The sequence below is a fragment of the Citrus sinensis genome, chromosome 3, assembly GCF_022201045.2.
Source record: "Citrus sinensis cultivar Valencia sweet orange chromosome 3, DVS_A1.0, whole genome shotgun sequence".
NCBI classification, from domain to species: Eukaryota; Viridiplantae; Streptophyta; class Magnoliopsida; order Sapindales; family Rutaceae; genus Citrus; species Citrus sinensis.
The window spans coordinates 16,164,764-16,236,852 of NC_068558.1; the positions used below are offsets into that span (position 1 = coordinate 16,164,764).

At 31.6% G+C, this 72,089-nt stretch overlaps 3 protein-coding genes, 1 long non-coding RNA gene and 2 pseudogenes across 8 annotated transcripts; 4 read left to right on the forward strand and 2 right to left on the reverse strand.

The window, feature by feature from the left end:
• The first annotated feature begins 4,332 nt into the window (after window positions 1-4,332).
• LOC127900614 (fatty acyl-CoA reductase 3-like) lies at window positions 4,333-7,799 on the forward strand (annotated as a pseudogene).
• Window positions 7,800-9,378: 1,579 nt separating this feature from the next.
• Window positions 9,379-35,438, reverse strand: LOC102619505 (probable fatty acyl-CoA reductase 4). Of its 4 annotated transcripts, none has more exons than XM_052438471.1 (10): window positions 35,279-35,438; window positions 35,071-35,174; window positions 34,789-34,991; window positions 34,570-34,670; window positions 33,761-33,953; window positions 32,568-32,729; window positions 32,387-32,468; window positions 10,012-10,281; window positions 9,743-9,870; window positions 9,379-9,622 (listed from the first exon to the last, which is right to left on the reverse strand). In XM_052438471.1, the coding sequence occupies exons 1-10, from the start codon at window positions 35,355-35,357 to the stop codon at window positions 9,607-9,609; spliced, it is 1,338 nt and encodes a 445-aa protein (XP_052294431.1). In that variant the 5' UTR covers window positions 35,358-35,438; the 3' UTR covers window positions 9,379-9,606. The 4 variants fall into 4 exon arrangements, with proteins under 4 accessions (XP_052294431.1, XP_052294430.1, XP_052294429.1 ...); XM_052438470.1 differs by having other exon boundaries at window positions 9,379-9,625; XM_052438469.1 differs by lacking the exons at window positions 9,379-9,622; window positions 9,743-9,870; window positions 10,012-10,281 and adding exons at window positions 31,346-31,614; window positions 31,710-31,837; window positions 31,983-32,252.
• Window positions 11,657-13,479, reverse strand: LOC127901350 (fatty acyl-CoA reductase 3-like). 2 transcript variants are annotated; one of them, XM_052438474.1, is made up of 5 exons: window positions 13,324-13,479; window positions 13,114-13,208; window positions 12,832-13,034; window positions 12,613-12,713; window positions 11,657-11,975 (listed from the first exon to the last, which is right to left on the reverse strand). In XM_052438474.1, the coding sequence occupies exons 1-5, from the start codon at window positions 13,400-13,402 to the stop codon at window positions 11,761-11,763; spliced, it is 693 nt and encodes a 230-aa protein (XP_052294434.1). In that variant the 5' UTR covers window positions 13,403-13,479; the 3' UTR covers window positions 11,657-11,760. The 2 variants fall into 2 exon arrangements, with proteins under 2 accessions (XP_052294434.1, XP_052294433.1); XM_052438473.1 differs by having other exon boundaries at window positions 13,114-13,217; window positions 13,324-13,478.
• A 6,632-nt stretch (window positions 35,439-42,070) lies between the features above and the next one.
• LOC127901351 (uncharacterized) lies at window positions 42,071-46,736 on the forward strand. Its single transcript, XR_008053503.1, has 5 exons — window positions 42,071-42,586; window positions 44,249-45,439; window positions 45,918-45,986; window positions 46,396-46,482; window positions 46,573-46,736. It is a non-coding gene; the product is annotated as an uncharacterized LOC127901351 (long non-coding RNA).
• A 1,394-nt stretch (window positions 46,737-48,130) lies between these two features.
• On the forward strand, window positions 48,131-49,732 carry LOC102612754 (uncharacterized). The gene is made up of 3 exons (XM_052435779.1): window positions 48,131-48,989; window positions 49,098-49,583; window positions 49,673-49,732. Exons 1-3 carry the CDS (start codon window positions 48,891-48,893, stop codon window positions 49,730-49,732), a joined length of 645 nt encoding a protein of 214 aa, XP_052291739.1. The 5' UTR covers window positions 48,131-48,890.
• Window positions 49,733-52,736: 3,004 nt separating this feature from the next.
• LOC127901349 (proteinaceous RNase P 3-like) lies at window positions 52,737-57,117 on the forward strand (annotated as a pseudogene).
• The last annotated feature ends 14,972 nt before the right edge of the window (window positions 57,118-72,089 follow it).

The following is a 72,089-nucleotide window of genomic DNA, read 5'->3' on the forward strand; positions in this document are numbered from 1 at the left end:
CCCTTTCATTACAAGCAATCAACATATCATCTACATATAACGTCAGATATATGTAGTTACCTGATTGTATGATCTTGTAGTAAACACATACATCATAGTTGCACCTTAGATACCCATGAGTGACCATAAACTCATCAAATCTAAGGTACCACTGTCTGGGTGATTGTTTCAGCCTATACAGTGACCTCTTCAGCAGACACACACAGTCAGCAGATTCAGGACTTGTGTACCCTTCAAGCTGTGTCATCAAGATGTCCTCATTTAATCTTCTATGTAGAAAGGTTGTCTTGACATTGAGTTGATCAAGCTCCATATCTTTTACAGCTGTTAAAGCCAGTAGCACTCTGATTGATGTGTGTCTGACTACTAGTGAGAACACCTCTTTGAAATCCACTCCAGCCCTCTGTGTGTAACCCTTAGCCACTAACCTAGCTTTGAATCTTCTAGGTTCAGTAGCTGTTAGTCCATCTTTGACTTTGTAGATCCATTTACATCCTACAATTCTACTGTTGGCAGGTCTTTTAATCAGCTCCCATGTATTGTTCTTTTTCAGTGAATAGATTTCTTCATCCATGGCCTTTATCCACTCATCTTTGTATGGTCCTTGGATAGCTTCTTTGTAGTTCTTGGGTTCATCATCATCAATTTGGTGAGATGTTGTCAATGCATAGGCTATCAGATCTGCATATCCATATCTGACAGGTGCTTTTGCTTTCCTTTTTTCTCTGTCTCTTGTCAGTTGGTACTCCTGATGCTGAGCTTCAGTCTGCTTTCCATGATCAGTTTCTTCATCAGCAACTCCTTGATAAGATTCATCATTATCTTCTTAAGCTTCTCTGGTGTAGGGCTCCACCTCAAACTGAACCTTGGTTCTCTCCTTATCCTTTTGTGCATCTGTGTCAGTAGATTTCTTTATTTCCAGTGCAGCTTTCTCATTGAATATTACATCTCTACTGATAATACACTTGGGAGGATTAAGGTCTGTACACCATAGTTTGAATCCCTTAACACCTTCAGGATACCCAATGAACTTTCCTTTAAGAGCTCTTAGAGCTAACTTCCCTTGACTCACATGTGCATAAGCTGGACATCTAAATACTTTGAGGCTGCCATAGTCTGTTGGTTTTCCATGCCATTTTTCAAATGGGGTTTTGAAGTCAAGTGCTGCAGAGGGACTTAGATTTACCAGATAGCTTGCTGTTAACAGAGTCTCAGCCCACAATCCTTTGGGAAGTTGTGACTGGATCATCATGCTTCTTACTCTGTCCATCAGGGTTCTGTTCATTCTTTCGGCTAACCCATTTTGTTGAGGGGTCAGCCTTACAGTTCTATGCCTTGCAATGCCATGATCTGCACAATAGCTATCAAACTCCTGATTGCAAAACTCAAGACCATTGTCAGTTCTGAGTTTCTTCACCTTCAATCCAGTTTGATTTTCAACCAGGGATTTCCACTCTCTGAATTTGCCAAATTCCTTATTCTTGTGTTTTAAGACATAAACCCATACTCTCCTTGAATAATCATCTATTAAAGACAAGAAATAGGTGTTGCCACCTAGTGACATTGTCTGTGCTAGTCCCCATAAATCTGAGTGTATGTATTCAAGGATGCCCTTGGCTGAATGAACTGATTTTCCAAAGCTATTTCTTGTAGCTTTGCCTAGTACATAGGCTTCACAAAAATCCAGTTATGAGATTTGACTGCTGCCTAGAACCCCTTGCTTCTCTAATTCTTTCAGACCTCTCAAGCTCATATGTCCTAATCTAAGGTGCCACAGCAAAGTGTTATCACAGCTTGAACTTATTGACACTCCTGACACACCAGTTATAGCTTCCCCATTCAAAACATAAACCCCATTTCTCTTGTAACCTTTCATAACTTCCCCATCTCCATTTGAGATTCTCAGCTCACCATATTCAAGTTTAATACTAAGCCCCATTTGGTCAAGCATACCTAGAGATATTAAGTTCCTTTTAAGTTCAGGCACATACCTAACTTCCCTTAATTCTCTTATTGTTACATCATGCAATTTTAGGTTTACATTTCCTATCCCCACAATCTTACAGACAGCATTGTTACCCATCATAACTTTTCCACCATCAGTTTCATGATAGTTTAATAGGTAGTCTTTAAAGGGGCACATATGAAATGTACAACCTGAGTCTAGAATCCAGGTACCTTTTTGCACATGCTCAGTAGCCACACATACTCCTGCTGACTCATACCCCTCTTCTTCAGCAGTAGCAGCAGCTCCATTTTGTTCCCTTTTCTTGTTCTTGAGTTCTGGGCAATCTCTTTTGAAATGCCCTTCTTTCTGGCACTGAAAACATTTCTTGCCTTTAGTCTTTTGCTTGTTGTTCCCTTACTTCTTTTTCTTTCCATCATACTTATCAGTTCTTGCTTTTACTGCCAGCACTTCTCCAGAGTTCATATTCCCTGACTTTTCTTGCAGCCCTCTAGTATTCAGGGCAGCCTTAACTTCATCCAATGATAAAGTTTGTCTCCCATACATGAGTGCATCGACAAAGTTTGAATATGAGGGTGGAAGTGAACTGACCAGAAGTAATGCTTTACCTTCATCATCTAAACCTTCATCAATTATTTCCAGTGTATCACAGACTTTGTTGAATTCATCAATGTGGTCTTCAAGAGATGATCCTTCAGCCATTTTTAGCGTGAACATCCTCTTCTTGATGTAAAGTCTGTTGGCTAATGATTTAGTCATATACACCCTTTCAAGTTTTGCCCACAGATCAGCCATTGTTCTTTCTCTAGCAACTTCCCTGATCACCGAGTCTCCAAGACTCAAGATTATGGTACTCCTTGCTTTCTTATCAATCTCAGCAGCTTGTTGTGGTGTTAGAGATGATGATGATGTGGAGGCTTCTAATCCTTCTTTCTTGATGATTGGTTCTAAAGCATCACCTAGGCCTTGAGTGATCAAAAGTGCCTCCATCTTGACCTTCCACATGTTGAAATCATTCTTCCCTGTAAATTTCTCTAGATCGATCTTTGAACCAGCCATACTTGTGTCTGATTTGGAATTCAGGCTCTGATACCAATTGCTGTGTTTAAGAGTGACTAACTATCCTAATCAACTCAAAAACACTTCCCAAGATCACAACCAAACAAACAAGATGCACCAAGAATCAATCCAGCAGAATCCACACAGATTATTAGAACTGAAAGAAATAAAGAAAAGAACAAGAATTAACGTGGTTCAGCTAGCTTCAGTTTAGCTTACATCCACGGGAGAAACGGAACCCAATTCTATTGATTGTTCAAAGAAGTTACAGAGAGTTTATCAAGCTTGTTACAGAGTCTCTCAAGAAGCCTTTGGTTTTCAGTCTTCTCAACTCACAATAGCTCTCTCGTCACCACTCTCTGTTGCCAGAACCAGCTGCATATAACAGCTCGTTAACGAATCAGCAACCAACCCAGAAAACCACGTGACAGTCATGTGAGTTAACTGATTCTAACGAACCAAGAGCGCAACTTATCCGTGCACGTGAAGCTCTCGTGCATCACTTAACCAAAACGACCTTCATACATGTCGTTCCAGGAGATACGAGTTTGACTTTCCAAAACGCAGCATCAGCTGACATTTTCACCAACAGATTTGCTTCACATCACAACAATATATATATATATTAGTTGTGTTTTGTTTATTTCATATTTTAACTGTTACTCTGAGTACTTTATACAAAATCCGTTTATATAAAAAATAACAAGTTTGTATAAATAGGTCGTACAGGAGAATATTATGCTGGGCAAACTAGATCTATATTTGCTAAAAGAATTAGGATTCAGTGCTAAACTTATTTTTTACTGGATAAAAAATTAATGAATTAAGATTTATTTTATGTTTTTTTTATTTCTCTTACCTAATAACCATTAATTCAGTGCTCATTAAAAAATCAATTTATCATTGAATTTTTGTCCTTATAGAATACAGATTTTTTGTACAATCAATGTCTACTGGTTAGATAGAAACACGAATTCAATTCTCTTAATGAAAACAGACAATATGGGGTCATGTGGTAATCACGCAATCGTGTCACATTAATTTATACATAATACTTTGTGTGAGATTTACATCGCCAGTATTATTCATAAGGGCAAACGCATCTTTAATCCTTTGGATTTGAACCAATTAGTCAATTAATCCTTGTATTTTCACCCAATATGTCCATGATATACATATATTTTCATTTAAATATACTTAATTATTCTCTCAATAATTCACATGTGGCATGCCAAATATGTTTGAATTTTATTAAGTTGTATCGTAAAAAATACTACTTCTTAAAAATTTAAGTTCAATATCTTTATATGGAAGTAACGATAGAGACGTTTTCGGTAATATTTCAAACAATAAAGAGTAACTGGGTAATTGATCCAAATCTAGAGACTAAGGGATAATTAATTTACCCTTATCTAGAGCGAAAGTAGTATAAAGCTTAATCTTAATTTGTTGTCTATTTTAAGCAATTAATACTTGATTTCCACTTTTAAGATTTATTCCATCAATTACAAAAATAATGTAGTGATGTAGAAATTTTCGATACTTTTACTTACAGGTGTTAGGGAATGACCTGTTCAAGATTATGAAGGAAAAATGGTGTGCGAATTTCAATTCATTTATATCAGAAAAGATTACTCTAGTCCCTGGCGACATCTCTTGCGAGGATTTGGGATTCAAAGACTTTGATTTAAAAGAAAAGATGTGGAATGAATTAGATATCATCATTAATTCCGCAGCCAACAAAGTTTGAAGAAAGGTAATCAATATATCTTAATCAAATAATGGGATAAGAAAATCAAATTAAATCAAATTAAAGTCGTTCAATCTTGCACAGATATGATGTTGCATTTGGTATCAATACCTTGGAAGCTATGCATGTTGTCAACTTTGCAAAGAAATGTTTTAAGTTAAAGGTTCTTGTTCATGTATCAACTGGTTAGTATGTACCAAATTAAAATTAGTTACATTATTTCTGGATGGAAATTATATGATGTATATTATTAAGAGGTTGTAGTTTTTCAGCTTACGTGTCCAAGAAGAGGAGAGGGCTTGTATTGGAGAAGTCAGTGGATGGCACATCTGGATTAGTCATTGATGTGGAGAAGAAAGTGGAGGGGCAAGGATTGAATGAACTCATTGCAGAGGGAGCTTCTGAAAAAGAAATTAAACTTGCAATGACACATTTGGTCATCAAAAGGTTTATCATTTTCAAAACCATGCACGATGCTAAAATAGCTTTATCATTGTAATTGCTAATTAATTAGAGATAATTACATTTTTTCCCCTTATATCAATCACCTCACCTTGATTTTAGACATTATTCAAACGCTTAATTTGTAGGGCAAAGATGTACGGATGGCCAAATTCGTATGTTTTCACCATTGGCGAGCTGCTAATACAACACTTGAAAGAAAGTATATATGTGTTCATTTTGCGCCTTGCGCCCTACGGTCATTAGTAGCACTTGCAAACAACTATTTCCCTATTGGGCTGAAGATCTAAGGTAAATTTTGTTGCTTATGGCATCAAAAAAGTGGTGGCATTAAAAGCTTTTACAAAGTCAACATCTCTCTTTCTTTTAAATTCTTCATCAGTTTGTTGTCTATTTGTCTTCACATTTGTTTACGTGCTATAAAACCGATGAGTACAGAAATAAATGAAAAGAAATTTATATTATCTGCATGATTTTATTTCAATTTAGTAGAAATAAAACGGTTCATATGAATTTCTTTAAATTTGTGATTAATTAGATTTCTGAACTTTTATTTTGTTTACACAGAACCATCAATGTCCTTTTTGCGGGACCCGCTCTAGGAAAATTACCATGCTTGGTCGGAGACATTGAAACTGTTTTTGATGTGGTGAGTTGAAGAAGTATTTTACTTTGCTTAACCTTCAGTTAGAGAATGTTTTAAGTACAAGAATTATTTTTTAAATTTTATTACAATTTATTGACATACACTTGGGGGTCTACTGTAAGTTCAAATCTATAAAGTTATAGCACAGCACGAGGCATGGCCAAAAGGTTCTGAAAAAATTGTAGAATATAGATCAATTGCACGGTGCATAGCTTGGGTTTTCGGGTATGGGTTGGGTTGGATAGGGTTTGTGAAAACCCAATCAAACCCATTATTGAATGGGTTGAAATAAAATTAACCTAACTCAATTAAATGAACATATTCTCCCTAATCCAACCCAACCCTTAAATTATCATATTGGGTTAGGTTGGGTTGATTGGGTTAAAAACTTAAAATCAAGTTAAAATTAAAAATTAAATAAAGAGAATGATACGAAAGTTGAACAAAATTTATTGAAATCAAATATAAAAATATTATATTATGAAAATTCTATTCACTATCTAGTATTTAATAAAGAAAACTAAAAGAATATAGAATGAATAAATTTAAAAAGTACTTTAGTTGACTAAGAATTGAGATTTAAGAGAATGATTTTAATTTTGGAGTTAGAGTCTAGAGTAGTAAATATAAGAACAAAATATTCTCTTTTATAAAAAAATAAAAAGAGGATAAAAAATATATTAGCCGTTTACATTTTTAGGATTTTACAATTGAGAATTATCTTATTATTATTATTATTAGTATTAGTATTTATGTAGGTGGGGTTGAGTTAGATGGGTTCATCATAATTAACCCAATCCAACTTAATTGTTGATTGGTTTCGAAAAAATTGACCCAATTAACTCATAATAACTTACTCAACCCGTCAAAATTAAATTAGATTAGATTGAGTTGAGTTGGGTCTGTCAAGTTGGATTGGGTTTGCCCGCCCCTATTTTCTATAGAACATATTTTGAAAATCTAATCCTAATTTATAAGACTTGGTGCCCACACTTACAAATAAATATTTATGCAAGAGGTTGAGTTCGTATAGGGACTTGAACTCAATCATTTCATAAATATGTAGTTTGGACAAATAGTTAGTAACCTACAACTTCGAAATATTTTATCAAACAGAAAAAAAATCTAACTTAAAGAATTATGTAGATACTGGCTGACATGGTGGTGAATGCAATGATTGTTGCCATGGTACGTAGCTCATGCAAAACAATCTTCTTATGTCAATATTTATCAAGCGGGATCATCTTCAAGAAATCCTGTGACATTTATGAATAATCTAGATTAAAGCTTCGATTACTTCACAAAGATGCCATGGATTGATAACAATGGAAAGCCCGTTAAGCTAACAAGGCTATAATTTTCAGCAGAATGGCTAGCTTTCATGGATACATGAAAATTCACTACTCGTTACCACTAAAGGTTTGTTCTAATTACACATCAGATTAAATTAAGAAATAATGTTACATTATTACTAATTTTTCATATAATTAATCTAATCACTTCAGCTTAGCGGTTTTACCTGCAGAGATTACAATTGGCAAAATACATTATGCTGTCAATACCTTGAGGGCATGCCCAATGGCCAGAGTAGGAAGATTAATTTTGTGATGCCATTGGTAGAAATTTATGGACCACACTTATTATCCAATGCCACGTAAGCTTTGTTTTGGTGATCATTAATCTGCTGATTAAATTAATATTAAGTATTATTTTTTTGATGAATATATTTACCATATGATTAATTTATTCTTAATTTTACACAGCTTTGATGACAGAAACACAGAAAATTTGAGAATGGCCACAAGAGAGACCGGGATGGAGATTGCTATATTTTCCTTTATCCTGAGTTCATTGATTGGAAAGATTACTTCATGAACACCCATATTCCTGGGATAGTGAAACATGTTTTCAAATGACCCATGCCATGCGTTTTCACAGAGTTTTATATTTTTATTCAGTACCCACCGATCAGAACCTTATATATTATTGCTCAACACAAAATCAATCGATATGGAATCCATATCTATTCATATATACGCTAATAAAATATAGGTTCTTGGGTAAAATTTCGTTTCATGTTCTGTCGTAGGGTATTGAACCTTTTTTTCTTTTTTCTTTTTAAAAATTTTTAATCATTTAAAATGAATAAAATATTCCGTAATTTGGCATTTCATTACTATTATAAAACTATCTCCAATGGTAACTTAATTGTTTTGATTTCTCGTAATGAAAGCGAAAGATCAAATGCGCCTGCAACCAAGAAATAAACCCTAACAAAGAAGCGGCCACATAGTAGTAGATAAAGTTATTGTGATGTTAGAGTCGTTGCAACAATTGATTCACCAAACAAAAGGGGGTAAAACCGTAAAATAACTTTTTATTTTAAATAACTTTTTATTTGAGAAGTTTAAATAACTACTTACGGTTCTCGAAATTGTTACAATCGACAAATATATCATAATATGAAATTTAATAAAAATCTACTTACATATATTTTGTAGGGTCCGGCAACGGTGCAACTGTGGTACCGTGTTACAGTTGCATCCAGCCGTTGGATCCACTTGAATGGATAGGGTCCATTGAGATCCAACGGCTAGATGCAACTGTGGCACGATACCACAACTGCACCACAGTTTTCCCCTATTTTGTAATACTGTCCAAAAATTTACTTAGAATTGACTTGAAAAATTACTCCAAGAATATGCAGGTGTCTACTCCTTACAATGTGCGTGCGACTAAGATCAGAACTCAAAATTTTAATACGGACGAGTTCTATTAGAATTTTAGTGAGGTGGAAATGGCACCTTACAAGCCCAGTCTAAAACTTCATATACTGACTCAACTTTCCCCAAATTTTCATTCTGGCCCCCAAAAGAAATCGAATCAATGGGCAAAACAACGTTTACAAACCTTTCAAAACGCAACAAGAAAAAATTAAAATAAATCAAAACCCAGATACCATTTTCCTTATAAATCATGTGGGCTTTCATGTAATTTTATACATGGATGAAACTGTAAATTCAAAGAAGGGGTTTCATTAGGATATTAGAAGCATAATAACAACAATACTCAAATTTGATCCAAAACTGTATTCTCATCACAATCGTAATGTGAGCCTTTGGCCCATAATTCAAGCCCAACCACTATTTGATTCTTATGATAACAAAATTGTTAATACCCCTAATTTTCCTCTAGCGGACAAAGATTAAAAAAAACATTGTCAATCTATATCTACGGACGTAGTTTTTAAGCAATGTTGCAAGATAACGTGAAGCTTGAACTTCATTGATAGTACGGGAAAGATTCGGCCCGTCGAATTATTATAAAGATGTAACTATTACACCATACTTATGCCTAAAAAGAGCGTTTGACTTATTAAAGACATAGTTTTATTTATTAGGTAGAGGTAGATTTCTCTTCTAATGATATAAATGGAGTAGATATTCTTCTATTTATGAGAGTATAAAATTAGGTTGTATTATAATAGATATGATCTAAGGAAATTCTAGTAAATTTCTTATTTTAAATATAAATATCATCTTATTATAATGTGTGTGTATACATATATACGTATACATAGTTTAAAAAATAAAAATCCTTGCTTCCCTCGTTATTTGACTGCATATCTCAAAAGGCCAGGAATGTGAACATTTAAAAAGTAATCTTCCCAGTCAATGCTCTTTGGATCAAAATTAAATGAATCCAGCTCCATGCCACTCTCTCTCATTGCCATTCGCACCTTCTCCGAATTTGTGTCATCAAAGCCGTCCATTTGCAAAGCAAAAATTAATTGTCAATTAACTTGATAAAAACTAACAGTAAAAATTTGCTATTATAGAAGTAAAGCATATATACTTACATGCCCTGAAAAAACAGGTAGCATTTGTAAAGATTTACCAATCCCATGGCCAACTTCAATCTTCGATTAGACTCAGTACAAATGTCGTCAAAACGTCGCCAAAAGACTAAATTCACCAATTCTAATACCTTTCAAATGGGGGGGGGGGGGGGGGATTAAAAAGTAAAACATGAGTACAAAAATTAATGATAATTGAACATTAACTAGAGGGTTTACTCACAACAAATTAAAACCCTTATTCAATTTAATTAAATTCAGCTACAACAAACCTTTAGTGGTAGCACAAAGCGGACGGCCATGTATCTGTGAAATTTAGCCGGCGAACCCAATACTTTAACCTTACCAACTATAACTGGATTTCCATATTTATCAATATATGGATTTTTAGTTAAATAATGAAAGGCAAACTCGTGGATTTGGAAGAAATGTATTGGGTTTCTTAGAGATGAGCCAACGTGATAAATCATTTGAGATGATGGATTATTTGCATTTGCCACCATTGCAATGATCATTGAGTTCACTACCACGTCCGCTGGTATCTACATATAATTTTCATAAATCAATTTACATAAATTTTGTATAATAGAAAATAATGCATTAGAGTTTTTTTTTTTTTTTTCTATCTTCCTTTTTTTTTTAGCTTGGCCCAATTCACTTTATTAAAATGTTAAAACTCACCAAATCAAATATTATCTGAGAATTGACAGGTAAGCAATCTATTTTTCTTTTACCATAAGTAATAAGTGGAAAGTCAATTGTTGTGAAATGACAGAATAAATAGAAAGTAAATTACTCAAAATTAAATATTAGAAATATTATAATTAGAAATTTAATTAAAATGAGATTTACCTCAAACCTTCAATCCAACCCAAGAATGGTTCTTTGTATGTACTTGTTATCATGGTTGGGTGTATAATGATAATAGGAAGATTGTCTTTATAGTGGTCTAATAGCATTTCCCCCATTGCCTTTGTAAACACATATGTGTTTGGCCATCCGTACCATTTTGCCATGTAATAAAAGCAAAAATCAAATTTATTAGAGAAAACGACAACATTGTTTTCATACTTTAGCAAAATGGTCTTGGAGAACTTGTTATTTTTAAAAATGGTCAAATAGACTCTTTTTAGGATAATTATGCCTTCTAAGTTCTAATTATAATGACCAATAGTATTTTATGTCTAATTATCTAAAAAGAAATCTGTGAGATGAATTTTAAAAACAAAGAGATCTCTTAGATCATTTTGCAAAACACAAGATGTCATGTGCTTTTCTCAATTTATTATAATTTTTTTATATTTAAGGGTAAATATTTGAAAAGTACTTATATTTTAGATTAAATCTTTTTTAGTCCCTATATTTTAAAAAATATCTCAAGATACCCTTCTTATTAAATATGTGACACTCTTGTCCTTATTTTTTACTCTTTCACAATAATACCCTTATTGTCATTTTGGAGATATTAATTAATTAATCTATTGAAAAATTAATTAAAAACTAACCAATAATTATTTCTTAGCAAATTAACCAATAATTATTAATTTATTAGTATGAATGAACTCTTAGTTTTTATGCCCTTACACAAGTTTTCTAATTATTTAAAATAAATTAATATTTGCTAACTTAAAGCAATGTTTAGTACCCTTGCAATTATAATCATTTTAATAATTGTTTATAAAAAAACTAATTTACAGATCCATCCTAAAATTGAAATAATAAAAAAATTACATTTATTTTTACTTTATTTTTAAGGTTAATTAACAACTTAACATTGTTTTATAGGTAAATTAATATATCAAAAAGATTGTTGTAAGGAAACTATAAAAGTAGAGAAACAATAAGGGTATGAGTACAATATATTTAATATTAAGGGTCTTTTGAGGTACTTTTAAAATATAAAGATTAACCATAGACTTAAACCAAAATAATATGAATTTGTTTATTATGATTTAACAATATATTAAGGCTTAAATGATATGGATTTGTTTGATTCGATTGCGAGTTACAGTAAATATAACTTAGTAGACCCTGTATTGAAACCTTTCCGTGCCGAGATCCTTCATGATTGATGTGACTTCGTCTTCAGCTGCACCAGTTGTTTGAAGTTGATTTAATTTTTGCTCCACTAGTTGCTTTTCTGCCATGATATCCAATTTACGTGGCCATTTCACCATCTCACCCATTGTAAATGAATTCTCAGGAATTAGTCCCGACTTTTCGCCGCACATATAAGCTGAAAAGTCCAAATGAATTAACTCATGAAGTAGGCGAAACAAGCAATGTTAAAAGGGGAATAAAAAATGGAAGCTAGCCATTTAGAAAGAAAGTATACGTAGTTAGTTATTTTCAATTCCTTGTAAAAATTGTTTTCAGCAATTGAGGCTTGATAAAATTTTAAAACCGAATGGTATTTTTAATGTTAAACTAACAAAAAAAAAAATACACTGATGCATGGACAAAAATGATATTTTAACAAATAAATTAATAGTTTTGATTTGTTTAGGTTCAAACCAATAATCAATTTGCATGTGAGAGTGTCGCATTTACTGTTGTTAGACCATCCCTTGTTACCTTAAATTTTAAAATCAAGCACTTTCTCTGATATTTTTAATTAACCAGGTCTGCAATGCGGTGTTAGAAGCTTATTGTCATAAGCTCAAGCGGTAAAAAAAAATTTTAAGCTTGAGTAGAGAGTCACATTTAGCCAGAAGGGTTTAAAAAAAAGGAAAAAATGGAAAAAAAAGGAAAAAATTGAAAAAAAAAAACTATTTGTTATTCCCTGTAAAATCGAATAATTTCAAATCGGTTTCTCAGGCCAAGCAAGTACACAAAATATTTCATCTCAAGAAAAAAATACGTAATATATTTACCGGTTGACAGGTGGACAAGCATCTGTATTTTTGCACAATTTTTTGCAAAACTCAAAACGTGAAAAGCTCCCATTGTATTGGTGTCCAATAAAGCATCATATCTACAGAGAAAAGAATTAAAAAAAAAATAAAGGTCAGTTCTCAGGTCATATATATACGCATAGAGCATAGTCAAATAGTTAGAGATAGAAAAAAGTATAAACTAAAGTGTGTCGATACCTTTCATCAAATTTTGTTATAGCAGCTACATTTACCACCAAGTCTATTTGTCTGTATATTTCTTCCTTTAAATTAGAGTCTTTGATTCCCAAGTCCTCATACAAAATATCACCAGGCACTGCAGCTACCTTTTCCAATATGAAGGAGTCCAATCTGTCACCCCATGTATCCCTCAGCACCCTAAACAAGTCCTTCTCTATCACCTATTCATAAATTATATATGTTTATGAGATTTCTAGATCTTTAAAAAGAAATTAAAGCTATATTTAAGAAAGTATTTACCTCACGAAACATGCATTGTTTAGCAGACTTATCGTCCCCTGCTCTTATGAGAAAATAGAGCTTCTTCAAATTTGGTTGAATTCTCAGTATCTTCTCTACAAAAACTGAAAGAATAATTGACAAATGCAATAAATGAAAAAAAAAAAAAATAGTAAACATCAATGCGGAAGGAAGAGAGGGAGAGTTAAATGAAGAGATGCATGTTAATACTCTTTGCTAGAAAGCCAGTGGCACCAGTGACTAAAATTGTCTTGTCCTTGAGAAATTGGAGAACGCTAAATGATTTCATTGGGTACAAGATTAATTTAAAAGAAAACAGAGCAAGAATTAGAGGCAGCAGAAGAGCTTTTCATACCAAGATACTAATATGCCAATGATTGCTTTTATAACAATAATGAAAAGAGCATCGGTGTGAAAAAAAATATAAAAAGCACTGACATTAGCCAACCTTGCTATTAGGTAAAAAGCATTGACATTAGCCAACCTTGCTATTAGGTAAAAAGCACTGACATTAGCCAACCTTACTATGTATCATAAATATATAGTAAATTTTTTAAGATTGCGTTTGACACACAATATTATATTATGCTATATTATATTAACGTGCATTGCATTAAGGTTGTAATACAATATTATGTTTAGTGTAATATGGAATGTATTATATAAATAATATTATTTTATATTAATGTTAAAATTAAATTAATATTATTTAAATTTATTAATATTTTAATTATTGAAATTAAGTATTAATTAATTATTATATTTATTAATTTTTATAATATGAAAATGATTCAATAACATGCTATTATTAAATAGTAAAATTTTGCAATGTTATGTTATATTATGAATAATATTATTTATTTATATATATTAGTTACTATAATATAGTATAATGATATTATAATATAGTATAATTTAATATTATATTTTAGTATAGTTTGATATTACATCATAAAAATATAATACTGTAGAATTATATAAATATAAGATATATCATAGTATAAAACAATATAATATTAAATTATAAATTTAGTTTTATTTATTAATGTAAATATAATTGTTTAATTTAAAATTATTTCTAAATTTAATATTTCAGAAAATAATAAATGATAAAATAAAATTTACAAGTTTATTTTTATATATTATCTAATAAATGATCAAACAAACTTAAAATACGTTTTTCATATTTAATGTAAAATAATCAATTTTTTTAATTTAATTATCATTTATTTATTAAATATTTAAGTTTATTACTGTTTATATTATTATTTAAATTAAACTTTTATTTAGATACAAATATAAATTAATATTTAATAAATATAAATTTATTATAAATTATTAAATAACAAAACTAAATGATTATATTTAAAATATGAATAAGTTTTAATACAATTAGTTCTAAACTCTATCCCAATCATAATTTATTTTATATACTTTTTATTATATTAATCCCATTCTTAATGTGTTAATCCGAACAGCCAACAGTTTCCTAATATTATAAATATTTCGCCTAAAATATTTAATGTACCGATCCATCAAGTAACATCAAACGTCTATACCATGGCCGGATGCCCCTAAATCCTAACGGCATAGCCATGTGAAAAGAAGGCATTAATTCAAATTAGGGACAAGGCCGGATAAGACAAGACACGTGTGCTGTTTCGATCAATTAAAATTAAAAAATAATAGGAAAATTATTAGTCATATACCCTTAAATGACATCCGTATCAAACGTGCTACAATACTTTCCAAGTGTATTACTCGTATACCCTAAGTTGACAAAATACTTCTGCCGTCCACCAATTCATTAACTACCGTTAGAAAGTTAACAGAATTGTGGCAAATTGACTATTTCGCCCTTAAAACTCAAAATGAGGTAAAAAGATAAATTTATCCCAAAAATTAATGCAAATTTTCAATACAATTTTTTTTATTTTGTTATTAACAATACATTTTTTATTAAAAAAATATGAATTATTAATGGTACATATTATTAACAATTATACGTAAAAAATATCCATATTATACCATAAAACTTATTAACAACATATTATTTACAATTATACATATTATACCATCAAAATTTTCAGTTGCCGCTTGAAGGAGTACATCTTCAAAAATTTAGGTTAAATTTTGGAGGAATAGATTCGGTTGTAATGTAGCTTTTTTAAGCAATTATTAACAATTATTTGATAAATGGGATGATATGTCATTTTTATCAATATATATCATATGACATGTCATTTTTTACTAGGTAAATGGGATGACTGGTCTTTGTTTTAAAAAGACTAGATTACCCTTATGATGTCAGCGCTTGCAAACGGCAGTTAACAGATTGGTGGACGGCAGAAGTGTTTTGTCAACTTCGGGTATACGAGTGATATACTTGAAAAGTGTTGTAGCGCGTTTGATACTGGTGTCATTTAAGGGTATATGGCTGATAATTTCCCAAAACAATATTGTGGACACTTTTCCAACCAAGAGTACTAAATATTGCACTGTAAAATCCTCGAATCCTTTCCATTATTTCACGTGAATCATATCGTATGCGTGAATAATGTTGTGTACGTGAACAATATCATATTTGTGAAGAGCACCCCAACTTTTAACAATATAACTAATGGTTCCGATACCACTTTTAGAAAATTGATAGCTGAACCATACACACAACTAAAATGAATTAAGAAATATTAAGACATCAGAATCACATAGGGGAACGAGAATTTACGTCTAAAAGGAAGATAAAAAGATAAAACTTTACTAGTGAAATGAAAATTTCAAGTGTTTGAGTATTTTAGCTCACTGCTTACAACTTCAATACTTACAACCTCAATACACATAATCTTTCACTCACTAATTATTCAAGAGTTTATTCAAAGTTCTTAATTCTCTCGCTCCTCAAACTCTCGGCTTCTTGCTCTTGAGAGAGGAAATGAATTGATAATTTTGGGATGCATACACCGAAAGAAATGGCTTGGTGTTTGTAATAGAGATTCACTATGAATGCATTTAATTATCGCACTGAAAAATCTTAGAAATTAGTAACCATTTTCTTCTTTTTTTTTTTAATTACAAATGTGTGCATGCAACTCCCAACTCTTCTAAATTGTCAATATTTGTAACCACCAAATGGCACCATAAATGCATGTAGGTTTTTCATTTTCTTCAACAAAGAGGAAAAAAAAAAAAACTAATGAGAGTGAGATATAAGCGTATAATGGTGAATTTCCTTCGCATAAAGGACAACAATATCAAAACAAAACTAAAAGTTATCAATATTTTATCATTATTTTAAAACTGCACAAAAAAATGGAATAAAATGAAATACGTGTCAAGAGTGGAAACCTAGTAATAGTGTTTAAAACTAGCTGATCACTTTAAATAACTGAGGAGTGCGAGCGATAGTCACCCATTAGGGGTACTTTTTCCTCTCGCTAAGATTCCAATTATTTTAATTTTTGTGTAATTTTTAAAATAAAAATATTGATAATTTTTAAGTGCTATTTAATATTATTATATTTATGCTAAGAAAAAGACTTGAAGAGACGGAGAAGACGAGGAAATTAAGGTAAATTTCCATAGCATCAAGATAATAATATTAAAATAAAATTAAAAAGTTATCAATATTATATTATTGATTTAAAATTACATAGAAATCAAGTAATGGGACACGTGGCGAGTTGAAATAACTACTTTAGAGAGTTCTAGTTGCATATACATGAACGGCCATACGATCAACAATAGTCTTTTCAATCATGAGAATCATCGCTAATTATGCAATCATGGACAAATAGAGGAGAAAGAGTAAATTTGGCCTTTACTCACGTACAGTGAGTGGTAAAGCAACTGCTATTTCCTTATGTTTAAAAAATTTCTGAAGATATATTTTGTTCTATTAAGTTTAAGTTAAAAACTTAGGGCCTGATTGGGTTAGTTTTTACTTTTACTTCTATTTAAAAGTAAAAGATAAGTAAAAAATCTAGCTTATTTTTACTGTTTGGATGATCATAGTAAAAGATCTTTTTTTTTTAATGAGAAGCTCTTTTTGAAGTGTTTAAATGATCATCTAAAAACGACATTTTAATCATTATAAAGCCATTAATACCCTTAAATATTTGAGTCTAATAAATACTTATCAAATTTAAAAATCAATGACAAACAAAATAATTATTTCATCAATCTAGTTAAACTTTTACAAATTAAAGTATTGTTTTTCTTTATAAAAAAAGAATAACAAAAATAACTAGATTAAGTTTATCTAAACATTATGCATGCAATCACGTGAAGAATAAAAGGAAGAGAAGAAAATGTCAATTGGCTTTCAATTTCAAGCTATTCACGTGGAGAGCATTTGACAATTTAAATGGCAAGCTTAGCATATATTAAAGGAAGCAAATATTTTATATCGTTTTTAATGGCAAGCACCTGATGGGCTTTGTTGTTTTTATATTTTGTTATTTTAGGTACAATATGGAATTAAAGAGGAATTAAATCGGAACATTCAAGAAGAAATCAACTTGATGGAATCAAAAAGGGAAAGCAATAAAGAGATTTAATTGAAACAATTCAAGGAAGATTTAATTAAACTAAACATCATGCATGCACCCACGTGAAGAATAAAAGGAAGAGAAGAAAAGGTCAATTGGCTTTCAATTTCAAGCTATTCACATGGAGAGCATTTGACAATTTAAATGGCAATCTTAGCATATATTAAAGGAAGCAAATATTTTGGCATCGTTTTTAATGGCAAGCACGTGATGGGCTTTGTTGTTTTTATATTTTGTTATTTTAGGTACAATATGGAATTAAAGAGGAATTAAATCGGAACATTCAGGAAGAAATCAACTTGAACTAATAAAAAAGGGAAAGCAATAAAGAGATTTAATTGAAACAATTAAAGGAAGATTTAATTAAATTAAACATCATGCATGCAATCACGTGAAGAATAAAAGGAAGAGAAGAAACGGTCAATTGGCTTTCAATTTCAAGCTATTCACGTGGAGAGCGTTTGACAATTTAAATGGCAAGCTTAGCATATATTAAAGGAAGCAATTATTTTGTCATCGTTTTTAATGGCAAGCATGTGATGGGCTTTGTAATTTTTATATTTTGTTATTTTCGGTACAATATGGAATTAAAGAGGAATTAAATCGGAGCATTCAAGAAGAGATTAACTTGAAGAAATCAAAAAGGGAAAGCAATAAAGAGATTTACTTGAAACAATTCAAGGAAGATTTAATTAAATTAAACATCATGCATGCAATCACATGAAGAATAAAAGGACGAGAAGAAAAGGTCAATTGACTTTCAATTTCACATTCATTTTAATAAATTCATAACACTCCTCTTTGGATGTTCATTACAAAAAATATGTCTCATTAAAACCTTTACTAAAAAAAACCCTTAGGGAAAAAAATTAGTAAAGGAAAAATAGTACATTATTCATTGTCTTAAATAATTTTGGAGATATAGAGTTGCCTTATTAAAACCTTACTAGGAAAAACCCTATAGGATAAAAACCTAGTGAGGAAAAAGAGTACAACATATAAAATTTCCTCTAAAATAAAATATTGTCCCCAATAAGTATATCCCCCTCATCTTGACATAGATTCTTCAAGATTTGAAGAAAAATCTTTGAGCTGACGCATCCTAATTTTGTGTACCAACTTTTTGAATGTTGCCTTTGGTATGGATTTTGTAAATAAATCTGCCTTATTATCACTTGAGCATATTTGTTGAATATCCATATCACAATTCTTTTAAAGTTCATGTGTATAAAAGAATTTGGGTGAAATATGCTTGGATCTGTCACCTTTTATATAACCACCTTTAATTTGGGCAATGCATGCTACATTATCCTCATCTATTATTGTGGGGTTATTTTTAATTGATGAAAATCCACATGTTTCTCAAATATGTTGTATTATTGATCTTAACCAAATGCACTCACTACTGGCTTCATGAATAGCAAATATTTTTGAATGATTTGAAGATGTTGCAACCATTGTTTGTTTCATTGATCGCCATGATACAACACTATTGCCAAAGATAAATAACGTTTGAGATCAAGCTTTATATGGATCAGAGAGATATCCAGCATCTGCATATCCAATTAGTGGTGACTTTGATCCATTTGGATAAAATAAATCCATGTCAATTGTTCCACGGAGATAGCGAAATACATGCTTTACACCATTCCAATGCCTACGAGTTGGTGCAGAAATATATTTTGCTAATAAATTAACTGAAAATGCAATATCAGGTCAAGTACAATTTGCAAGATACATGAATGCACCAATTGCACTTAAATATGGTACTTTAGGACCAAGAATTGCTTCGCCATCTTCTTTAGGACGAAATTGATATTTTTCTACATCAAGTGATTGCACGACCATTGGAGTGCTTAATAGATCGGCTTCATCCATATAAAAATGCTTCAAAACAATTTTAGTGTATGTGGACCGATGTAAGAGTATTCTATTTGGCAAATACTCAATTTGTAAGCAAAGATAGATTTTGTTTTTTTTCAAAATCTTTCATTTCAAACTCATTTTTCAAACAAGAATATGTTTTTGAAAGCTCTTCGGGAATTCCAATAATATTTAAATGATCGACATATACTGCAACTATTGCTAATCCAATTTCAGATTTTTTCAATAAAAATACAAGGACAAATTGGATTATTTACATATCATTCTTTCAATAAATAGTTACTTAGGCAATTGTACCACATACACCCATATTGTTTTAATCCATACAAGGATCGTTGCAGTTTCAAAGAATATAAACTACGAGGTTTTGATTTGTTTGCTTTTGGCATTTTAAATCTTTCGGGAATTTTTATACAAATATCTGCATCAATAGAACCATATAGATATACATTCACAACATCCATAAGATGCATATCAAGTCCTTCAGAGGCTACGAGACTAACTAAAAATTGAAATATAGTTGCATCCATAACAGGAGAATATGTCTCCTCATAATCAATGCTAGGTCTTTGAGAAAAATCCTGTGCAACTAACCTTACTTTATATCTCACAATTTCATTTCTCTTATTTCGTTTTTAATTAAGGTGGACCCACCTCATGATCAGCAGAGGGCTCAAATTCCAGTTATTAATTAGCTTCGATTATTGGTGTGTTTACTTTCCGGATTGAGGAATTAGAATCATTAACAGTGTTTACTTCACAAAATAGAGTTGGAAATCAGAATCGTGGGGCCCACCCCAACTTGGAAATGAGAAATATGAGATTAGTTCCCGGGGGTGTGGGAATGAGTCTCCCATTCCAAGGAATGACCATTTTACCCCCCACAAAATCAAAATACCCATTTTGTCCTCAGTTATAATTAATTAATACATTACTATAACAATTATTATAGTTAATTAATATAATAATTATTATTACTATTAATTTATAAATAATTAGCAATTAATTAATAAAAAATTACAATTAATTAATACATTATTAACAATAATAATTTTTGAATAAATAATCACTATAATTGAAATATAAAATAATAATTATAACAATAGTTCAGTAAATACTTTTTAGTAATTTGTTACAATCTAACTCATTATGATTCCAATTCGAAGAGAAAGTAAGCACATTAATGGCAATCTAACTCATTCCGATTCCAATTCTTACAGTTTAAGGAAACAACTTATTCTCTCATTTTCCATCCCCATCTAGCCCATTCCTATTCCTACCCATTCTAATTTCGGTTTAGTAAATGCACCGTAAATCTATTAAAGTAACCCTAGTTAAATTTATAAAAATAGCCCCTTAAAATCTTGAGTGGGACTATTGGCACCCTTCTAAATACCTCTTAAGACCCCTTTAATTATTTTACAATTTTAACCTTTATTAAAATTACATAATAAGACAATTTCTAATTAAACCCCCACTCAAAATCAAATAATTTTTCCCCTTAAAAATTCCTTATTGCTATTGGATTTGTTAATAGAATCATTGCTATTATCATTGACATAAAATCATTCATTCCTCTTAGATTTGTTCCATTATCACGCTCTCACATAAAATCATTACTATTAGATTTGTTAATAGAATTCATTTCATATAGATATGTAAAACTTTGGAAATTCAAATTATGGTGCAATATCTTTATTATTGGACTAATTTTTCTATGGCTTTTTTCTGCAGGTGTTCATGCTTCCAACTTCACCTGGATCAAGTATTATGAACCATGTGCAGAAGGCTTGGCAACACCATACGAAACTAATATAAGTGCTTTTAAGGATTTGGTGTTTGATGAAGTTACCATATAAGAAACAATTGATGTAGCTAGTCAATGATAATATTAGACAATTTGATACTAATAAATTAAACAAGGGATAAAAAATTAAATTTTATCCACAATCAAGGGATCAAAAATTAAACAATGGGGTATATACTAATAAATTTAAATTAAGGGTATTTTTGTCATTAAAGGGGTGTTAAAAGAATTTTATAGTATTTTTAAATATTTTAATGAAGTTAATAAAGAAAAGAGGTGTTGAGAGATATTTAGAGGGGTGCCAATAGTCCCACTCTAAAATCTTAAATATATAAAATTTAAACTTTAACTTTGAGAATTACAAAAGCCCACATTTTGTTTAAAAAAACAAAAACCCAAAGTAACCCATATAGTTAGATTTACTATTATTTAATTTAGTTTCGTTAAATCTATTTAAAAAACCTTTATAAACTCTTAACTCATAAAATTTTAATTTTTATATCTCATTGTTATATAATCTAATCCTCGATAAATCTTTTTCTAAATTCACCGTTGAAATTAAATATGTTTATGCATAATGGTCTCATGTAAATAGCTATGTGCAACAAGAGACCAATAGTAACTTTGAGTTATTTTAGACGAGATTCTAGTGATTGAATATCCTTGGGTTGACGCACGGCTGTGGACAATTTTTGCCATGTAATGGTTTGATACTGATTTCTTATAATAATTCTTGGGCTAAATATATAAGTTTGAATCAACTCTGGTCAATTAGCTACTTGGCTTTTATATCAAAAAAGCCAATTTGCATGTCGTGGAAATACTAATTAAAAAATAATCTTACATTGGCTGATAATCGTTATTGAGCCAAGTATAAGCTTAGATCAACTCTAAAGACATAGAATCATAGGCAAATTCAAATATGAATTGGGACTAAAACTGGCTTTCAGTACTTACGAGTTAGATCTTTGGATGTTTATATTTATTAGTATATCATAACTAATTCCGTGGAACAACTCCATAGAAAAATGAAGCAAGAAGGAAATGCTTTATATACGATGTCATGGGACCTATAAATTTAATTAATAAGTTATTTTTATTTTATGTTGAGAAAAGATTAAATAAATGGTTATTTTTCGGTTATGTTCTCCAATTTTGTAGAACCGACACTGATTATAGCAATAATGCATCACCACCGAATATAAAGTACACCAACTAATCGGATTTAAACACTAAACTTATTATTATCAATCATCAAGTGTGATATTTCCTCATATGGTCGAGGTTGCTCAAAGAAATGAATTATATGGTAAGATTTTGTCCAACAAAGTACTTCAACAATTAATGGTCCATACATTACCACCAACACCACCCCCCCCCCCACCACCCCCCCCCCCCCCCCCCCCCCCAACAAATATTAAGATGTCAGTTAGCGGAAATTAATGGCAATTTAGCTGTTGTGAAATTAATGAACTGTAGCCCAAACCGAAGGGTCGGTGGGCATCGAAGTAGGTCCTTTGATACCCTATGTTCAAATATTGAACTTCACGGATGTGTTCTTTAATGCAATGGATTTTTTTCAGACGTATTCATAAGATTTCATATTATTTGAGATACAAATATTTTAATTTTATTAAAATTCAAAAAAATTATTAAGTCTTATGATTTAATGATATAGTAACATTATATTTCAAAATCATATGGCTTAACAACTTTTCAAATTTTAATAAAATTTTAGATCCTGAACCATATCATTACTTAATTTTAGATACACTTGTCACACACACACACACACACATATGGTTATTATCATTTAACTATTTTAAGAATTATAATATATCAAATGACTACGAGAAATATGGTGCTCTATCATTTTACTATTATATTTTTATAAAACCTATTATTTTACTACATTTTCATTAGCAGTTAGTTCAACAGCTAGTTGACTGATTAAATATTAATTTGGCTAGTTATATGAATTTTTAAGAAAAAGGTAATGCACAAACGATTACAATACTATAATTCAAAATATAAAGTAGCTAAAAACAATCCCTATATCCTATGAAAATAATTAGGTGTGGGCAAATTTGGGTTCGGATCAGATTCAGATCAACCTAATCGAATTTCGATTAATCGATTTGAGAGAAATATAACCCGAACATATAATTTGGTTTTTTTGGATTTTCATATCAGATCTGGTTTGAGCCAGTTCGAACATGATTGATTCGATCAAGTTGGCCAAAATCTAAGCTAATCGAGTTAGAGTCTTCATCCAAAACTAATCCGAACCCAAATTTTTTGAGGTGGATCAATTAGAATCTGCTCATTTGCCCACCCTTGAAAATAATATTTGATAATTGTATTTGCATAGTTTTTCCATGGTAAAATGAGGATTTTATTAATCAATTAACTGGTCCACTATCGTACTAATAGAAATCTTGTAAAACGACAAGTTTTGTAAAAAATTAGTATTAAAATGATAACCTACAATACTTTTTATAGTAGTTTAATACATTGTAATTCTTAAAGTAGACAAATGATAATATCCAAATTTTGGATTGGTTAAAGTCCAGAAAAGTTATTAAACTACATGGATTAATAGAGTAACAACTGCAAAAACTATTAAACCACGTAGTTTAATAATATAATGATATTATACTATTAAAAAATATAATTTAATAATTTTTTTAAATTTTAATAAAGTTCAGAATTCTAGACACTAGATCAACACTCTATAAGACTGTGTATAACTCATCAACCATTGGAAAAAGATCCTCTCCTGATCTGAGCTCTCGTGATCTTTTAAAGATCTTGTGCCATGTGTCTTTAAGTGATAGTGTATGGATAAGATTTAATTTCTTTATTTTTTTATTTTATTAACAACTAATCACCACATGTATGTTTGCTCAGAAGGAAATCAGATCAGGAGAAAATCCTGATCCATCAACCATATCTAACTAGACAGTGGAATTCCGACACTCCTCGCCCTTGAGAATTGCAACACTTAAAGGTAGCTACAATTTAAATTATTATTTCTTCAAACCATATTTTTTTAAAATTATAAGAAAATGAATAAAATTTCTTGCATTTCATTTCAATTTCTACCTCTAGTTACTATCTCTCATCTATCAACAATGATACGTTTACTCAGCATAGCACAACTGTTAATTAAGTTTGCTTCCCACGAGGGGTGGAGATAGGACTTTTGTTCGAGGGGATTTAAATTAAATAAAAACATGACAGACTTAAAGAGAAAATAATAGACTGGTCACTGGTTGTAAAATCTTCAGGCATCAAAACATAAGTTTCACAACTGCTCCATTAATTAATGCTTATGGATTTTTTTCGACTTGGGATGGTTCCCGAGAAATGGATTTCGATTTAATACTTTTTTAGAAACATATAATTAGTAATAATAAAATTTTAATCGTAAATTATTATAAATGTAAGTGTGACAAAAAATTATAAAAAACTAAGTAAAGCTTACTTCAGCACTAGCAGCATTCAATATTAAAATATTTATATCAAGTCCAAAGAATTTACAAAATAAACTAATTGGTATCCACGATGAAGTTTTCTTCGATGAATGAAAAACTGATCCTTGTTAAATTTCTATGACATGTATCACTGTCTAACATGATAGTGACAAATTAATGGTAATTAACGATTGAAGCAAACCTCTACCTAATCACCAATCACGACATTATTTTGCAGACAGTGCTCTTCCTCATCATAAATTTTCCGCTTTATATGAACGAACGATCAGAAGAGCACTCGGGTACTTCTCATTCATCCTTGTCTCATCAATATTAATCGATTCATAACTTGTCTCTTCCGATGAAGTTCACTTGTGTTGTTCAATTTCTTGACAATAAGACCATTCTAATCACCGGTGCAACCTTGAATTTTTGTACGAATGGCAATGATACAATGGAAGCGTTTGAGATAACTTAAGTTTTTTTTATTACAACGATTAAACTATCAGTCTATCATGAAGTATTATTTCATTTAATCTCTGTTTTGTGTGTGTGTTTAAACTAAGCATTCTTAAAAAGAAAAATGGAGTTTCCTTTTGATGGTACAGTTTTTGTGGAGAAAATTTTGAGGGTTCAACCAAACATGAAGAAACTTCTTCTTCTTCTTCTCAGAGCCGCCGATACTGAGTCAGCCACAATACGCTTACGTAATTAGGTATACATATTTACCTAACTTAATACGTAGAGCAAAAGAAATCGTCTCTGCAAATTTTACTGTTCCTTCTTTCCTTTCGTTATATTTACAAGATATTTTAAGTTCATATTTTCACTCAACATAAAACACGATAGAGCCATTATTCTAAACATACTCTTCAGCACCAATAAAACACTTTCTATCTACCAGTGATGGCTCATGGCTCTATCCAAATATGGATATGATCCCTGTCATATGCAATAAATTTCCCAATTAATATATATATATATATTAGTTGTGTTTTGTTTATTTCATATTTTAACCGTTACTTTGAGTACTTTATACAAAATCCTAGCAAGTTTGTATAACTAGGTCGTACAGGAGAATATTATGCTGGGCAAACTAGATTTATATTTGCTAGAAGAATTAGGATTCAGTGCTAAACTTAGTTTTTACTAGATAAAAAATTAATGAATTAAGATTTATTTTGTGTTTTATTTTTTTATTTCTCTTATCTAATAACCATTAATTCAGTGCTCATTAAAAAATCAATTTATCACTGAATTTTTGTCCTTATAGAATACAAATTTTTTGTACAATCAATGTCTACTGGTTAGATAGAAACACAAATTCAATTCTCTTAATGAAAACAGACAATATGGGGTCATGTGGCAATCAGGCAATCGTGTCACATTAATTTATACATAATACTTTGTGTGAGATTTACATCCCCAGTATTATTCATAAGGGTAAACGCATCTTTAATCCTTTGGATTTGAACCAATTAGTCAATTAATCCTTGTATTTTCACCCAATATGTCCATGATATACATATATTTTCATTTAAATATACTTAATTATTCTCTCAATAATTCACATGTGGCATGCCAAATATGTTTGAATTTTATTAAGTTGTATCGTAAAAAATACTACTTCTTGAAAATTTAAGTTCAATATCTATATATGGAAGTAACGATAGAGACGTTTTCGGTAATATTTCAAAAAATAAAGGGTAACTGGGTAATTGATCCAAATCTAGAGACTAAAGGATAATTAATTTACCCTTATCTAGAGCGAAAGTAGTATAAAGCTTAATCTTAATTTGTTGTCTATTTTAAGCAATTAATACTTGATTTCCGCTTTTAAGATTTATTCCATCAATTACTGTTACAAAAATAATGTAGTGATATAGAAATTTTCGATACTTTTATTTACAGGTGTTAGGGAATGACCTGTTCAAGATTATGAAGGAAAAATGGTGTGCGAATTTCAATTCATTTATATCAGAAAAGATTACTCTAGTCCCTGGCGACATCTCTTGTGAGGATTTGGGATTCAAAGACTCTGATTTAAAAGAAAAGATGTGGAATGAATTAGATATCATCATTAATTCCGCAGCCAACAAAGTTTGAAGAAAGGTAATCAATATATCTTAATCAAATGATGTGATAAGCAAATGAAATTATATATATATATATATAATTTATTAGTAGCACTTACAAACAACTATTTCCCGATTGGGCTGAAGATCTAAGGTAAATTTTGTTGCTTCCGGCATCAAAATTCAGATTAAGTGATGGCATTAAAAGCTTTTACAAAGTCGAAATCTCTCTTTCTTTTAATTCTTCATCAGTTTGTTGTCTATTTGTCTTCACATTTTTTTACGTACTATAAAACCGATGAGTACAGAAATAAATGAAAAGAAATTTATATTATCTGCATGATTTTATTTCAATTTAGTAGAAATAAAACGGTTCATATGAATTTCTTTAAATTTGTGATTAATTAGATTTCTGAACTTTTATTTTGTTTACACAGAACCATCAATGTCCTTTTTGCGGGACCCGCTCTAGGAAAATTACCATGCTTGGTTGGAGACATTGAAACTGTTTTTGATGTGGTGAGTTGAAGAAGTATTTTACTTTGCTTAACCTTCAGTTAGAGAAATGTTTTAAGTACAAGAATTATTTAAAAAAATTTTATTACAATTTATTGACATACACTTGGGGGTCTACCGTAAATCTATAAAGTTATAGCACAGCACGAGGCATGGCCAAAATGTTCTGAAAAAATTGTAGAATATAGATCAGTTGCACGGTGCATAGTTTGGGTTTCTGGGCACGGGTTGGGTTGGATAGGGTTTGTAAAAACCCAATCCAACTCATTATTAAATGAGTTAAAATAAAATTAACCTAACTCAATTAAATGAATATATTATACCCAATCCAACCCTTAAATTATCATATTGGGTTAGGTTGGATTGATTGGGTTAAAGACTTGAAATCAAATTAAAATTAAAATTAAATAAAGAAAAGGATACGAAAGTTGAATAAAATTTATTGAAATCAAATATAAAAATATTATATTACGAAAATTCTATTCACTATCTAGTATTCGATAAAGAAAATTAAAAGAATATAGAATGAATAAATTTAAAAAGTACCTTAGTTGATTGAGAATTGAGATTTAAGCGTGATTTTAATTTTGGAGTTAGAGTCTAAAGTAGTAAATACAAGAACAAAATATTCTCTTTTATATAAAAAAATAGGATAAAAAATAAATTAGCCGTTTAGATTTTTAAGATTTTGCAATTAAGAATTATCTTCATCATCATCTTCTTCTTCTTCTTTTTCTTGTTTATGTAGGTGGGTTGGGTTAGATGGGTTCATCATAATTAATCCAACCCAACCTAATTATTAATTGGGTTTGAAAAAATTGACCCAATTAATCCATAATAACTCACTCAACCCATCAAAATTAAATTAGGTTGGATTGAGTTGAGTTGAGTCTGTCGGGTTGGAATGGATTTACCCTCCCCTAGTATCTATAGAACATATTTTGAAAATCTAATCCTAATTTATAAGACCTGGTGCCCACACTTACAAATAAATATTTATGCAAGAGGTGGAGTTCGTATAGGGACTTAAACTCAATCATTTCATAAATTTGTAGTTTGGACAAACAGTTTGTAACCTACAGCAACTTCGAAATATTTTATCAAACAGAACAAAAATCTAACTTATTATGCAGAAACTGGCTGACATGGTGGTGAATGCAATGATTGTTGCCATGGTAGCTCATGCAAAACAATCTTCTTATGTCAATATTTATCAAGCGGGATCATCTTCAAGAAATCCTGTGACATTTATGAATAATCTAGATTACAGCTTCGATTACTTCACAAAGATGCCATGGATTGATAACAATGGAAAGCCCGTTAAGCTAACAAGGCTATAATTTTCAGCAGAATGGCTAGCTTTCATGGATACATGAAAATTCACTACTTGTTACCACTAAAGGTTTGTTCTAATTACACATCAGATTAAATTAAGAAATAATGTTACATTATTACTAATTTTTCATATAATTAATCTAATCACTTCAACTTAGCGGTTTTACCTGCAGAGATTACAATTGGCAAAATACATTATGTTGTCAATACCTTGAGGGCATGATCAATGGCCAGAGTAGGAAGACTAATTTTGTGATGCCATTGGTAGAAATTTATGGACCACACTTATTATCCAATGCCACTTAAGCTTTGTTTTGGTGATCATCAATCTGCTGATTAAATTAATATTAAGTATTATTTGTTTGATGAATTTATTTACCATATGATTAATTTATTCTTAATTTTATACAGCTTTGATGGCAGAAACACAGAAAAATTGAGAATGACCACAAGAGAGACCGGGATGGAGATTGCTATATTTTCCTTTATCCTGAGTTCATTGATTGGAAAGATTACTTCATGAACACCCATATTCATGGGATAGTGAAACATGTTTTCAAATGACCCATGCCATGCGTTTTCACAGAGTTTTACATTTTTATTCAGTACCCACCGATCAGAACCTTATATATTATTGCTCAACACAAAATAAATCGATATGGAATCCATATCTATTCATATATACGCTAATAAAATATAAGTTCTTGGGTAAAATTTCATTTCATGTTCTGTCGTAGGGTTTTGAACCTCTTTTTTAAAATTTTTAATCATTTAAAATGAATAAAATATTTCGTAATTTGGCATTTCATTACTATTATAAAACTATCTCTAATGGTAACTTAATTGTTTTGATTTCTCATAATGAAAGCCAAAAATCAAATCTGTTGTGCGCGGAATGCGGAATCAAGTGCACCAAATAATTATAGAAAAATAAAGAACACAAAATTTACATGGTTCGGCAATATGCCTACGTCCACGGGAGCAAGAGAAAAATAATTGTATTATTAACAATTATTTGAGTACAAATTTGAGTAAAGAAATCTCACTTTCCCAGAACCCAAATACACTCAGTTCTCTCACACACACTCTCCAATTGCTCACACTTTCAGAACTCTCAAAAGCTTAAAAACTTATAAGCTTAACAAATTTTGGGATACTATTAAATGAAGAAATGGCTTCAATTTATAGGCTTGAAGGTAGTACTATTCCACCTAACCCATGCAAATATGTCAAGGAGTTTGGTATTTCTTTGGCCAATCTTGAAAAATTCTCCAAATTTGAATCCAACATTTCGGCTAACCTTGACATTTGTTAGCAAAACGCAAGTGGTTTTCTTATTTTTCAACAAAATCCGCCTACAACCAAGAAATAAACCCTAACAAAGAAGCGGCCACATAGTAGTAGATAAAGTTATTGTGATATTAGAGTCGTTGCAACAATAGATTCACCAAACAAAAAGGGGTAAAATCGTAAAAGAACTTTTTATTTTAAATAGCTTTTTTTAGAAGTTTAAATAACTACTTACGGTACGTGAAATTGTTACAATCTACAAATATATCATAATATGAAATTTAATAAAAATCTACTTACATATATTTTGTAGGGTCCGACTACAGTGCAACTGTGGTACTATGCCACAGTTGCATCCAGCCGTTGGATCCACTTGGATGGGTAGGGTCCATTGAGAAACAATGGCTGAATGCAACTGTGGCACGGTACCACAGTTTTCCCCTATTTTGTAATACTGTCCAAAAATTTACCTAAAATTGACTCAAAAATTTACTCCAAGAATATGCAGGTGTGTACTCCTTACAATGTGCGTGCGAGCTAAGATCAAAACTCAAAATTTTAATACGGGGGAGGAGTTCTATTAGAATTTTAGTGGGGTGGAAATGGCATCTTACAAGCCCAGTCCAAAAGTTCATATACTAACTCAACTTTCCCCAAATTTTCATTCTGGCCTCCAAAAGAAATCGAATCAATGGGCAAAACAACAATCACAAACCTTTCAAAACGCAACAAGAAAAAATTAAAATAAATCAAAACCTAGATACCAATTTCCTTATAAATCATGTGGGCTTTCATGTAATTTTATACATGGATGAAACTATAAATTCAAAGAAGGGGTTTCATTAGGATATTAGAAGCGTGATAACAACAATACTCAAATTTGATCCAAAACTGTATTTTCATCACAATCGTAATGTGAGCCTTTGGCCCATAATTCAAGCCCAACCACTATTTGATTCTTATGATAACAAAATTGTTAATACCCCTAATTTTCCTCTAGCGGACAAAGATTAAAAAAAACATTGTTAATCTATATCTACAGACGTAGTTTTTAATCAATGTTGCGAGACAACGTGAAGCCTGAACTTCATTAATAGTACAGGAAAGATTCAGCCCGTCGAATTATTGTAAAGATGTAACTATTACACCATACTTATGTCTGAAAAGAGAGTTTGACTTATTATGAAGGCATAGTTTTATTTATTAGGTGGTTGTAGATTTCTCTTCCAATGATATAAATGGAGTAGATATTCTTCTATTTATGAGAGTATAAAATTAGGCTGTATTATAATAGATATCATCTAAGGCAATTCTAATAAATTTCTTATTATAAATATAAATATCATCTTATTATAATGTGTGTGTACACATATATACGTATACATAGTTTAAAAAATAAAAATCCTTGCTTCCCTCGTTATTTGACTGCAAATCTCAAAAGGCCAGGAATGTGAACATTTAAAAAGTAATCTTCCCAGTCAATGCTCTTTGGATCAAAATTAAATGAATCCAGCTCCATGCCACTCTCTCTCATTGCCATTCGCAACTTCTCCGAATTTGTGTCATCAAAGCTGTCCATTTGCAAAGCAAAAATTAATTGTCAATTAACTTGATAAAAACTAATTGTAAAAATTTGCTAGTATAGAAGTAAAGCATATATACTTACATGCCCTGAAAAAACAGGTAGGGTTTGTAAAGATTTACCAATCTCATGTTCAACTTCAATCTTCGATTAGACTCATTACAAATGTCGCCAAAACGTCGCCAAAAGACTAAATTCACCAATTCTAATACCTTTCAAATTGGGGGGGGGGGGGGGGGGAGATTAAAAAGTAAAATATGAGTACAAAAATTAATGATAATTTAACATTAACTAGAGGGTTTACTCACAACAAATTAAAACCCTTATTCAATTTAATTAAATTCAGCTACAACAAACCTTTAGTGGTAGCACAAAGCGGACGGCCATGTATCTGTGAAATTTAGCCGGCGAATCCAGTACTTTAACCTTACCAACTATAACTGGATTTCCATATTTATCAATATATGGATTTTTAGTAAAATAATGAAAGGCAAACTCGTGGATTTGGAAGAAATGTATTGGGTTTCTTAGGGATGAGCCAACGTGATAAATCATTTGAGATGATGGATTATTTGCATTTGCCACCATTGCCATGATCATTGAGTTCACTACCACGTCCGCTGGTATCTACATACAATTTTCATAAATCAATTTACATAAATTTTGTATAATAGAAAATAATGCATTAGAGTTGTTTTTTTTTCTATCTTGCTTTTTTTTTAGCTTGGACCTGATCACTTTATTAAAATGTTAAAACTCACCAAATCAAGTATTGTCTGAGAATTGACAGGTAAGCAATCTATTTTTCCTTTACCATAAGTAATAAGTGGAACATCAATTGTTCTGAAATGACATAATAAAGAGAAAGTAAATTACTCAAAATTAATAAAAATTAAATATTAGAAATATTATAATTAGAAATTTAATTAAAATAAGATTTACCTCAAACCTTCAATCCAACCCGGGAATGGTTCTTTGTATGTGCTTGTTATCATGGTTGGGCGTATAATGATAATAGGAAGATTGTCTTTATAGTGGTCTAATAGCATTTCCCCCATTGCCTTTGTAAACACATATGTGTTTGGCCATCCGTACCATTTTGCCCTGTAATAAAAGTAAAAATTAAATTTATTAGAGAAAACGACAACATTGTTCTCATACTTTAGCAAAATGGTCTTGGAGAACTTGTTATTTTTAAAAATGGTCAAATAGACTCTTTTTAGGATAATTATGCCTTCTAAGTTCTAATTATAATGACCAATAGTATTTTATGTCTAATTATCTAAAAAGAAATCTGTGAGATGAATTTTAAAAACAAAGAGATCTCTTAGATCATTTTGCAAAACACAAGATGTCATGTGCTTTTCTCAATTTATTATAATTTTTTTATTTAAGGGTAAATACTTGAAAAGTCCTTATATTTTAGGTTAAATACTGTTTTAGTCCTTATATTTTAAAAAATATCTCAAGATACCCTTCTTATTAAATATGTGACACTCTTGTCCTTATTTTTTACTCTTTCACAATAATATCCTTATTGTCATTTTGGAGATATTAATTAATTAATCTATTGAAAAATTAATTAAAAATTAACCCATAATTATTTATTACCAAATTAACCAATAATTATTAATTTATTAGTGTGAATGAACTCTTAGTTTTTTTGCCCTTAAACAAGTTTTCTAATTATTTAAAATAAATCAATATTTGCTAACTTAAAGCAATTTTTAATACCCTTGCAATTATAATCGTTTTAATAATTATTTATAAAAAAACTAATTTACAGATCCATCCTAAAATTGAAATAATAAAAAAAATTGCATTTATTTTTACTTTATTTTTAAGGTTAATTAACAACTTAGCATTTTTTTATAGATAAATTAATATATCAAAAAGATTGTTGTAAGGATAGTACTATAAAAATAGAGAAACAATAAGGGTATGAGTACAATATATTTAATATCAAGGGTCTTTTGAGGTACTTTTAAAATAAAAGATTAACCATAGACTTAAACCAAAATAATATGAATTTGTTTATTATGATTTAACAATATATTAAGGCTTAAATGATATGGATTTGTTTGATTCGATTGCGAGTTACAGTAAATATAACTTAGTAGACCCTATATTGAAACCTTTCCGTGCCGAGATCCTTCATGATTGATGTGACTTCGTCTTCAGCTGCACCAGTTGTTTGAAGTTGATTTAATTTTTTCTCCACTAGTTTCTTTTCTGCCATGATATCCAATTTACGTGGCCATTTCACCATCTCACCCATTGTAAATGAATTCTCAGGAATTAGTCCCGACTTTTCGCCGCACGCATAAGCTGAAAAGTCCAAATGAATTAACTCATGAAGTAGGCGAAACAAGCAATGTTAAAAGGGGAATAAAAAATGGAAGCTAGCCATTTAGAAAGAAAGTATACCTAGTTAGTTATTTTCAATTCCTTGTAAAAATTGTTTTCACCAATTGAGGCTTGATAAAATTTTAAAACCGAATGGTATTTTTAATGTTAAAATAACAAAAAAAAAATACACCGATGCAAGGACAAAAATGATATTTTAACAAATAAATTAATTAGTTTTGATTTGTTTAGGTTCAAACCAATAATCAATTTGCATGTGAGAGTGTCGCATTTACTGTTGTTAGACCATCCCTTGTTACCTTAAATTTTAAAATCAAGCACTTTCTCTGATATTTTTAATTAACCAGGTCTGCAATGCGGTGTTAGAAGCTTATTGTCATAAGCTCAAGCGGTAAAAAAAAATTTTAAGCTTGAATAGAGAGTCACATTTAGCCAGAAGGGTTTAAAAAAAAGGAAAAAATAGAAAAAAAAACTATTTGTTATTCCCTGTAATATCGAATAATTTCAAATCGGTTTCTCAGGCCAAGCAAGTACACAATATATTTCATCTCAAAAAAAAAATACGTAATATATTTACCCGTTGACAGGTGGACAAGCATCTGTATTTTTGTACAATGTTTTGCAAAACTCAAAACGTGGAAAGCTCCCATTGTATTGGTGTCCAATAAAGCATCATATCTACAGAGAAAAGAATTAAAAAAAAAATAAAGGTCAGTTCTCAGGTCATATATATACGCATAGAGCATAGTCAAATAGTTAGAGATAGAAAAAAGTATAAACTAAAGTGTGTCGATACCTTTCATCAAATTTTGTTATAGCAGCTACATTTACCACCAAGTCTATTTGTCTGTACATTTCTTCCTTTAAATTAGAGTCTTTGATTCCCAAGTCCTCATACAAAATATCACCAGGCACTGCAGCTACCTTTTCCAGTATGAAGGAGTCCAAACTGTCACCCCATGTATCCCTCAGCACCCTAAACAAGTCCTTCTCTATCACCTATTCATAAATTATTTATGTTTATGAGATTTCTAGATCTTTAAAAAGAAATTAAAGCTATATTTAAGAAAGTATTTACCTCACGAAACATGCGTTGTTTAGCAGACTTATCGTCCTCTGCTCTTATGAGAAGATAGAGCTTCTTCAAATTTGGTTGAATTCTCAGTATCTTCTCTACAAAAACTGAAACAATAATTGACAAATGCAATAAATCAAAAAAAAAAAATAGTAAACATCAATGGGGAAGGAAGAGAGGGAGAGTTAAATGAAGAGATGCATGTTAATACTCTTTGCTAGAAAGCCAGTGGCACCAGTGACTAAAATTGTCTTGTCCTTGAGAAATTGGAGAACGCTAAATGATTCCATTGGGTACAAGATTAATTTAAAAGAAAACAGAGCAAGAATTAGAGGCAGCAGAAGAGCTTTTCATACCAAGATACTAATATGCCAATGATTGCTTTTATAACAATAATGAAAAGAGCATCGGTGTGAAAAAAAATATAAAAAGCACTGACATTAGCCAACCTTGCTATTAGGTAAAAAATACTGACATTAGCCAACCTTACTATGTATCATAAATATATAGTAAATTTTTTAAGATTGCGTTTGACACACAATATTGTATTATGCTATATTATATTAACGTGCATTGCATTAAGGTTGTAATACAATATTATGTTTAGTGTAATATGGAATGTATTATATAAATAATATTATTTTATATTAATGTTAAAATTAAATTAATATTATTTAAATTTATTAATATTTTAATTATTGAAATTAAGTATTAATTAATTATTATATTTATTAATTTTTATAATATGAAAATGATTCAATAACATGCTATTATTAAATAGTAAAATTTTGCAATGTTATGTTATATTATGAATAATATTATTTATTTCTATATATTAGTTACTATAATATAGTATAATGATATTATAATATAGTATAATTTAATATTATATTTTAGTATAGTTTGATATTACATCATAAATATATAATACTGTAGAATTATATAAATATAAGATATATCATAGTATAAAACAATATAATATTAAATTACAAATTTATTTTTATTTATTAATGTAAATATAATTTTTTAATTTAAAATTATTTCTAAATTTAATATTTCAGAAAATAATAAATGATAAAATAAAAGTTACAAGTTTATTTTTATTTATTGTCTAATAAATGATCAAACAAACTTAAAATACGTTTTTCATATTTAATTTAAAATAATCAATTTTTTAAATTTAATTATCATTTATTTATTAAATATTTAAGTTTATTACTGTTTATATTATTATTTAAATTAAACTTTTATTTAGATACAAATATAAATTAATATTTAATAAATATAAATTTATTATAAATTATTAAATAACAAAACTAAATGATTATATTTAAAATATGAATAAGTTTTAATACAATTAGTTCTAAACTCTATCCCAATCATAATTTATTTTATATACTTTTTATTATATTAATCCCATTCTTAATGTGTTAATCCGAACAGCCAACAGTTTCCTAATATTATAAATATTTCGCCTAAAATATTTAATGTACCGATCCATCAAGTAACATCAAACGTCTATACCATGGCCGGATGCCCCTAAATCCTAACGGCATAGCCATGTGAAAAGAAGGCATTAATTCAAATTAGGGACAAGGCCGGATAAGACAAGACACGTGTGCTGTTTCGATCAATTAAAATTAAAAAATAATAGGAAAATTATTAGTCATATAACATCCGTATCAAACGTGCTACAATACTTTCCAAGTGTATTACTCGTATACCCTAAGTTGACAGAATACTTCTGCTATCCATCAATTCATTAACTTCCGTTAGAAAGTTAATAGAATTGTGGCAAATTAACTATTTCGCCCTTAAAACTCAAAATGAGGTAAAAAGATAAATTTACCCCAAAAATTGACTCAAATTTTCAATACAAATTTTTTTTTATTTTGTTATTAACAATACATTTTTTATTAAAAAAATATGAATTATTAATGGTACATATTATTAACAATTATACGTAAAAAATATCCATATTATACCATAAAACTTATTAACAACATATTATTTATAATTATACATATTATACCATCAAAATTTTCAGTTGCCGCTTGAAGGAGTACATCTTCAAAAATTTAGGTTAAATTTTGGAGGTGTAGAATCGGTTGTAATGTAGCTTTTTTAAGCAATTATTAACAATTATTTGATAAATGGGATGACATGTCATTTTTGTCAATATATATCATATGACATGTCATTTTTTACTAGGTAAATGGGATGACATGTCGTTGTTTTAAAAAGACTAGATTACCCTTATGATGTCAGTGCTTGCAAACGGCAGTTAACAGATTGGTGGACGGCAGAAGTGTTTTGTCAACTTCGGGTATACGAGTGATATACTTGAAAAGTGTTGTAGCGTGTTTGATACTGGTGTCATTTAAGGGTATATGGCTGATAATTTCCCAAAACAATATTGTGGACACTTTTCCAACCAAGAGTACTGAATATTGCACTGTAAAATCCTCGAATCCTTTCCATTATTTCACGTGAATAATATCGTATGCGTGAATAATGTTGTGTACGTGAACAATATCATATTTGTGAAGAGCACCCCAACTTTTAACAATATAACTAATGGTTTCGATACCACTTTTAGAAAATTGATAGCTGAACCATACACACAACTAAAGTGAATTAAGAAATATTAAGACATCAGAATCACATAGGGGAACTAGAATATACGTCTAAAAGGAAGATAAAAAGATAAAACTTTACTAGTGAAATGAAAATTTCAAGTGTTTGAGTATTTTAGCTCACTACTTACAACTTCAATACTTACAACCTCAATACACATAATCTTTCACTCACTAATTATTCAAGAGTTTATTCAAAGTTCTTAATTCTCTCATTCCTCAAACTCTCGGCTTCTTGCTCTTGAGAGAGGAAATGAATTGAGAATTTTGGGATGCATACACCGAAAGAAATGGCTTGGTGTTTGTAAGAGAGATTCACTATGAATGCATTTAATTATCGCACTAAAAAATCTTAGAAATTAGTAACCATTTTCTTCTTTTTTTTTAATTACAAATGTGTACGTGCAACTCCCAACTCTTCTAAATTGTCAATATTTGTAACCACCAAATGGCACCACAAATGCATGTAGGTTTTTCATTTTCTTCAACAAAGAGGAAAAAAAAAACTAATGAGAGTGAGATATAAGCGTATAATGGTGAATTTCCTTCGCATAAAGGATAACAATATCAAAACAAAACTAAAAGTTATCAATATTTTATCATTATTTTAAAACTGCACAAAAAAATGGAATAAAATGAAATACGTGTCAAGAGTGGAAAACTAGTAATAGCGTTTAAAACTAGCTGATCACTTTAAATAACCGAGGAGTGCGAGCGATAGTCACCCATTACGGGTACTTTTTCCTCTCGCTAAGATTCCAATTATTTTAATTTTTGTGTAGTTTTTAAAATAAAAATATTGATAATTTTTAATTGCTATTTAATATTATTATATTTATGCTAAGAAAAAGACTTGAAGAGACGGAGAGGACGAGGAAATTAAGGTAAATTTCCATAGCATCAAGATAATAATATTAAAAGAAAATTAAAAAGTTATCAATATTATATTATTGATTTAAAATTACATAGAAATCAAGTAATGGGACACGTGGCGAGTTGAAATAACTACTTTAGAGAGTTCTAGTTGCATATACATGAACGGCCATACGATCAACAATAGTCTTTTCAATCATGAGAATCATCGCTAATTATGCAATCATGGACAAATAGAGGAGAAAGAGTAAATTTGGCCTTTACTCACGTACAGTGAGTGGTAAAGCAACTGCTATTTCCTTATGTTTAAAAAATTTCTGAAGATATATTTTGTTCTATTAAGTTTGAGTTAAAAACTTAGGGCCTGATTGGGTTAGTTTTTACTTTTACTTCTACTTAAAAGTAAAAGATAAGTAAAAAATTTAGTTTATTTTTACTGTTTGGATGATCATAGTAAAAGATCTTTTTTTTTTAATGAGAAGCTCTTTTTGAAGTGTTTAAATGATCATCTAAAAAAGACATTTTAATCATTATAAAGTCATTAATACCCTTAAATATTTGAGTCTAATAAATACTTATCAAATTTAAAAATCAATGACAAACAAAATAATTATTTCATCAATCTAGTTAAACTTTTACAAATTAAAGTACTGTTTTTCTTTATAAAAAAAGAATAACAAAAATAACTAGATTAAGTTTATCTAAACATTATGCATGCAATCACGTGAAGAATAAAAGGAAGAGAAGAAAATGTCAATTGGCTTTCAATTTCAAGCTATTCACGTGGAGAGCATTTGACAATTTAAATTACAAGCTTAGCATATATTAAAGGAAGCAAATATTTTATATCGTTTTTAATGGCAAGCACATGATGGGCTTTGTTGTTTTTATATTTTGTTATTTTAGGTACAATATGGAATTAAAGAGGAATTAAATCGGAACATTCAGGAAGAAATCAACTTGATGGAATCAAAAAGGGAAAGCAATAAAGAGATTTAATTGAAACAATTCAAGGAAGATTTAATTAAACTAAACATCATGCATGCACTCACGTGAAGAATAAAAGGAAGAGAAGAAAAGATCAATTGGCTTTCAATTTCAAGCTATTCACATGGAGAGCATTTGACAATTTAAATGGCAAGCTTAGCATATATTAAAGGAAGCAAATATTTTGGCATCGTTTTTAATGGCAAGCACGTGATGGGCTTTATTGTTTTTATATTTTGTTATTTTCGGTACAATATCAAATTAAAGATGAATTAAATCGGAATATTCAGGAAGAAATCAACTTGAAAGAATAAAAAAGGTAAAGTAATAAAGAGATTTACTTGAAACAATTCGAGGAAGATTTAATTAAATTAAACATCATGCATGCAATCACGTGAAGAATAAAAGGTAGAGAAGAAAATGTCAATTGGCTTTATATTTCAAGCTATTCACGTGGAGAGCACTTGACAATTTAAATGGCAAGCTTAGCATATATTAAAGGAAGCAAATATTTTGGCATCGTTTTTAATGGCAAGCACGTGATGGGCTTTGTTGTTTTTATTTTTTGTTATTTTAGGTACAATATGGAATTAAAGAGGAATTAAATCGGAACATTCAGGAAGAAATCAACTTGAACTAATAAAAAAGGGAAAGCAATAAAGAGATTTAATTGAAACAATTAAAGAGAGATTTAATTGAAACAATTAAAGGAAGATTTAATTAAATTAAACATCATGCATGCAATCACGTGAAGAATAAAAGGAAGAGAAGAAACGGTCAATTGGCTTTCAATTTCAAGCTATTCACGTGGAGAGCGTTTGACAATTTAAATGGCAAGCTTAGCATATATTAAAGGAAGCAATTATTTTGTCATCGTTTTTAATGGCAAACATGTGATGGGCTTTGTAATTTTTATATTTTGTTATTTTCGGTACAATATGGAATTAAAGAGGAATTAAATCAGAGCATTCAAGAAGAGATTAACTTGAAGAAATCAAAAAGGGAAAGCAATAAAGAGATTTACTTGAAACCATTCAAGGAAGATTTAATTAAATTAAACATCATGCATGCAATCACATGAAGAATAAAAGGACAAGAAGAAAAGGTCAATTGACTTTCAATTTCACATTCATTTTAATAAATTCATAACACTCCTCTTTGGATGTTCATTACAAAAAATATGTTTCATTAAAACCTTTACTAAAAAAAACCCTTAGGGAAAAAAATTAGTAAAGGAAAAATAGTACATTATTCATTGTCTTAAATAATTTTGGAGATATAGAGTTGCCTCATTAAAACCTTACTAGGAAAAACCCTATAGGATAAAAACCTAGTGAGGAAAAAGAGTACAACATATAAAATTTCCTCTAAAATAAAATATTGTCCCCAATAAGTATACTCCCCCTCATCTTGACATAGATTCTTCAAGATTTGAAGAAAAATCTTTGAGCTGACGCATCCTAATTTTGTGTACCAACTTTTTGAATGTTGCCGTTGGTATGGATTTTTTAAATAAATCTGCCTGATTATCACTTGAGCATATTTGCTGAATATCCATATCACAATTCTTTTAAAGTTCATGTGTATAAAAGAATTTGGGTGAAATATGCTTGGATCTGTCACCTTTTATATAACCACCTTTAATTTGGGCAATGCATGCTACATTATCCTCATATATTATTGTGGGGTTATTTTTAATTGATGAAAATCCACATGTTTCTCAAATATGTTGTATTATTGATCTTAACCAAATGCACTCACTACTGGCTTCATGAATAGCAAATATTTTTGAATGATTTGAAGATGTTGCAACCATTGTTTGTTTCATTGATCGTCATGATACAACACTATTACCAAAGATAAATAACGTTTGAGATCGAGCTTTATATGGATCACAGTTTGGACGTTCAGGATTACGCCACGTCATCAGTCAATAGTCCACGGTTTGACCACGCGGATGAACAGTAACACGGTTTGACCCGGATGAAGAGTAACGCAGTTTGGTTAAAAATAATCCTGTGTAATGCATGCACCGTACGCGAGATTTTTCGTCCACTGATATGCTGCCACATCACCATCAACAGTATATACGAATTTTAGTCCAACAGGATCGTGACACCTCATCAGTCAATGCCACATCATCGATCAATGCCACGTCATCGATCCGTCTATGTGAACAGTGTCGTGAACAGTAACGTATACAGTACCGTACACGTGAATAGTACCGTACATGTGAATAATGCCATTTTTCCTTTTATGCTCCTCCTAAGGTTTTCGACCGTCCTGAGTTCAAAAGTGATGTCCGTTTTGCCATCTGATCTCTCCCTTATTGTGAAATGACTATAATGCCTCTAAAATACATAAAATACTTAATTAAAATAAAACACGGAATTAAATCAAAAGAAGGTTAAATACATAAAAGTAAGGGTTGTTAGTAAGACTTGAAATGTAAAATGATGGTTTTCTCCTTTATAAATATACATTTTCTAACACTCAACACTCATCACTTTATTACTTGTTGTGTATACTTGCACATTGGTATTGATAATAATTGATTACATAAATCAACCAACAATTAGCTTCCCTTGAATTCTGCATAATATCGGCCAAAGTCTTAACGTTAATTCCACTTGATGTTGCATTGTACTTGCCTAGATATGCTGCCACATCTAACCTATCTCCCTCTAACCGCAGTGGCATTCCCCCATCAGATACTCCCATTATGTAGCAAAACCTATTGGCACTAAGTTCTAACTCCTTACCATTAAATTCTATCACACACCTAGCCACATCCGTCCTCTGAACAAGCCAACAACATAGTTTCCTTTTCAGTCTTCCACAATTAAGCTTAATCAGATTATCTAGTCCCATTTCAGAAACTACTTCCCTCTGGTCATCTGTCAGTTGTACCACAACAGCTGCAAACCTGTCAGGTGTGCACCAGGTGAGAAACTTTCTCTCCTCAACAACAACTTTCTCAGCTCTGTGCGATTGGGTTATGTATTTGCTTTTCTCACCCGGAGGTAAGTTTTTAAATTCCGTTCCTAGTTCTTTGCGAACCTATACGAAATTATTACATACCATTTCCAATATATTCTCAACTAAATCAATTAAAACATCGCTTTTAATTTACTAACCTCTCTCGTAATGCTTGCGCTTGCATCATTTGCCTTCATTCGACGCACCGCTTCCCCACTGAACATTTACAAAATTGCATTGATTTACGAACACATCATATTCAAGTTTGTCTGTGCGAACAAATTAATTGACTTCATTAATTTTTCGGTACTCTTTCACAAACTTACAACAAGTTGACAAATTCATAGCTACTTTGCGTGGCTTCATTCCTTTCACCATTGACAATGGTCACTGTTTCGAGATCACCATTAGGATTGCATAACTTCCGCTTACGAATTCTCCCCAGTTCCGTTCCTGCAACCCAAATCATTCTTAAATATCACTTTAACATTCTTTTCTTCTTTCTTGCCTTTAATCTAGTGACTTCAGCCTCAATTTTTAATATATCATATTACCATTATATATTAATATTTCATCTATTTACTAATAATTGCTATATCATCTATATTCTATAGGCTATTTTCACACAAGCAGTCTACCTTCGAGGGCAAAGACAACGAAACCTATTTACACGGTATAAATAAAATCAAGTGCTTGCATTCTGAAATGGATCCAACCAAATTACATTTATATTAAATTCATCGTCATCAGCCAATCAAATATACTACTCACGACGCATATGATGTGGGTACTTGATTGCATCATTTCTACTAAGGAGCACAATACTATTTTCAATCCTAGTGAACTTAAAATTTTTTTCCCCGCAATGAGGATAATGAACCACCAATTTTCCAATTCTTTAGAAAAATGTACCTCGGTATCAAGTTTCAAATCCTCTTCTTTACGGCTCGCCTACTAGATGTCTTCTAAGTTGAATGATGCAGGATGGTTATTTGTCTTCTATAATTTGGCTACCGTGAAGCAAAAAAGCCTCCATTCACATTCGTCTTCGTTTTTTATTATCGACGACAATTCCCTTGCACTTTATATTCCCAAATACAAACCTAATTTCTTTGAAACCAAAATTATTACATAACTCAATTTGAAGGAATTTTAAAATAATGCGATGTTTTCATCCATGCAATTTCAAGAAGATGGTTGCTGCTAATTGGGAGCCAGAGACAAAAATTCTAGGTTACGCCTGAGCAAAATACTTTTTTTTTTATTCGACATTGGTGGATTGGAGAACAAAAGCGATTGCCACCGGAAACATCGGTTGCAGTTAACCTCTTCTATCTAACCTATTACATTTTACCCATTAGATTACATGAGTTTTAATCCAACGATTGCTTCTCTAAAAAGATAAAATAAGGAGATTACCTATCCCCGTTACAAGGTAGCTGGACCCTTAATAACAATACAATTTATTCTCATTGTGATTGTTATAGTTAAAGTAAACAATTAATTTTAATTTCCATTTCTCATTCTGATTACAGCTCATTTCCAATTAATTCAATTCTAATTCATTCCAACTCATTCTAATTTTAATTTATTCTGATTACTGATTAGTAAATGCACTACTAGTTCGTATAAACAATTTGTAACTTACGGCAACTTTAACTTATCTTATTAAATAGAATAAAAATTGAATTTAAAGAATTGTGCAGGTACCGGCTAATATGGTGGTGAAAGGTGAATGGAATGATAGCTGCCATAGTTGCTCATGCAAAATAATCTTCTGACGTCAATATTTATCAAGAGGGATCATTTTTAAGAAATCTAGTTATATCCATGAATATTCTAGATTATAGCTTCGATCACTTTGCAAATAAGCCATGGATTGACAACAATGGAAACCTCGATAATGTTGGCAAGGTTGTAATCTTCGTAGAATGACTAGCTTTGATAGATATTTGAACATTCGCTATTAAATTTGTTACCACTAAAAGATTCTTCTAATTATGCATCAAATTAAAATTATTTCTTTATTATTGCTGATTTTCCATGTAATAATAATTTGTTCAATGCTCTAGAAATTTGGCAAGTAGTTTTTAAATAATTTTCTATTTAGTTGGTTACTAAAATTTAAATTTTGAAAAAAAATTAAAAAATTAGTATAAATTTTATCCACATCTTCCTCCTTTTTGGCCTTTTAAATATAATAATAATCAAATCAGTTCAGCTCGGTCGTGTTACCTGCAAGGATTACAATTGGCAAAGACGTCATGTTGCGGTGTTGCCAATGCTTTCAAGGCAATGCTACGATGTACAATAGTCTAAGGGCTGATGCTACAATGCCGGGCACTGAAGGCCCAGCACCATGCCGGAAACGAAAAAAACCATTGGATTCAATTAGATTGAATCCAACGGTTGAGATTAAATTTATATTAAAAATAGAAAAAAATGGGTGACCTAGTAAACCAGTTCCCTGAAAAGAAAAGCCCATAATTTCCTCTCACCTCAATCCGATTTCTTTGCTTTCTCAAAAGAAAAATCCCTAAAATTTCATCTCTTAAATTCATAGTTTCTCTCATCCCAAATTTTCACTCAACAAGATCAAATCCACGGTCTCTCTCGCACTAAGCAACCAATCGGATCCATCTACTCAAGTATTTTGTTTGTACACGAGAGGTAGAGAGAGGCAGAGGCAGAGCCAATATCGCGCGCTGCTTCTTTTCCAACCATCCACCATTCCTTTGTTGTCTACAGCATGAGCTGCCATCGAATCAGCTGCAGGAAGCTTTTAGGGTGGCGTTCCTGGAATGGAACCAAAAAAAGAGTTGAGGTTTATGTTTGGAGTCATTCTTGGACAGGAAGAGCAGCGCGGATGAGTTGCAGGAAAAGCAGTGTAGCTCAAGGTAACTCTTCTGTTCTCGTCATGTAAAGGACCTAGTGTTGTAATGCTAACTAGTAAGTCCTAGTTTTTTTATTATCTTTGATCATTTTGCACTTCCTCACTTGCATTCTCCAGATTTTTATATTTATCATCAAGGAGAGGTGAAATTTTTATTTAATGACTAGTATTTTGTATATCACTAACATTATTCTTTATTTTTTGTGATTTTGCTTTTTAATTCGTTTAATTGGGTGTAGCCATTATATTGTGCCTGAATTGGTAGTTGATGTGAACTAATCTTATGCATCTTGCAAGGGTATTGAAGAGTATATAAAGGGAAAATCTCTAAGTTCTCTTTAAAATATTAGATTTACTGATTGTGTAATGTCCTTTTTCTTTTTCTTTTATGCAATACAGCTTGGTGTGGAAAAACACAATGAGAGCTTATAAACAGAAAGAGAGCTAACAAATATTTTTATTTGTTTCTTTTTCTTTTCCAGCCGTTCAACCTCGATAATCATTACTGTGAAAGCCGAAGTTGTGACGAAGCTCCTCAAAACAGCCGAAAGGTTTTATTTATTTATTTTTTGCTCTACAAATTTTCCTGAGATGATTAATGGTTTGAAGAGATGATTAATGGTTTGGAAGCATGAAATTGGCAAGAAAAACATGAGAAAATGGTGGGTTGTAGGGAGAGAGAGAGTAGGTTATGAGTTTTAGAGAGAAAAGAAGAAACAAAAAAAAGTTATCAAACACACTTCTGTCTGGGAATACACTTCCTACTAGAATATATCAGCTAACCGTTATGAAATAAACGGTGAACCGTTATCTTCCAGAGTTAGAATAATATGTTTATGGAAATTGTCGATTCACCAATAGCTCTTGTTATTGTCTAGAATTGTAAACACCATTATTGTTTTCCCTTTAGCTCTCGATATAAATTCAATTGTTACTACATTTATGTATGGTCTATTTCAGGATTTGAATCATAGCATACAGTTATAAAATGGAGTCCACAGAAGCTAGAAGGGGAGGACCTGGTCAGAGAGCGTAGATACACTTTTTGTAAGTATAAAATTATTGGTTTGAATAAAGTTCTTATTATAACTATCAATTCTATTGACGTAATTAGTTGGACTAAAATGTTGTGTACAGTAAGCATGAAGCAGAAAAGGTCAGGCAAGAAAGGATAAAAAAAGTTTGTAGGGTGACAATTGTTGAAAAATGGAAGAAATTAACGAATGAGGAGAAGTGCCGATTGTTGTGCAAATTTTAATGTACTCGCAAGCGCACGAATCTATTGTAGTATAGATTAATGGTGACGAGTGTCGATCCCACGAGGAGGTGGATTTTAATTATATGTAGAATTAATTTTGTAAATGGGTAGTTGGATTTATGGTGGAAATGATTTGGAATATGCTAATAATTAAATTAAAATGGCGAGAATAAATTCTAAAATTGGAATTGCAATTGAGAGAATAAATTGAAGAGAAAATCTATTAAATTGACGTACTTGGGTATCTGGATCCGTATCAACATGCATCATGGGCTAAATATTCCTTATTAATACCAATTAAATCATGAGGGGGGAATCCACACCTCATGAACCACGCTCTAATCAATATGGTGCTAAGGGCTTATCGTGCCAAATAATAATAACCTTGTACCAGAGGGCCGGTGAAACCAAGGCGGTACTAGACAAGATTAGTATTATTTGTCGACGAGAAGTCAAAACATCCACAAAAACTAGAGGGGAAGAGAAAATAAATTTACCAAATTAGGCCCATGACACATGTTGAGACTTCACCTTCAACCCAAGCTTGAAAGAAAATTAGCCACTCATAATTGAACTAGGGGCAAAATGGGAATTTATTAAAATACAAAGAAAATACAAGATGGAGAGGGAATTACAGAAAATGGATCCCAAAAATGGATTCAGAGATATCCAATTAGGGGGGGGGAGGCCCCCTTTTTATAGATACATGGAGTAAATCATGGCCATCGGATTAAAAACAGTTTGGACGCTCAGGATTGCGCCACGTCATGAGTCAACAGTCCACAGTTTGACCACGCGGATGAACAGTAACACGGTTTGACCCGACTTTGAACAGTAACGCGGTTTGACCCGGATGAACAGTAACGCGGTTTGGTTGAAAATAATCCTGTGTGATGCATGCACCGTACGCGAGATTTTTCGTCCACTGATATGCTGCCACGTCACCATCAACAGTACATAAGAATTTTAGTCCAACAGGATCGTGACACCTCATCAGTCAATGCCACATCATCTGTCAATGCCACGTCATCATCCGTCTATGTGAACAGTGTCGTGAACAGTAACGTATACAGTACCGTACACGTGAATAGTACCGTACATGTGAATAGTGCCATTTTTCCTTTTATGCTCCTCCTAAGGTTTTCGACCGTCCTGAGTTCAAAAGTGATGTCCGTTTTGCCGTCTGATCTCTCCTTTATTGTGAAATGACTATAATGCCCCTAAAATACATAAAATACTTAATTAAAATAAAACACATATAATTAAATCACAAGAAGGTTAAATATATAAAAGTAAGGGTTGTTAGTAAGACTTAAAATGTAAAATGATGGTTTTCTCCTTTATAAATATGCATTTTCTAACACTCAACACCGATTTGGTACGATGCATGAGGACCCAAGTTCAAATGTTGGTGAAATGAGCATTGAAAAAACAGATGAAGAACAAAAAATTGAGGATAAGCATAGCCAATGTAATTTATCTCGTTGTCGTGTCAGTGCATTCATTAAGGTCATTTCCACACTGTCGCCCGACCAACAAGCTGTAATTAGAGAAATTGGCTTTGGAAGCATGCTAGAATTACGATGTGGTCGCCTGAGACAAGACTTATGTGAAACACTTGTCCAACAATGTGATACAAAGAAGCATTGTATAGTTTTGCACGGGAGAGAGTTTTGTTTAAACCCTACAACCTTCAACATCGTAATGGGGATCAAAGATGGAGGGGAACCAGTATACATCCGAGAAGAAGCGGGTGATATAATTGAACTGCGGGCCAAGTATAGAACAGGTGGAAGAGGAATTGAAATAGCCGCAGTTAGTGAAAGATTGATAGCTAGTGAGAGTAGTGATGATGACTTTAAGATCATGTTTTGTTTGTTTCTTCTAGGAACTGTATTGTGTCCTACAAGTGCCAGCTACGTCAATCCGATGTATCTGCATGCCCTAAAAGATGTGCAGTTAATTAGGAAAAAGAATTGGGCTACATGGTGTTTCAACTTTCTGTGGGAGGGCATAGCGAAGTATAAAGATCATCAAGTGAAGTCAGTTAGTGGTTGTGTTGTGTTTTTAGAGGTATATTTAAGAAATCTTAGATGCCATAATTAATTTGCCAAATACAAAAATAAAATGACATAGTGATTGTTTTTTGAATGAACAGTTGTTCTACTTTAGTGCTATTTTGTATGATCGGTATTCTATGGACAGAACAGTTTACCCTGTTAGTGTATGGACCAAGGAAGAGATTCGGCGCTTATTGAATTGGCGGAAAAAGTTTGGGGACATGAAAAATACTGAGGTTTGTTTAATTTTTTATCTTGTTCACAGATGTATTTAATTTTGTTTACGGTTAATTGAATATATTTTGATTGTCATTATGTATGATTGTTGTGCATATTTATTTTAGGTTCCAATGCGTGAATCAAATTTTTTGCAGCTCGAAAGAAATTTCCCTCATTTTGAACAAACCGAAGATGCTGGGCCGAGCACTGTTAATATGGAGGAAGCTTTTAGGGTACTAACACAGTGTGTCCATAGAATTGAACATAAAATGGATTCGTTCAATGTGAGAATGGAATTGGTTGAGAAGTCTTTGGAGGAATTGAGATCCAAGTCTCCGGTTGGTGCACCATCAAAACAACCATTTGATCCATGCTCGCAATCTCCGAGCTTGAAAATAATAGAACCAACATGTCCAGTCAGAAAAACCGAGCCAACCACTGATGGAAAAAACAAAATGGTAATGGATAGCGACGAGGACTCTGTGGATCGCAGATTGAACCTGAGCCTCGATAAATTAATGGGCTGGATGGGGACAAGAGAAGAAATCGGTGAATTTCGCAAAGATCCTACCCACTTTGTCCCTATTCCACCACCTAATCTCCGAGATGAGGTACAGTTTTATAACATCATTTTCTTAAAATTATTTCGATGATAACTCACTTATGAAGTAACTTACATATAAATTTATTTTTTATAAAGGATATAGATGAAACGTCAAACATGGAACCCCAACATCCGACATGCAACATCGGACGTTAAACATGAAACTTAGAACACTTCACGTGAAATATACAATTTATCACGTCAAGTTCGCAACTTGGACGTCAAACATGAAACGGGCGAGAATATTCAAGAATATTCTTTATTTTGGCTTTATCCAAAACATGCAACATCTAACGTCAAACATGTAAGCAAAACGTCGGACATGCAACAACGGACGTTAAACATGCAACCTGCAACACTGCACGTGAAATATACAACTTATCACGTAAAGTTTGCAACTTTGACGTCAAACATGAAACGGACGAGAATATTCTTTATTTTGGCTTTATCCAAAACATGTAACATCCGACAACAAACATGGAACCCCAATGTCCGACATGCAACATCGAACGTTAAAAATGAAACTTACAACGCTTCACGTGAAATATATAATTTATCACGTCAAGCATGCAACTTTGATGTCAAACATGAAACATGTGAGAATAATCGGGAATATTCTTTATTTTGGCTTTATCCAAAACATGCAACATCCGACGTCAAACATGGAACCCTAACGTCCGACATGCAACATCGGACGTTAAACATAAAACTTGCAACACTTCACGTGAAATATACAATTTATCACGTCAAGTTCGCAACTTGGACGTCAAACATGAAACGGGCGAGAATATTCTTTATTTTGGCTTTATCCAAAACATGTAACATCTAACGTCAAACATGCAAGCATATCGTCGGACATGCAACTACGGACGTTAAACATTCAACCTGCAACACTGCACGTGAAATATACAATTTATCACATCAAGTATGCAACTTTGATGTCAAACATGAAACGGGTGAGAATATTCGAGAATATTCTTTATTTTGGCTTTATCCAAAACATGCAATATCTGACGTCAAACATGGAACCCCAACGTCCGACATGCAACATCAGACGTTAAACATGAAACTTACAACATTTCACGTAAAATATGCAACTTATTCAACACATGCAACATCTAACGTCAAAACTGAAATCGAGACGTCAGACATGCAACAATAGACGTCAAATCTGAAATACTCATTTTTTTATTTTCAATTTCTTTATTTTTTGTCATTTTATTTAATTATATTATATTGTATTATATTATTCAATTTCTTTATCTTTTTCTATTAATTATATTATAAAAAATTATTTTTGATATTTTATTTAATTTTTTTAATATATATTTTAAAAAAAATGGTTCAACCGGTTTGTTAACCGGCTGCACCAAGTCTTTGGCTGCCAAATGGCAGCCAAAGACATGCCGGGTACAATGCCCCCGGCATTGTAGCCAAACCCTAGTCTGAGTAGGAAGCCTAATTTTCTAATAAGATTAGTAGAAATTTATGGGCCATACAATGCCACGTACGTTAGCTTTGCTTCGGTGATCATCAGTTTGCTAGTTGAATGTACCTTTGTTTTTTCTTCGAATTTTTGTAGTTTTAAAGAGTTTGCAAAATTTATGAGATAAAGACCCAGTGGCCAGAACCCTGTACTCATAATTGTGAGGGCAGCGGTTTGAACCCGCGCGATGTATGTGTAAGTTTATTTTTTTCTTTAATTCTGATATATAATTAAGGAAAGGTAATTTTTTCATTTTCGAAATATGAATAGAGTAGATATCATTCGAAGTAAAATCCGGACGATGCTATTTAAAAATTAAGGGGGATTACCACTTTCTCCCCTATAGTAATCAATTACATGAATAGAATATACCATGTATCCCTCTATTGTTTTCATAATGGCCAAACACCCTCTGACACCATAAGTTTACAATATCACCCTTATTTTTAGCTACTTTTTTATTTACATTTATTAAAAATTACATGAATAGAAACTAAATAAAAAAATTAAGTATTAAAAATAAGAAATATATGTTTTGATATGAGAAAAAAAATAATAATAATTTTTTTCTTGTAATTATTTATTTTGTAAACATTTTCTTATAATAAACATTTTGTAATATTTTAAAATTAAATGTAAAAAGTATAGGTAAAATATTTTATTATTTATCTTATAATAAATTTTTATTTGTCATTCAAGTTTTCTTGTAATAATTTTTTTATCATTTTATAATAATTTTCTTATATATTTATTATAACAAAATTTTCAAAAAATAAATAAGTACAAGAAAAAAATTTATTATTAATTTTTTTGCTCATATCAAAACATATATTTCTTGTTTTTCATGTTTAATTTTTTATTTAGTTTCTATTCATATGATTTATTTAATTTATAATAAATATAAATAAACGAATAGTTGAAAATAAGAGTAATATTATAAACTTATGTTGTCATAAGGGTTTTTGGCCATTATAAAAACAGTAAGGGGGGAAATGGTATATGTTGATTACTATAGGAGGGAAATTGGCAATCTTCCTAAAAATTAATGTAAACTAGTCTCAGTAATTGTCTGATGGTAAATATCAGTTATAAATCTCATATAATATGAGTTGTAATTTGAGCATTAATCTCATGTAATTAAAAAAAAAAGAGTTTGCAAAAAAAAAAAAGAGAGACTGAGAATGGTAGATGAATTTAATTAAATAAGCTTTTATTTCCAATATAATCTAAATATAAAAGACACTTTTATAAATGCAAAACAAGAGGACTTTATAAGAGAAATCAGAAACAGGGGATTGCCGGTAGCGTCAAGCGTGACTCTTAAAAAAAAAAAAAAGTTGTAAGCCCACAAGGCTTCAATTTTTTATGTAGGCAAAAAAAATTCTCTTCAAACAAATTTTAAAATCTATCCATATCTACAAATATATTATAATCTAAGATTTATTAAAGTCTACATACATACACTTTGTAATACTGTCCAAAGATTTATCAAGTATTAACTTGAAAATTTACTCCAAGATTATGTGCTGCGTAGGTAGTCCTTCAATTTACGTGCTTAATCACATAAATTTTTTCATCGTTCAATGAAGGTGCCCGGGTCAGATTTGTAATACGGATAAGGCGTTCTATTAGAAATTTAGTGGGCGGTATTTGTACTTTTCATAAGCCCAGTCCAAAACTTCATATACTGAATCAACTTTCTCAAAATTTTCATCCTGCCCCAAAAGAAGTCGAACCAAATCAAATCAAATCAACGTCACATGGCCGGTTAGGGTTCTTCTTCAAACCTCTTCAAAAGCCCTCAACATCCATGAGCAACACAACGTCTGCAAATCCTTCCAAACCCAACAAGAAACGCAAAACTAATCCAAACCCAGAAACCAATTTCCTTATAAGTCTCCAATCTTGCACCAAATCTAAAGACCTTGCTACTGCAATCTCCTTATACGAATCCGCTCTCTCTCTGAATTTCCGCCTCTCTCTACATCACTTTAATGCGCTTCTTTACCTCTGTTCCAATTCTGCCACCGACCCATCGTTGAAAGACTCAGCTTTACGTCATGGGTTTCGAGTATTTGATCAAATGTTGTCGAATAATGTCATTCCAAATGAGGCCTTGGTCACGTCCGTTGCTAGGCTGGCAGCGTCGAAGAAGGACAGTGATTATGCATTTGAGTTGATTAAGAGAATGAATAATGAGTTCAATGTTGTTCCGAGGTTGAGAACTTATGATCCGGCTTTGTTCTGCTTTTGTGAGAATTTGGAGGCTCAGAAGGCTTATGAAGTGGAGGAGCATATGGGTTTGATGGGGTAGGAGCAGGAGATTACGGCTCTGCTGAAAGTGAGCGCAGGGACGGGGAGAGTAGAGAAAGTTTATCAGTACTTGCAGAAGTTGAGGAGTACTGTGAGGTGTGTGAATGAAGAGACGGGGAAAATTATTGAGGATTGGTTCAGTGGACAGAAGGTTAATGGAGTGAGTTGCGATTTAGGTTTGGTGAAAAATGCGGTTTTGAAGAATGGAGGAGGCTGGCATGGGCTGGGGTGGATTGGGCAGGGCAAGTGGGTGGTGAAGAGAGGGAGCGTGGATGAGAGTGGAAAGTGTTGTTCTTGCGGTAATCAATTGGCTTGTGTTGATATTGATGATGCGGAGACTGAGAGGTTTGCGCAGTCTGTAGCTGCATTGGCTATGGAGCAGGAGGTCAAGGCAAATTTTAGTGAGTCTCAAGTGAGTGGTTCTCTCTGGTCATGGGTGATATTCTTGTTTGGAATTGTTAATTGCTTATATTGAAATTAGAAGAAAAGAGGAATTGAATATAGTTTGAGGGTTGGTGTTTGACTTTGGTATTGATTGACTTAGTTTAATTTAGTGCTCTGTCACTCAGTAGTTTGATGATTAAGATTAAATTTCACTTTGATAACAGATAGGATTTATATCTGACTCCTGATGTTTAGTTAATTACTGTAATAAGTAGTCTTTTTTCATCTTGCTAGCTGAGTACCTTCTAATTGATCTTTTTATTGTTTTGTATGCTGTCATGTATTTGCACTTGAACAAACTCTCCCTCCCTGATTTTTTTTTTTTTTATATTGTTTTATGTGGAGGTGGTATCTTATGAATTGCTTTTGGAATCTTTAGTCATTAATTTCTAGACATGCTAATTAAACTTGCCTAAGTATTTGAGAAGTCAACACTTTTTAGCCTTTCCGTTGTTCAGGGAAACATATTGGGTATGTAAAATTAGAGCAAAAGTTGTCATCCCTCAACTAGTGCTCGATGAATTTTTCAGAGTATTTTAAAATCACCAATAAATTGCAGAATATAATTTTTTTCTGGTAATCTAAAGTTGTATGCATTTATCTTCATTCTCCTCTGTTTATTTGTTTCAATTTGAGCTCAGTAATACTCCTTTCCTTTCCTTACTTGTTATGTCTTCGCTTTTCTTCATGTATAAAGGATTGGCTGGAGAAAAATGCCAATTATGAAGCTATAGTCGATGGAAGCAAATATTGGGCTCTACCAACAGAATTTCGCAGAGGGAGGATTCAGCGTCCCTCAGGTTGTACACCTTAAGTTGGTGGCTTCTTACCTTCTTTTGCTTGACTCTTTGCTAACTACTAATTTTTATAACTCATTATTTTTATTTTATTGGAATTTTAATAAAGCAGCTTGATGCTGTTGTGAAAAAATTATATGAAAAAAAGTGGTAATAAATGGCCACTCGTCATCTTGCACAATAAACGGCTTCGATAGCTAATTTTATTTCCTTCTAAAGGAGTTGCGCTATATAGGGCACTACGCAAAATGGCTAGATAAAGAGATCAAACGAAATAGATTAACTTTGAACACGTTTATGGTCAGAGTTTAACTATTGGCAGCTCTCAGTTCTCCCTATAAAGCCCCTCTCAGTTTACGATTATATTAAAAGAAAAAATAAAAAGACAAAATAAGTGTAAGTATATCCTTATATTTCTTTCTCTAACTCTTTACACCTATACAACTGCACCAAAATCTCTTATATTTTTTGCCTCTTTACAAACACTTTTGCATTCTAATTTTTTTTTTAATCGAAAACAATTCAATAATAACTATTTGAGTCCACTTTTAATTCTACTTAATTCAGAAACACACCATAATATATATGATTTTTTTGTTGTTAAATATATATGATTTGATCATTCAAAAATTTGTAAAAAGAAAATCTGCAATAAGAGTAGTTGCGAATAACTGAATTTTTTTTCTTTTGAATCAGAAAAGAAACTAAAAAAAATGAAAAAGAGTATCTTGGGAAATAAAGTAAGTTTTCACAAAAAAAAAGTTTGAAAAGAAAATTACAGGGGTGCCAAGAGTCCCACTCTTATGGTAAAGCAGTGCTAAAAAATGATTAATTTTCCGAAATAGAAAGCCATCCACAACACAATTAGGGGAAAAAAATCGTTAGTTGAGGATGCACGGAAGTTTTCAATGTACAATAAGATTATATTTGGCAAGTAGATTAAGAAATATATTTGAAAAATAGAAGCACTTATAAATACGGGTGCATGATCATAAGTTTTTGCAGCCAAGTGAGAACATATCAAATACATGGCAACTGTTGTGCTTGTTTCAAGGGTCTAGCTTAATAGTTTTTAAGCAGCTTTCTTTAACTAGTACTTATATCTAAATTCTAAAAAAAAAAGGAAATTAAAAATTTAATTTAAACTTTACTCGTCCGTATCTTTAGATAAAAAAAATGAAACAAAAATAAACGCTTATTGATTATTATGGAAAGCTTTTTGGTTGCATGAGAATTAATTAAAAAAAAAAAAACAACTCCAATAAAAACACGGCTCCATAATAATAATTCAAAATTGTATGTGTTAAGTCCGAAGACTTGGCTTATATTATATGTAATCTGAAAAAAAAGTGATATAATTACCTAGGTACTGGTTTGTTATAAAATGTTATTGCCCCATGAATTTTTTTCATTTTTTCTCCCGCTAGTATCAACTGGGCACGTCTAAATACAATGCGTCACATAATAATAAGAAGTTATTTAGTCATGCTGCTGCACACCTATTTTAAATGTCTTACAATATGCATTAGTTTAATTTTATAAGGCTATTAGAGCATCTCATTTCAAATTTTAATTTTGTTCTTATGACTTTTAGACTTGATTTTTCTGTATTCCAGGTTCATTATACTTTTGTGAAGGGCAATCTGAAACTTCAGATGCCACCCCCATACTCTTCGGTAATCCAGGTATTTCGTTGTTTGTCATTTTAGCTTCATTTTGTAAGATATTCTGCTCATATTTGAAACATATAGTTGCTTTTGTAATAGAACACATACATATTTGAAACGCATTCGTTGTCAGTCATTGTAGCTTCATTTTGTCATTGCACTGTCATATGTCCATTGCATCATATACTTATCCATATTTGCTTCCTAGTGTTGAACAAAGAACTAGCAATAACAGTTACTGCTCTTGCATCTTTGTTAGTGGATGTGAGATTTGATTGAGAATCATTTAGCATCTTAAATGGTTTATCATTAAAAGTGGAAAAGTTTTTTATAAGACTAAATAAACGGCATAAATGCTTTCTATTTTAATGTTGTCTCAAGTATTTAGATCCATTGTCCCCTTCAAACTTTCCACTCAGATTCATTTAATATTTTGAGTCTGTCATGTATTTCTACTCCATAATACTTGTTGAACAGAGTGCTGAAAATCCATTCTCTGTTTTGCAGGAATCAGACAAAGGATCATGGCACTTGCCCATATTATTTAAGGGTAGTTCTTCACAAACTTGGCTCTGCATTACCAGGCCAAATGTTTGTGAATCTCGTGATGAGGCTCAATAAATATAGGAACTGCCGAGAACGGCTATTCTTTCTCCGGCAACAGTTAACGAACTCGTGCAAGTCAGCGGGTGTTAGTGTTTCAATGATCTTACTCCTAATTTTCCATGATTTATGCTTGTAATTTCCGGTGTGGTGGTGTAATATTGATCCATCATTGTTCCAGTTCACATTTTCTGCACATTGGGCCAAGTTTCCTGCTACTTTGCACATTGCCAAGTAATGGTAATTATCTAAAAATTTATATCATGAAACTCATTGTAAGTGAGAGTTTAAAAATAAATCAATAAACTAGTATTTCAACTAAGATCCTAACAACGGAGATGGCATTCACTATAATAATAATTACTAATTTTTCTTCTTCTTCTTCTTCTTCTTCTTAATATTACAATTAATACTTGTTATTATTACATTAATAATAGTAATTATTATAATTATAATAGCAATAATAATAATAATAATAATAATATTAGAAAAAAGTTATTAGCCAGCAGTATAAATAAAGAAGCAATACAAGATAAAGAATAAAGAGAGAAAATATATTATAGAGTGATTTTATTCATTCCAATTTTGTGTACAAAACAAAAAGATGAGCTTTTATTTTATAGTTACATAATCACTCCATGAAATTAATGAAAAATTATGGATCATAATTCCTTATGAGATAGTGGGAGTTATAAGGAAGCTAAAGGTTGCTAATGGGAGAGAGTGGGGAGAGTAAGAGATATATATTCTGAACATCCACATTCATTTTAATAAATTCATAACACTCCCCTTTGGATGTTCATTACAAAAAATATGTCTCATTAAAATCTTTACTAAAAAAAACCCTTAGGAAAAAAATTAGTAAAAGAAAAATAGTACATTATTCATTGTCCTGAATAATTTTGGAGATATAGAGTTGCCTCATTAAAACCTTACTAGGAAAAACCCTATAGGATAAAAACCTAGTGAGGAAAAAGAGTACAACATATAAAATTTCCTCTAAAATAAAATATTTTCCCCAGTAAGTGTACTCCCTCTCATCTTGACATAGATTCTTTAAGATTTGAAGAAAAATCTTTGAGCTGATGCATCCTAATTTTGTGTACCAACTTTTTGAATGTTGCCGTTGGTATGGATTTTGTAAATAAATCTGCAAGATTATCACTTGAGCATATTTGCTGAATATCCATATCACAATTCTTTTAAAGTTCATGTGTATAAAAGAATTTGGGTGAAATATGCTTGGATCTATCACATTTTGTATAACCACCTTTAATTTGGGCAATGCATGCTACATTATCCTCATATATTATTGTGGGGTTATTTTTAATTGATGAAAATCCACATGTTTCTCGAATATGTTGTATTATTGATCTTAACCAAATGCACTCACTACTGGCTTCATGAATAGCAAATATTTTTGAATGATTTGAAGATGTTGCAACCATTGTTTGTTTCATTGATCACCATGATACAATACTATTACAAAAGATAAATAACGTTTGAGATCGAGCTTTATATGGATCAGAGAGATATCCAGCATCTGCATATCCAATTAATGGTGACTTTGATCCATTTGGATTAAATAAATCCATGTCAATTGTTCCACGGAGATAGCGAAATACATGCTTTACACCATTCTAATGCCTATGAGTTGGTGTAGAAATACATTTTGCTAATAAATTAATTGAAAATGCAATATTAGGTCGAGTACAATTTGCAAGATACATGAGTGCACCAATTGCACTTAAATATGGTACTTTAGGACCAAGAATTGCTTCACCATCTTCTTTAGGACGAAATGGATATTTTTCTACATCAAGTGATTGCACGACCATTGGAGTGCTTAATAGATAGGCTTCATCCATATAAAAATGCTTCAAAACATTTTTAATGTATGTGGACCGATGTAAGAGTATTCTAGTTGGCAAATACTCAATTTGTAAGCAAAGATAGATTTTGTTTTTTCAAAATCTTTCATTTCAAACTCATTTTTCAAACAAGAATACGTTTTTGAAAGCTCTTCAGGAATTCCAATAAGATTTAAATCATCGACATATACTACAACTATTGCTAATCCAATTTCAGATTTTTTTAATAAAAATACAAGGACAAATTGGATTATTTACATATCATTCTTTCAATAAATAGCTGCTTAGGCGATTGTACCACATACACCCATATTGTTTTAATCCATACAAGGATCGTTGCAGTTTCAAAGAATATAAACTACGAGGTTTTAATTTGTTTGCTTTTGGCATTTTAAATCTTTCGGGAATTTTTATATAAATATCTGCATCAATAGAACCATATAGATATGCATTCACTATTGGAGAAAAATCAGGTTTTTAAATTTTTATAAAACCTTTTAAAGACCGCTCTCATATAATATATAGGAATTTGTAATCTAGAAATCGTACCTTGAAAATCTGATTTGGCTTTTTCCGTTGAAGCGATTTAGGCTCCCATATCACGATCCGTCACCACCACTCCTGTTAGATCACAATCCGTCACCACCACGTTTGTCATATCACGAACTGTCACCAATGATCTTCCAAGTTATGACTCAGGTTTGATTTGCACTTGACATGTGGGCGTCTTTATCACTACCAAAGCAACTAGCACGAGAAAATTTTTCTCTCAACAATAGAGAGAAAAATCTTTTTCTCTGATCTGTATAAAGTGGTTGTTCTCTCTTTCTTTAGAGAAAATAAACCTTTTTATATCTCCCTGTAGTGAAAACCCTAGACTCCAAATAATGAAAAAAAAAACTCACGTTACTTGCTTTTTCTATAGGGGACCCACCTTGTAAAATAACATAAGGTCCCTTAGACACAAGCTAACTAAATGGAGCCTCCCACTAAATGATATATTTAGGCTTTTAACCCAAATAACTAGTTATTTTACTTATTAATCCAGTAGTGGTGCAGTCAATTAAATGAGCTAACCCGGGAATCATTTGGGAACATATAATAGTGGCTACAATAATTGGGCATGTAATTAAACTAGCCCAATTATTTAATTCCCAATCTACTCCACTAAAAGATTGGAACTGACTTTCATAATTGTGTGCTCGAATAATAATTCGTCCCAAGCCACATTGATTTTTTTACTGCACAATCTTTTGTACCACATCATTAATTAAATCGATATCTCAACTGTCCAATCGATTTAATTACATTTTATTCCTTGATACTTACTGGTTTTCTCTAATAATCATTTTCAACATACTAAATATATTGACACACTCTGGCTAGAGAATTCTATGATCAAGTGCCGAAAACCCATCAAGAGATGTGTTGTACAAATTCTATATTGTTAATCTATAACTCCAATACTCATAAATGCTCCCACCAAGATACCGGGTAATCTAGACTACAAGTATGTGTCATGCCCATTGGTAACTCAAATAGAATAACAATTACAATCATAAAATCATAATTAACTCAAGATTAAGATTACAGTAAAACCAATGCCAATGAGATTTAATAAGTCTGACAGTTATTACAAAGTTAATTAAATCTCATATGTGATCCTGTTCAATGTAGTCGTACTACATCAATAAATTCATACATGATTAAGACAAATCATTCAATGAATTTATTACAGTCTATACCTAAATAAAGTGCCCAACTTTATTTATCAACTACGAACTAAATTTATTTAATCATAAGATAACTTATATTTATGTCTTCTGTGAATCCACATGGTGATAACATAAATCTATATAATATAATTAAATGGATTTTAATAAAAATATTAATGCAATTAAGATATTTGAATAAAATACTTCATTAATTTTATTAATCAGAAAAAATGTTTATTACAATTAAATAAACACATATGCTTTTAAAGAGCATATTTTCCTAACAATCTCCCACTAGCTCTCAAAGCATATTTGGCATCTCACACATGCCCATGGATTCTAAGTGCAAGTTAAAAGGTTTCCCAGGTATGGCCTTAGTAAAAGGATCTGCCAGGTTTTGCTGTGACACAATCTGAGTAATCTCCACATCACCTCTTTGCACTATATCCCTTATAAGATGATACTTCCTCTTAATATGTTTTTGTTTCTTATGGTTCCTTGGTTCCTTAGATTGAGCTACCGCACCACTATTATCGCAAAATAGTTTAAGGGGTGTAGTTACAGCAGGTACCACTTCAAGATCTTGTAGGAACTTGCGGAGCCATACAGCTTCTTTTGCAGCTTCAGATACAGCCACATATTCAGCTTCAGTTGTGGAGTCTGCGATACAAGATTGTTTCACACTCCTCCAACTAATAGCTCCATTTCCCAATGTAAACACATAGCCGGAAGTTGATTTTCTGGAATCCTTATCTGACATAAAGTCAGAATCAGTATAACCCACTGGAATGAGTTCATCACCAGAATACACAAGCATATAATTTTTAGTTCTTTTCAGATACTTCATTATATGCTTGACCGCAGTCCAGTGTTTAGGTCTAGGGTTAGATTGATATCTACTAACCATCCCTACCGCAAAACAGATGTCTGGCCTAGTGCAAAGCATGGCATACATGAGACTTCCCACAGCTTCTGCATAGGGAACTCGTCTCATTCTCTCTATCTCTTCAGATGTTTTAGGTGATTGATCCTTAGGGTATGTAATTCCATGTCTGAATGGTAATAAACCAGTCTTGGAATTTTCCACGCTAAATCTAGCCAATATCTTATCGATATAGACTGCTTGAGACAAGACTAAAGTTTTATTCTTCTGGTCTCGTAGTAACTTGATACCAAGAATATAACTTGCCTCTCCAAGGTCTTTCATATCAAATTGTTTTGCTAACCAACTCTTTATTGTAGTCAATACTCCTATATCGTTTCAAATTAGGAGAATATCATCTACATAAAGAATTAGGAAGGCACATATTTTTCTTGAATTTTCTTAGACACACATGGTTCATCAATGTTCTGAATGAATCCAAACGATTTAATCGCTTGATTAAATATGATGTTCCATGACCCAGATGCTTGCTTCAATCCATAAATGGATCTCTGCAACTTACATACTATGTATTTTTGTCATTTTTGTATAAATCCATCTGGTTGCTGCATGTAGATGTTTTCTTCAAGATGCCCGTTAAGAAAGGTAATCTTGACATCCATTTGCCAAATTTCATAATCTAGCACTGCAGCAATGGAGAGCAGAATCCTGATGGATTTAAGCATAGCAACCGGAGAAAAGGTTTCCTCATAATCGATTCCCTCTTTCTGAGTAAACCCTTTGGCTACTAATCTTGCTTTAAATATTTCTACCCTTCCGTCTACTCCTCTTTTTCTCTTGTTGATCCATTTGCACCCTATAGGTTTTACCCCATTTGGTGCCTCTATAAGTTCCCAGACTTTATTGGAATACATAGATTCCATTTCTTAATTCATGGCCTTTTTCCAAAATTCAACTTCTTTATCTATTAGGGTTTCGTTGTAACTAGTGGGATCTTGTACATGTTCATCTGAGATAGCCGTATAGGTTTCACCCAAAAGCATGTATCTTGCAGGTAACCTAGTTACCCTCCCACTATAACGAGGTTCTAAAAGTGATGGTTGTTCAGGGTTAATCCTGTGTTGATCATCTGGTTGTTGTTGTTTTTCATGTTCTCTAACAGGCATTGAAAGTTGAGCATCAACCTGATCACTTGACAGTTCTTCAAGTATTACCTTACTCTTAGGTTTGAAATTATTCATATAGTCTTCCTCGAGAGAAGTGAAATGTGTGCTCACGATTACTTTTCTATCTTGAGAACTATAAAATAAACCTCCCCTTGTTCCTTTGGGATACCCCACAAACATACAAACCTCAGAACGTGAATCCATTTTGCTGCCTTTGGTTTTAGCACATGTGCTGGTGATCCCCAAATACGGACATGTCATAAACTTGGTTTGCAACCTAACCATAATTCTATTGGGGTTTTAGGCACTGACTTAGATGGAACTAAGTTCAAGAGGTAAACTGCAGTTTCCAGTGCTAGTCCCCAAAAGAGATTAGTAATAACGAATAACTAAGTATATATCTCACCATATCCAAAAGAGTTCTATTTCTTCTTTCAGTTACCCCATTTTGTTGTGGTGTTCCCAGGGCAGTCAACTGAGATATAATCCCATTTTCAATCAGATACTCTTTGAAATCTCCTGAGAGAAATTCATCACCTCGATCAGATCGAAGTTTCTTTATGTTCTTATCTAATTATTTTTCTGTCTCAGCCCTATACTCTTTGAATTTCTCAAGAGCTTCAGACTTGTGACGCATTATATAAACATAACCGTATCTTGAGTAATCATCAGTGAAAGTGATGAAATACTCATAACCTCCTCGAGCTTGTACATTGATTGGTCCACATACATCTGTATGTACCAATTCAAGTGGTACTGTTGCACGTACTCCTTTGGCCGAGAATGGCCTTTTGGTCATTTTCCCTTCTAAACAGGATTCACAGAGTGGCAATAAATCATTTTCTAATGGACCCAAGAGCCCATCTTTGATCATTCTCTTCATCCTATTTTGGTTTATATGACCCAAGCGTAAATGCCAGAGGTAACATTGGTTGGAAGAAATATTTCTTTTCTTAGATAAATGTGTATGCTCATCATTATTGATTACTGTGTCATTCATAGAATGGATAATTGGACTTAAATGATATAAATTATCTTCCAATGTACCAGAACAAATAAGTCTCTTATTATGAAAAATAGAAACAGAGGATCCAAAATTTACAGTGTACCCTTACTTTGACAAACAAGCTACTGAAATTAAATTCCTCTTAATGTCTGGAACATAAAGACAATTATTCAAAACTAAAGTCTCATTATTAAAAGATAATAAAACAGATCCAGTCTTCACTACTGACACGAACTGTCCTGTCCCTAACTGCAGCTTGACGCTTCCTTCACTTATTTTCCTGGTTTCCTAAAACCAATAAAGTGAATTACAAATATGATTAGTTGCTCTTGAATCCAACACCCAAGTGTCAATAGGATTCTGAACTAAACAGGCCTTAATTACAAAAAGATTTCTCATACCTAATTTCACAATCTTAGGGCAATCCTTTTTCCAGTGACCTTTCTGTCCACACTTAAAGCATTTGCCTTTCGACTTGCCATCTTGCTTGGTAGACGATTTCTTTTTCCCAGCTTTCTTCTTACCTTTGCCTTTCGGCTTAGGCCCAGAAGATGAACTTTTTACAGTAATATTTATGCTTCCCAAAGATTTCTCAGCATGATAGATCTCTTCAGCAGAATGAAGTCCGTTCATTAATTCAGTTAAGGTCATGTTTCTTTTGTTCATGTTATAATTGACCTTAATCTCCTTGAATTTTTTTGGCAGAGATTCTAGCACCATGTCAATCTTTGAGTTATCATCGATTTGTGCTCCCTGAATCTCAACCTCATTCAAATAGTCCATTATTTTGAGGACATGATCACGAACTCTTGTGCCCTTCCCCATTTTACTGTTCATAATTCCTTTCAGCGCTGCTTGTCTCGCAGAGTGAGTACTCTGCCTGAACATCTGTTGGAGACTATCCATTATATTAGTGGCAGTCTCCAAGTTCTGATGTTTGGTCTGCAGAATATTAGAAATCTAGGCTAAAATGTAGCACTTTGCCATTTCATTGGCCTTTTGCCATTTCTCATAAAGTCTCCTCTGATTTCTATGAGCATCATCCGCTGGAACTGGAGGGCATGGCTGGGTTAAGACATATTTATAATTTTCAGTAGTCAGGACAATGAATAGATTTCTTTTCCAATCTATATAGTTCTCTCCAGTGAGTTTGTTTTGACTTAGAATAATAGTAAGTGGGCTCAGGGAAAACATTTTCTGAAAAATAAAACATCCATGCATAAATAATTTGAAATAATATTCACAATAAATGACAAAAATGCATAAAACCATAAATGCATTTTAATTTATTGTAACGATAATCTAGTTCCGCTTTGACAAGCTATCCGATGGGGAAGTCATGTCTATACTTACTAGACCCAATTACCCATTGGATTATTTACTTTCATGTAGAGACATGATAAATAATTATCGTTATCCTTTTCGGGCCTAAATTTGTTAACAAAGTTTCGTTGGGAAGGTTAATAACAAAATTTAGTTGAGTGTATAATCATTGTTTCAATCTACGTATTTTTCATATCAATAGTCACCGTTGGGGTGAACAATCGATTGAAAAATATTTCAATTTTATCTTTGAAGAAATTCATCAAATAAAATATCTAATATATATACTCTCCGAAGGGAGCATCACCGTATCATGAAGTCGAGGTATATATATAATTTTATTATTGAACTAACAATGGAGCCCGTGGGAAAATTATCTTGAATTTTCCCTCTCCCACTCAATATTTTAAAATTAGTTTTTCCTTTTAAAACATACATATTATTAGTTGCATGCTTCCTATAATATTATCTAGATGATATCCAATATTATTAAGCATACGTAAATTTCAAATAATATAATGAAATTCATTATTAATGAATGACATGTATCATTATGCATAGAGTGGCACTAACTATTCTATATGACATGTTATTATGGCATGTTATCATCCAAAACATAACATATAGAAAATAAAAATAATTAAATAATCTTAATTCATGGCTTTCCTAATAATGAAAAATACATTAACCCTAAGCCTAATCTTCATTGGGCTTCTTGTCAATGTCCATCTTCCATAAGTTTGTCTTTGTTAATGGACTAGAGGAAATTGAGCTTTTAAATTTATAATTGGTCCAATTTTAATTTTGAAAGGAAATAAATAAATAATTAAATTTTTTTTATTAAAATAAAACTTTTGGACCAAAAATAAATTTAATGTATTTAATTTTATCTATGCATTTTAATCCATTAAGCCCAATTGAAATTGGGCCTAAAACTAGGATTCATTAAGCCCAAAATTATTTTTGGACTTTAACACAAAAAATTAATATGTTTCTGCCCAAAAGAAAAATTACAGAACCATAGGGACCTCAATGATAAAAATCATGAAACCCTAAAATCCATATTTTTCGTTCTCCTTCTTCCCCAGCTTCCATCTCCACAAAAGCCCAGCCGTTGTTCACTGTTTCCACACCGGACAACCGTCATCAATGCCAGAAAGACGCCAACCAAAACGCTCCACCAGCTGCCTTCACGCGCGCGCCTCCAGCCCACATTTGCGCTGCTGCTTGGGCGCTGCAGCTGCTGCGTGTGCAATGCCTGGCAGCGTGTGCTGCTGGGCTGCACGTGGAGCACGCGCTGCCGGCAACGTGTACTGCTAGCCGCGCGCTGCTACTCTGGTTTGTTGCCGCAGTTTCCAGCAAGTTTCCGCAATTTTCCAGTAATTAATTTACAAATTTCCTAGGCCAATCTTGGCTTACAAAAATTCTATAAGAGTAAAATAAATCAAGAGGGAAACATGGTGATGAAAAGCCATCCCTCTTGTTACAGATCCAAGGAAAAAATACAGTGTAAAATCTAACCATAAATTAAGACAAACCATAACATGCTTTATTCATGTATTAAACAAATAATATATATCTGAATAAAATGTGCCACTCTAATACATAAATTTCAAGATTAATTTCATACGAAATTCTTATATATTAATATGAGATGGCTCTAATACCAATTGTTGGAGAAAAATCAGGTTTTTAAATTTTTATAAAACCTTTTAAGGACCACTCTCATATCATATATAGGAATTTGTAATCTAGAAATCGTACCTTGAAGATCTGATTTGGCTTTTTCTGTTGAAGCGATTTAGGCTCCCAGATCACGATCCGTCACCACCACTCCTGTTAGATCACGATCCGTCACCACCACGCTTGTCATATCACGAACTGTCACCAATGATCTTCCAACTTATGACTCGGGTTTGATCTGCACTTGACGTGTAGGTGTCTTTATCACTACCAAAGCAACTAGCACGAGAAAATTTTTCTCTCCATAGTAGAGAGAAAAATCTTTTTCTCTGATCTGTATAAAGTGGCTGCTCTCTCTTTCATTAGAGAAAATAAATCTTTTTATATCTCCCTTTAGTGAAAACCCTAGGCTCCAAATAATGAAAAACAAAACTCACGTTACTTGCTTTTTCTATAGGAGACCCACCTTGTAAAATAACATAAGGCCTCTTACACACAAGCTAATTAAATGGAGCCTCCCATTAAATGATATATTTAGGCTTTTGACCCAAATAACTAGTTATCTTACTTATTAATCAAGTAGTGGTGCAGTCAATTAAATGAGCTAACCCGGGGATCATTTGGGAACATACAATAGTGGCTACAATAATTAGGCAAGTAATTAAACTAGCCCAATTATTTAATTCCAAATCTACTCCACTAAAAGATTGGAACTGACTTCCATAATTGTATGCTCGAATAATAATTCGTCCCAAGCCACATTGATTTCTTTACTGCACAATCCTTTGTACCACATCATTAATTAAATCGATATCTCAACTGTCCAATCGATTTAATTACATCTTATTCCTTGATACTTACTGGTTTTCTCTAATAATCATTTTCAACATACTAAATATATTGACACACTCTGGTCAGAGAATTCTATGATCAAGTGCCGAAAACCCCTGGCCAGAGAATTCTATGATCAAGTGCCAAAAACTCATTAAGAGATGTATTGTACAAATTCTATATTGTTAATCTATAACTCCAATACTCATAAATGCTCCCACCAAGATACCAGGTAATCTAGACTACAAGTATGTGTCATGCCCATTGGTAACTGAAATGGAATAACAATTACAATCATGAAATCATAATTAACTCAAGATTAAGATTATAGTAAAACTAATGCCAATGAGATTTAATAAGTCTGACAGTTATTACAAAGTTAATTAAATCTCATATGTGATCCTGTTCAATGTAGTCGTACTACATTAATAAATTCATACATGATTAAGACAAATCATTCAATGAATTTATTACAGTCTATACCTAAATAAAGTGCCCAACTTTATTTATCAACTGCGAACTAAATTTATTTAATCATAAGATAAATTATATTTATGTCTTCTTTGAATCCACATGGTAATCACATAAATATATATAATATGATTAAATAGATTTTAATAAAAATATTAATGCAATTAAGATATTTGAATAAAATACCTCATTAATTTTATTAATCAGAAAAAATATTTATTACAATTAAATAAACACATATGTTTTTAAAGAGCATATTTTCCCAACATTCACAACATCCATAAGATGCATATCAAGCCCTTCAGAGGCTATGAGACTAACTAAAAATTGAAATATAATTGCATCCATAACAGGAGAATATGTCTCCTCATAATCAATGCTAGGTCTTTGAGAAAACTCTTGTGCAACTAACCTTACTTTATATCTCACAATTTCATTTCTCTCATTTTGTTTTTTAATGAATACCCACTTATAACCAACAGGTTTGACATCTTCAAGTGTCAGGACTACTGGTCTGAATAATTTACACTTCGTAAGTGAATTTAGCTGTGTTTGAATAACATCTTTCCACTTAGGCCAATCATTTATGTGTCAACATTCTTCCATAATTTTTAGGTCAGGATCCTCATAATCATTTATAATATTAAGAGCCACGGTAAATGAAAAAATATCATAAATAATTATTTCATTTCGATCCCAAGTTTTTCTATACCAACAAAACCAATAATAATTTTATCATTTTGTTTCTCTCCAGGAGAAATTGATACTTTCTCAATTGTTGGCAAATTTTCTTCTTCTGGGTCAATGGGACGAATACTATTTGACTGATCAATCTCTATTATTTGATTGGTAGGCAATGACTCTTCAGGAGTGCTAGTTTCATTTTGTAACTTTTTTGTGTTTTTCTCTTCTAGGGAATTTTGTCTTTTGAGCCAATTGGTCTTCCACGTTTCAAATGTACTTTACTTTTATTAGTTTTGTCGTGTTGTCCTTCGGTTGGAATATGTGATTCTGTTATTTTTCTTGAATCAGTAAATGCATCAGGAATTTGATTTATAATATTTTGCAAATGAATGATCCTTTGAACTTTAAGTTTACTTTGATTTTTACGAGGATCAAGATGAGATAATGATGATGCATGCTATGTAATTTTACGTCGTTCATTTACTTTTGTCTTTTCTCCCCCTAATAACAGAAAAATTTGTTCATCAAAATGGCAATCTGCAAATCGTGTAGTAAAACGATCTTCAGTTAAAGGTTCAAAATACCTAATTATTGATAGAGAATCAAAACCAATGTAAATTCCAAATCTTCGTTGCAAACCAATTTTATTTCTTTGTGGGGAAGCAATTGAGACATAAACAACACATCCAAAAAATTTCAAATGACAAATATTTGGTTGTTGGCCAAAAACAAGTTGTGAAGGTGAATATGTATGATAAGAACTTAGTCAAATGTGAATTAATGATGTAACATGTGATATTGCATGTCCCCGACGTGAAAAAAGGTAAATTTGATATAAGAATTAATGGTCTTACAATTAATTGTAAACGTTTAATCAAAGATTTAGCTAAACCATTTTGTGTATAAGTGTGTGCAACAAAATGCTCAACATCAATTCCAATAGACATGTAATAATCATTAAAAGATTTAGATGTGAATTAACCAACGTTATGAAATCTATTTTTTTAATAGGAAAATTAGGAAATTATGCTCTTAATCTAATTATTTGAGCAAGAAATCTAGTAAATGTAACACCACAACTAGAAAGTAGAGAGACATGTGACAATCTAGTTGATACGTCTATTAAGACCAAGAAATAACGAAACGGTCCACAACTTGGATGTATAGGGCCACATATATCCTCTTGATTTCTTTCTAAAAATTTAGAAGATTCAAGACTTACTTTCATTGGAGATGGCTGAATTATTAATTTGCATTGAGAACAAGCAGCACATGGACTTTCAGTTGGCAAAAGAATCTTCTGGTTCTCTAATTGATGTTTATGTGAATTTTTTATAATACGACGCATCATGATTGATCCAGGATGCCCAAGTTGATCATGCCAAAGTTTAAAAATCTTTGGATAAGAGAACTTCTTATTCATTGTAAAGTTTATTTCTATTATTTATATAATTGTATCATACAACCCAAAAGAAAGGGAAGGTAGTTTTTCCAATACATGCTTTTGGCATGAAATAGTTGAACTAATGCAAAGAAATTCACTATTACCTTCACTAGATGTTTCAATATGGCATCTGTTTTGACGAATATCCTTAAACCTAAGTAGATTTCTATTGGATTTGCTGGAGTATAAATCATCATTGATTTGTAATTTTGTACTATTTGGTAACATAATAATAGCTCTTCTGGAGCCTTCAATTAGATTAGCAGAACTAGATGTCGTATTAACATTAGCCTTAGCTAATATTAAATTGTGGAAATATTTTTTATTTCGTAGAATTGTCTGCATTGTTGCACTATCCACCAAACATCCATCTTCATTATTCACCAAGGGTAAATCACTTTGCTCCCCTTAATCGTAGGAGAACTTTCACAAAATTATTAAGCTTGCATAGTAAATTTACTGAGCTAAATTTGTGAAGATTTTGAATTTGAACTTCTAGTCCATCATCGATATTGATTCAATTTCAAACCACTTCCAGTGGTATAATGTTCACATGTTGATTTCTTATAATAAGATCTATAGTCATGATTTTCTTTTTAATCAAAAATTCATATTTTTTCTTTTAATAAAAGAAAACATACATTAATTTATATTGGCACTCTTGATTTGCTACTATAGGAGCATATGTGCGGTACAAAATCATATCTTCTTTCTTTCAAATTTTTTCTCCATATAATTTCATATGAGAGAATTAATTGAGCTTTTGAAATTATAGTCAAGCTTATATATGAATATTTAGCTCCTTTAGGGAGATGATCATAAAAGAAAATCATAATCTTTTACAATCCTTCAAGGATTGATTTCTTCCACAAAAATATTTTAGTACTATTCATGGTCTTAAACATGTGAATATTAATTAGACTTTAGTAATTCAAGACAATAATGAAAAAAGGTTCATTAAGAATTCAATAAAAACATAGGGATCAATTTAAAAGTTCAAGTACATGTATATGCCACTTACAACTCATTCCTACATTTTATCATATCAAACTATTGTTGACAATTATCTAGGGATGGCAATGGGGAGGGGAGGGGAGGGGACCAATCTCCCCATACCCATCCCCGATATTTTACATATGTCCCCGTCCCCTCCCCGTCCCCGTCAGAATTGCTTGAGAGAATCCCCATCCCCTCCCCGAATAATAACAGGGGATCCCCGAGGGTCCCCGGTCCCCGAATAACTAATAGTCTAATACATTTTTTTATTTTCGATTTTAAATTAATCATATTAAAATAAACTCATACCGCTATTGTAAGCTCGTAACCAACTTTGACAGCACATTAAGGCCTCCAATGTGCTTGGATGAAGTCTGTTATGGTATGGGCTCACAACTCTACCACTAGTGTTAAAAGCTGATTCATAAGCAACTGTTGTAATTGGAATTGCCAAAATATCTCTAGCAATTCGAGCTAATGTAGGATACCTATTAGCATTTGTCTTCCACCAACTCAAAATATTAAAATCTTCCATCCGAGGTATAACTTTCTCATCCAAATATGAATCTAATTCATCTGCAACAACTGCACAATCTCCATTGTTTACATAATCATCAAAACCTATCATCCATTTGGTTGCTTTCTTATAAGAATCCCCTGTAGATCTAGTAGAAGAACTACTACCAGTATAATCAAAGCAATAAACAGTTGGTGAAAACTTCAATTAATACTCTTCAACTAATTCCCGGCAAAAGGTGACCACTTTCCCAACATACAACTATTTTGATATTTATTATTTTTAACAATATTTATAATTTTGTTATTTATTTATTAGTAATTTTAAAAATAAAAATAAAATTAAAAATTAAAATGGGGAAATGGGTAGGGGATGGGGATTCCACCTCATCCCCGTCCCCTCCCCGAATAAAAAATTGGGTAAAAAATTTTCCCCGTCCCCTCCCCGAAAAAAAAATTGGGTATAAAATTATCCCCGTACCCTCCCCGAATGGGGAAAATCCCCGAGGGTACCCGTCCCCGTGGGGATTTTTGCCATCCCTACAATTATCTAATGTAAAATAAGCATGCTAAAATCTATCACTAAAGTCTAAGAAGTTGAAAACAGAACAATG

What these genes read in the sequence shown, in the direction of transcription:
- LOC127901350 (XM_052438473.1), bottom strand. Translation starts at nt 13,402, where the DNA reads ATGAAATCATTTAGCGTTCTCCAATTTCTCAAGGACAAGACAATTTTA. An exon ending in AACAATGCATGTTTCGTGAG is followed by an intron (nt 13,035 to 13,113) that starts GTAAATACTTTC and finishes ATTTATGAATAG; the next exon opens with GTGATAGAGAAGGACTTGTT. An exon ending in GCTTGTCCACCTGTCAACCG is followed by an intron (nt 11,976 to 12,612) that starts GTAAATATATTA and finishes TGGACTTTTCAG; the next exon opens with CTTATATGTGCGGCGAAAAG.
- LOC102619505 (XM_052438469.1), bottom strand. Translation starts at nt 35,357, where the DNA reads ATGGAATCATTTAGCGTTCTCCAATTTCTCAAGGACAAGACAATTTTA. An exon ending in GGTTGGATTGAAGGTTTGAG is followed by an intron (nt 32,469 to 32,567) that starts GTAAATCTTATT and finishes ATGTCATTTCAG; the next exon opens with AACAATTGATGTTCCACTTA. An exon ending in CTCAGACAATACTTGATTTG is followed by an intron (nt 32,253 to 32,386) that starts GTGAGTTTTAAC and finishes AATTGTATGTAG; the next exon opens with ATACCAGCGGACGTGGTAGT.
- LOC102612754 (XM_052435779.1), top strand. Translation starts at nt 48,891, where the DNA reads ATGGACAGAACAGTTTACCCTGTTAGTGTATGGACCAAGGAAGAGATT. An exon ending in GGGACATGAAAAATACTGAG is followed by an intron (nt 48,990 to 49,097) that starts GTTTGTTTAATT and finishes TATTTATTTTAG; the next exon opens with GTTCCAATGCGTGAATCAAA. An exon ending in CACCTAATCTCCGAGATGAG is followed by an intron (nt 49,584 to 49,672) that starts GTACAGTTTTAT and finishes TTTTTTATAAAG; the next exon opens with GATATAGATGAAACGTCAAA.